This window comes from Vitis riparia, chromosome 10, assembly GCF_004353265.1.
Source record: "Vitis riparia cultivar Riparia Gloire de Montpellier isolate 1030 chromosome 10, EGFV_Vit.rip_1.0, whole genome shotgun sequence".
In the NCBI taxonomy this organism is placed as follows: domain Eukaryota; kingdom Viridiplantae; phylum Streptophyta; class Magnoliopsida; order Vitales; family Vitaceae; genus Vitis; species Vitis riparia.
The window spans coordinates 10,583,949-10,656,037 of record NC_048440.1 but is presented as its reverse complement, the minus strand read 5'-3'; the positions used below and the strand labels follow the sequence as shown (position 1 = coordinate 10,656,037).

Sequence of the window (72,089 nt, the reverse complement as noted above, 5' to 3'; positions counted from 1 at the left end):
AGGATGGAGTAAAATTGTTGATTATTTCCTGAGTTCTAAATAATTGTTCGTTTAAATATAATTGCCCTCCGTGAAGGTCTTTACTCTATTCCCGACTCAAGAATCAGAAATAGCCTATATTTATCAAGAGCTTGTTTAATAACGTGTTTTAAAATAGTTTTTTAAAACACTTTTTAAAAATAATTTATTAATATTTTATAAAATTAAAGTCTATTTAAAATTTTGAAATATGTTTTTAAATATTTTTTAATAATTTATATAAATAATATTTTATTTTTAATTATTTTCATATTTTTTAAAAATAAGTTAATAAAAATCTAGAAACATTACATTCTTAGTGGGTCCCAAAAGCAACATTTAAGAGGAGAAAACTGCGTTTCTAAAACAGTTATAACCAACCATGGCATGCTCAATTTTCCACTTTCCACACAAGAACAAGACCAAGAACATGAGCATGTGAGAGGGTTGGGAAGGGCATGTCAAATCACAAGGATTGGGGAGGAGATCAGCTAATGATAAGGACAGTGGTCCTTTGAAAATTTTGTGAGGCCAAAACTAGCCACCCCCATGAAGGAGGGGGTGGTGCCCACTGCCCACATCTTGCTCTGCTCACAAGACACCAACCAGCTGGCTCATGCTGTTACCCCTAAACTAATTGAATATGGGAATATGATAGTCATAAGATAATGATCACATTAATTAATGGAGACAAGCTTTGAAGTGAAGAGGACATTGCATAGACCTGAAAATGGGAAGGAGATCATAGAAATCTATCTCTTCACTCAATTCAATCTACATTACCTTATTATCGGCACATGCATTGCATGTAACCCTAAAAACAAAAAAATTAAATGACATAGAATTAATATTGAATTAGAGATCAAGTTTGTTTATATTTTAATCAAAAGTTTTAAAATTCAACTTTGAGCCAATTGTTGACCAAACCCAACGTGTAGGAGAGATTTTTTTTAATAAAAAAAAAAACTAAATATTATATGTATTTTTTTGGAAAAAAGAGTTGTAAATAAAATCATAAAAAGCCAATAATTCTAATTTCACCTTTGGATACCTTTTATTGATCAAATATAGATTTTGACAAGGAGTTGTAGTCAAGCATTTTTACTCGATGTCAAATTTTCCTCTCAAAAATTTTGTATGTCTTTCCTTCTTTGTTGAAAATATATCCCTTAGATAGGATTGAAAAATAAAATAAATTATGAAATTTTATAATTATAAGATTAATTAATCACTTCTATATCTCATAGAAATAAATATGTTTGATATTTTTAATCTTGCTCCTTTTTTATAACTATATAAAACATAAAGAGAAAAGGACCATATATTCTAAAATATGACAAATTAAAAACACATAAATAAACAAATAAATAAAAGAGGCTCTTTTGTGGAACACCCACTTGTATGATCACATTTATAAAGCAATTGTATTGTGATTTAAATGTACTTTTAGCCACTTTCTGTCTTGGTTGAATAACATGTATTTCCACGATACTCATTTTTCCAATTATGAAGCATAGTTAAGTCATTCTACTCACATTTGACCTAGTGTCTAAGTGGTTGTAGCCAATAATGGGTCAAGAAATTGAATTGTGATATGGGTGGGAGCTTTTAAGAAATACAAATAACTTTAGGTTTTTTTTTAAAATATGACAAGCATTTGGAATAACTAGTGGATTACAACTTTAATGTATTGTAATTGATGCATTGGTCTTTACACCCTTAATGTTTTTCATTGGTTGGTTCCATTAGCACAAAGCCGCTCCAAAATTGGCTTGGTTCCAAGATGTAGAATTTATGTTGAAACACCATTTAATGGGGCTATTAGGACTTGGGTCTCTTTCTTGGAAGGGGCATCAAGTGCATATATCTTTTCTGATTAAGCAATTTCTAAATGTTTGAATAGATCTTAAAGAGATCTCATTTCCTCATGAATTTATTATTATTTTTTTTATATGTTGTATCCATGATACTATCATTTATTTCGATGGAGTAGCAGTATGCCTTCTTATATTTCTACATCTATGATTTGAATTGTATCATTAAAATTAATAGGAAATGAACGGTTATGGTAAGGAAAAGTTCAATTAAAAGTGAGAGAAATAGATTAAAATTGGAATAAAAATATCATTTGATTAGTTGATCCTCAAAAAAAAAAAAAAGAAGTTTGTTGTTGAGTGAGAAATGGAAAATTCATGAAAAATTACAATCATTACCGCCTAATAGAGCACCTACATGTCTTCATTCACGTCGTTTTTTTGACCAAATAAATTATTCACATTCAAAAACATATATATATATATATATATCTAATTTAATTACTGTATTGGACTCATTGCCTCATTATATAATTAGTTCTATGTTAGATTAATTGCTTGACCATTTCCTCCTATTTGTTATCAGGCCCCCTAAGATTGCTATTGAGGGTGGTAGCAAAGACATGTTCAATCTTAAATTTGTATGCCCGCTGTTGTAACTTATTCAGTGAATGTAAGTTAGGGGATGGGGTGGTTTATTTTGGTAACTTATGAAGAATATTTAAAGCTTAAATTTCTTTCTTATAGAAAATAATTATAAAAAAAATTTGATTTTTCTTCCCAACTTACATGAAGATTTGTGACGAGAAATATTTTTTTTCCGGTCATTTATAAGTAATTTGTTAAACAATACTCAATGCAATTATTATAAAAAAATAGAGAACTTGAAACCAATACCGTAATCAAACAATTGTTTCTTTCAAATATCAGTTTTCAATTTTCAATTAACAACAGCTAGATCTATAGGACATACATGAATACATACTTTAAGAGCAATGCACTTACCAAATTCGAAGTGAAATCAATTGCAAAATCGACTCCGTTATGATCAATTTAGAGACAACGAAACAGCTAAACACAACAAAATTGATTTAGGTTTTATAATTTAAAAATTAGTAGTATCCATAATCTCAACTTAAACATTTTTATTTGCTATCAAATTTTTAAAATAAAAAAATAAAAATAATTACCAAACATATTTTAAGTTTCTCTCTAGTTAATTAAAATAAAATTAAATATTGGAATCGATCATTCAAGTTGGAATTTTTTTTAAATGTGAGATTCCTCCAAATTTATAATTTTTTTCTTTATCCCTATTCCGTAGCCACCAATAGAAAAGTGGATAGACACTTTTTTTTTTATTCTTTTTCATTTTTAAATAAATCTAATTTTTATGAGGTTTTCAATAATACCGTCAAATTATTTTGTGGTATCATTTATAGAAGTGATTCAAGGTGGAAAAAAATTATATTATTTATTTGTATATTGACATGAATTTTTTATACAAATATTATTTTGTATTAGTTTGATTGCACTTTTTCAAATAAGTATAGGTCTTTTGGTAACTATTTTTTATAATAATTTTCTCTTTTTCGAGAAACAAAAAATAAGAAATATAATGTTTTTAGAAAATATTTTTTAGTTATTTTTTTATTTTTTGAAAATCATTTTAAACCATAATTATATAAATATAAAATATAATTTAAAGTTATTTTTAAAATATAAAAAAAAACATGTTAAAAATATTTTAGATTCTGAAATAAACTTTTATTATATAAAACATTAAAAATTATTTTCGAAAACAATCCTCTGTCGATTTTTTTACCTTTATTAAATGTCCAAATTCAATTATACATGTTAAGGCTAGGGATTTAAAGTTTGTTATACTAAAGTAAAACTTAATAAGAATAACAAATTTTAATACATAAGTCATCATTCTAGAAATCTAAGAAAGAATGAGAAAAAGACCATTATGCATGGCTCATAATATTTAGCTTCCATCATCCTTATACTTCATCCTCACATAAATAAAAGGCATAGGATTCCAACAATTTTTAGAGTCAAAAAAGAAGTTATGCAAGGTGGCCCTAAGTCCAAAGCTTTCTCCAACCATCATCATTATTTCATAATTCACTGTTGGCTCTCTGAGAGGGGCTCATCATTTCAATTATTTCTTTTAAATAATTCTTTTGTTAATAATTACTTTTATATATATATATAAAATTCCTAACCTAGTTTTCGAAAAGTTTAAAGAAAATGTAAAAGAAAGAATAAATTACTTATTAAGTATTTTTATAAAAAGTATTACAAATTATTTTTGACTTGTTAAAAGTATTTTATAAATTTTGTTGAATTTCCAATATTTCTTCAAAAACATTTTTTTAAGTTAAAATTGATTTTTAAAAACACTTTTTAAACTAACTAAAAAATAATTTTTAAAAACATTAATAAATGTAGTTAAAATTAGTTTGACGATAATTTTAGAAAGTATTTCAAAAATATTTAATAGGTAATTCTTTTAAACACAATTTTAGAAAAAAACATTTCCACTGAAAATAGAAGAAATGTTGTCAAATGCACTCTTAATTGATTTTAATGCTACACGTGTAGGAGGAAATTTTGGCCCGAGTGTAGAGAAAATATCATAAATGAAAATGAAAAATAGGTAAGGGCTAATGACAGTCAAAGATTAGAGAATTCTAAAGAATAAGGACCAATAGGAAAATTTTGACATTAGGCTTTATGGCTACCTCCTAACAAAGATATTTATATTATTTTATTTATACTTCGGTATTTATTTTTAAAAATTATTTTTTAATGTTTTACGGAATAAAAGTTTATTTGGAAATTGAAAATACTCATAACTTGTTTTTTTATGTTTTTAAAATAACTTTTGTACATAATACTTTATTTTTAATCATTATTCTATTATTTTTTAAAACAATTTTCAAAAAATAAGTAAAAATAATTGAAAAGAACTAAAAATGTTTTTTATTTTTAAAAATAGAAAACTAGGACCTATTTACTAACCGTTTTAAAACAGTTTTCTATTATTTAAAACAAAAAAAAAAAACAAGAAACTAAGTTTGATAAGCAAAAACTGTTTTTTGATAATATTTTTAATTATTTTTTATTTTTACTTACTTTTTTGGAACATATTTAAAAAATAATTATACAAATGTGAAATAAGAATCCTAAGGCACAAGCAATGGTGGTGGACAACATTTTGTACTCTCTTTGGTTTTCTTTCTTAGTTTGTTTTGTATATTTTTTTTGTGAGAGAGAGTTTTATATTTGGTTGTATTATTTGAATCTTATTTGTGGATAGCTAGGAGCTATCTTTGTTGGTGTTGAGCTGCATCATAGAGGATACATTTCCCTCCTCATTTATTTTTGTTCATTCATTTTCTGTTTTGTAAATATTTTTTGTGTTATTCTATCGTATATTTGTTTTCATGTCATATTTTCTTATACTTAATTGTTGGTATTTGTTTCATTATGTAAATACATTATTGTTTCTATATTATATTAGTTGACTTATTTTATTAGCTAATGGAAAATAAGCATGTTGAAAATATTTGCTCTATTATTTGGTTTGTAATTTTTTTTTTTTTTGCATTATTATGATTATTTTTATATGCAATCGAATATTTATTTATTTGATATGTTTATTTAACTCCTTTAATGATTCTAAAACCTTTTTTTTTTGGTAAAGTAAAAAATCTGAAATATTTCTTAAGCTTTTTTTTTTTTTTAGTATCTAGAAAATCTTTTTACCAAATTAAAAAGGGTTTGAAAATTTTCATTTTTGAATAAAATATATCAAAAAAAATTATTAAATTAAAAGGGTTTATAAAATCTTCTTTTAAATCAACTATGCATAGAAATTTTTTTTGTTAAACAAAAAATGTTTTAAAAAATTCCTTTTAAATAAAATATGTCTAGTGTGGACCCCGTATTTCGCTCGATGCGTTCCCACTCGATGGTGAAACTCTTTTTTTTCATTTGTTTGGTGAAATTTTGATTTTTTTTTTTTTTAGAAAAAGCTTTGGAGTCATCACTTATTTTTATTTTATTTTTAAAGCAAAAACAAAATAAAAAAGAAAATCTTAAGTGTGACTCCTTATTTGGAAAAGATGATTTACGAAAAAAACTAAATCTGGCTCGGGGGTTAAGTTACTTATTGGGAAGGTACGATAAAGACCGTAACACCCCTCTAAGTCCCTAAAAACGAGTCTCTACTAATGAGATAAAGCAAGCATGACAATTGGTAAGGAAGTCAATGGATACCAAAATGAAATAATCAAATAATAAAGCGAGTCATGCATAAGAATAAACGAAGTGAGAATGAGATCATACCTTAGCAGCAATTAATAGTGCGCTATTATGGAAACACGGTTAGTTCAAGTATAAAATCATCACATGCATATCAAAGAGCAAGATAAAGATTAAACAATATTTATTAAGCATAACAGCTAATAATCAAAAGAGAAAACTCATATGTAGGGCTCCACCAAAGCCCAATTTATCTTATATGAATAAGTCTCACAAATTCTATTATTTTGAAATTATGAAATATTCATTCTTACTTATTTAAAATAAAGAGAAACAGAAAATTATTTGAAAGTTGAAGAAAATTTGTACAAGTGCATACCAAAATGAGAATGGTAGCAGACTTACTAAAATCAGGATTTTTGGCGATCTAAAACCCTAATAAAGGATGAAAAATTGTAGAATTAAAAAAATATATTTGAAAACTATAGTGGAATTAAAATTGTTCGAGAGAAAACCAGAATTTTGAAATTTATTGGAAAATTGAAGTCTCGAAAATTATTTGAAAATTGGAGTCTTGAAAATTAAATTTAAGAATTGAAATTTTGGAAATTAAATTTAAGAATTGGAATTTTGGAAATTAAATTTAAGAATTGGAATTTTGGAAATTAAATTTGAAAGAAATTGGAATTTTGAAAAATTATTTGAGAATTGGAGTTCTAAAAATTAAATTATGAAAATTGGAAACTTGGAAATTATTTAAAAATGGAAGTTTTGAATATTGGAATTTTGGAAAATTATTCGAAGATTAAAGTTTTGAAAATAGAAGTTTTGAAAATTAAATTTAAAAATTGGAATTTTGAAGAATTATTTGAGAATGGAATTTTTTAATAATAATAATAATAATAATAATAATAATAAATAAATAAATAAATAAAATAATAATAATAATGAAAATAATAATGATTAAATAAATAAATGTGAAAATTGAAATTTTGGAAATTAGAAACTACATTTGGAAATAGGAATTTTGAATAATTTTTTGAAAATGGAATTTTAAAAATAAATAAATAGAATAATAATAATAATAATAATAATAATAAATAAATAAATAAATAAAATAATAATAATAATGAAAATAATAATGATTAAATAAATAAATGTGAAAATTGAAATTTTGGAAATTGGAAACTACATTTGGAAATAGGAATTTTGAATAATTTTTTGAAAATGGAATTTTAAAAATAAATAAATAGAATAATAATAATAATAATAGCGAAAATAGTAATGGTTAAATAAATAAATGTGAAAATTCAAATTTTGGAAATTGAAAATTAAATTTGGAAATCGGAATTTTGAAGAATTTTTTTAAGATGGAATTTTAAAAATAAATAAATAAATATAATAATAATAATAATAGCGAAAATAATATTTATTAAATAAATAAATGTGAAAATTGGAATTTTGGAAATTAGGAATTAAATTTGGAAATTTGTAATTTTGAAGAATTTTTTAAAGATGGAATTTTAAAAATAAATAACTAAATAAATATAATAATAATAATAACGAAAATAATAATGATTAAATAAATAAATTTGAAAATTGGAATTTTGAAAATTGGGAATAAAATTTAGAAGTCGGAATTTTGAAGAATTATTTAAAAACGGAAGTTTTGAAAATTAAATTTAAAAATTGGGATTTTAAAAATTAAATGTGAAAGAACTTGGAATTTCGGAAATTAGAGTTTTGAATATTAAATTAAGGAATTGAAGTTTAGAAAACTATTTGAAAATCAAAATTTTGGACAATTATTTGAAAATAGAAGTTTTGGAAATTATATTTAGAAATTGGAATTTTGAAAAATTATTGTGAAATTGGAGTTTTGAAAATTAAATATGAATTTAGACTTTTGGAAATTAAATTTGAAAGAAATTGGAGTTTCGAAAATTAAATTTAAGAATTGGAATTTTGGAAATTAAATTTGAAAGAAATTGGAATTTTGGAAATTATTTGAGTTTAGAGTTTTGAAAATTGATTTTAAGAGAAATTTCGAAAAATTAAACTTTGGTATTAAAATATGAAGAATTTAAAAAAAAAAAAAAAAAAAAAAAAAAAAAAAAAAGAAGATAAAACGTGGGAGGAGTTGCATGCCAAGGTGGCCATGCATGAGCGTGGGCCCGGGATGAAGTGGTTAGGTGGCGAACTATTGGATGATAGATGAACCAACTTCTTTGGAGTTGACATGGTAAATGGTAATTGCAATCCCTACCACATATGCACGTCAATAGGCATGATGTTGATCCAGTGAAAAGAGCGATGCATGCTGCCACCTTGGGACCAACACTAGGTAGAGTGGAAAGGGGATCAACCACCTCTTGAAGGTCCATTTCACTAAAAAAAGCAAACCACTCTAAAATCTTCCTCTCAAACTGTAACGCCCAAGTTTTTTTTAGGGATAATTTAGGAAAATAATAATAATAATTTAATTAATTAATTTAATAAAATGAAAGAGGGGTAAAAATATAATTTTATGAATAAATACCCTAGGTATAAATTGGAAATTCTTTTCTTCCTATTATTTATTGAATAGTATTCCTCTTCCTATTATTTATTGAATAATATTCATATTCACAGAATTCCAGAGAACGTAAAGTTGGAGTCGGAATTCAGAGTTGAAGAACGGATCTCTATAGGTAAGATTTTAACCCTTAGATTAATATTTTAGATTCATTAGTTAATTTTAAACACATTAGATATTTTTTGGAAAATCCAAATCTAGGTTAGGGTTTGTTTATTTAACTTTTAGATCAAAATGTTTGAAAATTTGCTAGTATAGGTTGATTTATTGATGAAGATAAGAAATTTTCAATGGAATAGAAAAATAAATAAATAAATTTAAAATGAAAAAAAAACAGAGGAAGAAAATAAATTTTAGATTTAGATAATAAATAGATAAGTCGTTTGTGGATGCTTTAGATTGAAAAGAAAATAAATAAATAAATATATAAATAATAAAAAGAATTGCATGATTTTTGGATTTTGGAGGGGTGATATAAATACCTGTATTTATGGTATTGAGGCATTGTATTTGTGTGCACATTGTTGGAAGATTTAAAAAAAAAAAAAAGGTGTGTGCATTGGATGGAAAGAAGGCCTTGGAAAATATATATATAAATGAATCATCATAATAATGATGATGACAATAGGAAGAACTTGCTTTATTTTATTAGTTTTGTTTGTACTAGAGACAAGTGGGTAATGGTTTGGGTGGCCATTGAATTGGATAATTAATAAAATAATAATATTTAGTTTTAGGTTAATAAATAGGATAATAGTAATAATGATTTAATGTAATAAATAGAATGAGAGATTTAGTAAAAAAAATATTAGAATTTTATAATGAAATAAAATTGCAATTTAATTAAATTAGTAATGTGTTATTAGAAACAATTGAGAATTTATTAATTTATTTAAATAAGGAATATATTAGTTAAATTATAGATAAATAGTAATAGTTATTTATCTTATATTATATTAGGTGAAGAGTAGATTTTCCAGAATTATTTTTCTCCCAAGTTTTTGAGACTTCTTTTGAGGTAAGGGAAATTAGTGCAGTTTTTTTTTTTTTTAGAAACAAATTTTTATATACATCATTTTGAAACGTTTTGAGTTATTATTCGTTTTATACATGAATCAAATATGTTTTGTATGAAAAGTATGTTAGAACCTTATATTTTGTTTATAACAGAGAAATATGGAGATATTATGCTTTGTAAATTTGAATAATTGAAATAAGTGTTTTACTCTAATTTGTTTGGCCCTTGTCAACGGGATATAATAGTTGATCTTTACATTTCTTAGTGGAGAATGTAATTTATTTGGACCCCAGCCTCTAGGGGTTTGGTTAGAGGTTACTAGTACTAGTAATATTTGGTTTCGTCCACCTTAAAGGAACAATTTGAGACTAGCCACCTATTTGAAAAGTCTCACCTAACTGTGTATCATTTAATGTTTGATGACCAAAGTAAATAAATAATTTGAATGTTTTGATTAAATTTGATATAAAAATGTTTGAATAAAAAATAAAAGTGTACATTTAAAAGTTTTGAATGTATTGGCAAAATTGACTCAAAGGTTTATGAAAATAATTAATTATAATATTTCATATTTTGCAAGTGAACTTGAAATATTTGATCAATGAACTGCATTAATGATCCTTATTAAGCTTTGAGTTCATTCCCCTTTGTTGATAATTTTTTAGGTACCCTTAGTTCGGGTGAGGAGTGATGGCTAGGTCGGGGAATGGTCATCATTAGGATTTTGCTTAAGATGTTATTTTGGACATTATTAGCTTATAAGTTTATGTTCATTTGGATTATTTGGTTTTTGGAAGCTATTTAAATTTTAACTTACAAATTTTTTTATGATAGTTTGAAGTTGAGATTTGGAGATTATGAAAATTTGTTAGCACTTGATTTGTTTGAGTTTGCAATATATTTGGATAATGGATTTTGGTTGATGATTGCTTAGTTTTAAAGTTAAGTTTTGAAGATTTTAGAATTTTGTTCCACTACTTTGAACATGTATTTGGTAATTGGTAACTTCCGGTTACAAGATAATTGTTTGGGTCAGGTTACACTTTAAGCCTTCGGGTTTGAGGTGTGAAATGATTGTCACGCCCTTGGAGTGGGTCTTGGGGCGTGACAGAAACCATGGATAGCCGATCCAGAGATGAGAACTCATAAAAATCAAAACCCCCAACATTCCCGGATAATTTTCCAATGACGAAACAAAATCCACCATTTTAGTAATCCTCCCAATACTATTATTTGATGAACACAAAAACTGAATCTAACATTCAAGTGGGTCCTGCCAAAGCACCCTTGCACCAAAGTACTTCACTTTTCCAGTTACACCGAGAGTTGCAGAACAAAAAATGGAGCTTTCAAGGCCTGAAGTGCAAGTTTTGAACCAAACTTCTCGCGAACACAACTCAACCCATTCCAAAGAAAGTTGTTGATCAAGTTGGACTTCTCATCAATGGCGTCGTCGATCACTTCACAAGAAAGGTCAAAGAGGATGGTGTGCTGGCTATTGTCGGCACTGTAGAGAGAAGCTCTCGAGATTGAAACAACAACTTCCAAACTAAAGACAACTTCTGCAAGGTACATGAGGAAAAGAATTGTTGCTCGGCTTAGGCTGCTCTTCTCTTTCTTCTATATTTCGCTTTTGGTACGGCCTAGGTCGTCCAGTAGTTGCAGCTGAATTTTAGAAAATGATGGATGGAGGTACAAAGCTCGGGTAAGGGAATGGCAACGATAGGAAAAGAAATGAGTTGATGGGAATGAATGCTTTTGTTACTGCCATGTGAAATTAGGATAGAGAGAGCTTGAGAGAGAGAAAAATAGGAAGATTAAAGATGGATAATATGGATTCATATGGTCTGGAAATAAGAGAAAGACAGCTAAGTGCAGAAGAAAGGAGGTTGAGGTTGGAGAAATGGCGCGGGCTACCTAGGTTGTGATTGATAAGTTGGGAAGGATGAAGGCGGGTGGGTGTTGATGGCTAGGTGGGTTAGGTAATGGGTATGGTGTCGGCTTGAGAGTGAGCAGAATGGAGTTCAGAAAGGTTTCAAATGGAGATCTTCCAAGCATTTCATATAGGATCCCGAAATGGGGCCGCATAAACAGATTAGAAATCAAGCATAAAAATGCATGCAAATAAACTCAAATCCCACAGGATTATGCAAAAGTTCCCAATGCTCCTATTTAGACACCAAAATAGAATCCTAATATGCGCAAAAATAATAGAACCGTGTGAAAAAAAAAAAAAAACGGGCAAGTTCTCGAAAACACACCTATGCTGCTACTCCCTTTCCGACTTTTTTTCCTCCGAAACTGAAAATCCCTATCCCACTTCCTCTGTTTTCTCTCCAGATATCACCTCTTCTCAAAAGAAAAAAACCCCTGCACTCTCTCCAGCTAATCCCATTTTTTTGTCTAGCTTTCACCCACTTCCCTGCTCACCCCACTCCTCCGTCATCTGTTCAAAATATCCCACCATGAGCATAGAGGTAGGTGCTCCTCCATGAATAGATGTGATCTCATGCAACCGTTCAACACTTGAAGAGACCGACCCCCACTCATTCCAACATACTGCCAACTCTTCCCGGGATGGTAAAAAAACAAAAAAAAAAAAACCTTTTCCACAAAAGGGGTCTACATCTGGATTTATTTTTTTATTTTATTAAATAAATAGCCCATAAAATATTTTTTTAATAAATAAGCAGCCTAAAAAATCATTTTTAATAAAAAAAGCAGGTGAGAAAATCATTTCTTTAGTAGAAAAACAACCTAGAAAATCATTTTTATAATTTAAAAAATAGTCCAAAATTTATTTTTCATTATATAAAAGTTCTAGAAAATTATTTTTACTAGAGAAAATAGTTTAGAAAATCTTTTTATTAATAAAAAATGGTCCATAAGTTTTTATTTTTTTATTTTAAAGGTAAAAAAAGTCATTTTCTTATTGTAAAGCATTTGATAAAATTGATGGACTTTCTTTAATAAAAATAAATTGATTTGGTAAAATGTCTTTTTGAGGAAATTAAATAAAAATTATCTTTCTAAAATGAATATTGGATTTGGAAATAATTTTTGTAAATAGAAGTTATATATATAAGCTTTTATTTAATAAAAATTAGGTTGGAAATAAAATTGGTAAAAAATCATTTTGAATTGGAATTTTTTTTAAAATAAAAAATATCACTTTCCTAGAATAAAGATCGGTTGAAATATTTTTGTAAATAAAGTTGTAAAACTAATTTTCTTAAATGAAGATTGAATATGGAGATAATTGTGTAAATAGAAGTTGTAAAATTCTTTTCTTTAATAAAAATTGGGTAGGAAATAGAAATTTTTTTTAAAAAAAAAGAAAGAAAAAAATCATTTTGAATTTGAATATTTTTTAAATAATTTGTAAAACCACTTTCCTAAAATAAAGATTGGTTTGGAACTATTTTTATAGATAAAGTTGTAAAATTAATTTTCTTAATTTGAAGATAATTTTGTAAACAAAAAACTGCAAAAATAAAATAAAATAAAAATCTTTAATAAAAATTGAGTTGGAAATAGAAGTTGTAAAAAAAAATCGAATTGGAATATTCTTTGTAAATAAATTTTAAAAAATCCTTCTTTAAATAATTTGTAAACATCATTTTTCTAATAAACAAAAAATTAAATTGAAATATTTTCTTGAAAATAGAGTCTTAACAATTCATTCTTTTTCTAGAAAAAATAAATAAAAATTATTTTCGTGTAAATCAAATCAAATTTAAACATTTCTCTTCCAATAGAATTGGACTTAACAAATTCTTTTAATAAAAACAAGAAAAGTCTTTGAAAATAAATTTGAATGTGAATAAAATTAAATGTTTTAATAAATAGATGAAAGTTTTGTGAATAATCAAATTGAGGATATAAATTGAATTTTTTTTTTGTAAATAAATTCTTTCAAGATTTCTCAAATTTATATTATGATATTTGGAATAATAAACATCTTTCCTAATAAATCATTTTGTATATTTATCTTATACCATTTAATTTGTAATTTATTTTTTATCTTATCTCATGTTGTATGTTCACACTTGTATCATACTTTTTTAGGTATCATGTTTGATTAATCAATTCTCATAATTCCCTTCATTCTTTTAGTAGAAATCGTAGATATGCAAGCTTGGAGAGGTGTTATAGGTTGTTATTATTGGTTTGCGAACTTGTCATTTTTTCAAATAAGGAATCATATAAAGTTTCTCAATAAGTTGTATCGCAATCTGGTTGTGAAAATATCTATTGATGAAAATAAAAGGGGACTTAAGCTTTCGTGGTAAAACTTAACAATTCAAATTGAGTTAAATGGAGGTTCATGATGGAAGATTTCCTCGCAATCAAAGATTTGTCAAATATTCCTAAGGGAGAAGAATATAGATTCAAATATATTTTTGAATTTGGAAGGAAGAAGATGACTAAAAAAGCAATTGCCAGTATTAGGCAATGGATCGATGCATCCTCACATCATAATGTGACAAATGAAGAAAGTGCTTAGGACTTCCAAAAGAAATTGAAATCAATATTTGAATAAAAAATTATTAGAAATAAAATTTTATTTTTAAAGAAGTTAGTGAATATGAAGTTAAAAGATAAAATTTTAATGACATATCACTTGAATGTTTTTCAAAATATGGTAAATCAACTGACTACTATAAAAATGATTATAGATGATGAGATGTAAGCCCCCTTAGTAATATCAAGGTGTATAATATTTTAAATATATAAAATAAATTTAATTTTAGATAAATGAGTTCCTTTTTTTTTCTTTTTTCTTTTCAAATCATTGTGCATGTCATACTTTTTCCTTTATCAATCCAATCCAGGACCACATGGCTTGGCTTGAGGCTAACCCAAGTTTGGGCGCTTGGAATCTAAGTATAGGACAAATAGTGGTTTTGATACATGCCCACCATGTAATTTGAACATTAATATTAATAAATAAATTTTAAAGGGTAAAGCCCATTTCTAAATATTTTAGGGTCTAAACATTGAAATATGATGCTTTCTTGCCCTACAATATTATATTACTTGAAATAAAGTTACTAAACAAAATTTTGATTCCCAAACCACACTCCCAATAAGCACAAATAAATATATTTGTTAATAAAAAGAACATATCATGGATCCAAATTTGGGCCCATCATCTTTTGAAATTAAATAAATTGAATAAAATGATACAAAAGCCATAAAGAGTTGCACTCCAACTTAGCTTTTTATGATGATATTGCTACATGACTTAATTTTGTTTAAAAATATAATTATGTGATACTTTCCCTAATTCAACATTTTGTCATTGAATTATTATTATTATTATTATTATTATTATTTTCAATTTTGATTCTTATGTGTAAACTTATTTTTCTATATATTAAATTAATGCCTATGAAGTAGTTGAAATTGGGAGAGAATTGATTTATACTTACAAAGGAGCTGTTGGTACAAAATGGACTTATGAAATAAGAAATGAACATAAAGGGTGCTCTTAATATGGAATAAAATTTTAAAAATTAAAATTTTTAGGCCTCTTTTGAAAAAGTTGTTTTTGACTTTAATTAAAAATTAAAGTTAAAGCTAAAATCATGATTGTTGACGTACAACCAATAATATTTTTTCCAATTAGATTCATTCAAGTAAATGACAAGTATATTTGTAATAAGATATGTATGAATGGTTTTTTTTTTGTACGTCTCTTCAAATCTTAAGTAAGTTTTTTGAAGAAACAACTTATGACTTTTTTTAAGGAGTTTTGCTCATACTTTTCCAGCCTTCTCTCCATTTTGGTCTATCATGCATAGAATCGATCGTCCACCTTTGCCAAATGAGAATGCATTCCAGGAGGTAAGTTAGTCATATATACTTGAGACTTTTAGTTCATTTCCCATAGACAACGCCAATTGTTGGCGCCATACACCAACAATGATAATATTAGTATTATAAAAACTTTATTAAACACAGAATAACTTATTACATTAATCAAAATTGACCTTCTCTAATAAGCGACGATTTTTTGGCTTATACATTAATTCTTTTCAACTCATGAATTTTTCTAACAAAATCAACCAAACAGACACAAAAAAAAAAATCTTACACGATAACTTTACTATCCAAAAATATTAATTATTTTTCATTGAAACATTTCTAATAAATATACTATGGACAAAAGTGATACAAAGTAGAAGCACTTCCAAAAGAAGGTTAATTATTTAGTATTTACCATAATGTATTCCCTTTTTCTTAAAGTTATTATCTTGCATGCACAATTAACATTGGATCTCCAATAAATGAAGTGGATGCAACAAAAGTTGAAGTTAATGGGCATGGGCTACGTCACTTAGCTTTAGAAAAGAAAAGAGAAAAAGTGACATCATTAATTATAAACTAATCATGATTAGAATCATTATTAATTAAACAATTAACTTGTATTAGTTAAACACACTACTTTTTCTTTCTTTCCCCCAACCCCAAGATTCCTTCCTTATGGTTTAAGTAATCAATCCAATTCAAATTACCTAATCCATGACCGTTAATTCTCTCTCAAAAAATTATCCCATGCCCATATGCACCCCATGATTTTTTTTTAATATATTATTAATTATTTCTTATAAAATAATCTAAGAACAATTTTATAATGATAAAAGAAATTATAATACATGTAATTATTATTATTATTATTGTTATTTTGGTAATAAATCCAATTTTTTTTTTCTTGAAATATTTGATTAAAAAAAAAACACCCTCACAAAAGAAATTGAAAATTTGAAGTGTCAAAGGCATGGTTGACTATATGTTTGGCATGAAGCCACAAAATAACACTCAAACAACCAAAAGTACCAAGGGATGATATTCCAAATGCAAACAAGCCCTAAATCATAAATTCATAATTTTTCATATCTCAAATTTGTTTCTTTTTTTTATTTTTGTGAAGATTTTTAGGTAAAGTCAAAAAGGGCAAACATGTAAATAATGCTTATCTTGAGGTTGACTTCATTTTCCTTCACTCCCGCTCAACCCAAGTTGCTTCGCTTCACCTTTTCCACTTCTCAAAAAAAGAAAAAAAAACCCTAAAAACAGTAACTCAAAAATTCAGATTTTCCCACAAAATTGTCAGACTAAACCCCTCAAGTTCGAAACTTTTTCGACTCTTCAGTGCCACCTCAGCTCATTGCTTTGCATGTAAGTTTTGTATTTTGGCGTTTGAATTGTTTCAATATCTTTGGGTATTTGTTAATTTTATTTTTCTTTTATTTTCATTTTTTATTTATGGGTTTTGAATTGGAAGTATTGGGTGGAGCTTAGAATTAATGGTGTTGAAGGTATAAGGTAGAATATTCACTTCATTTTGCTCTTTGCGCTTCTGGGTCTGTTTGGCTGCTGAGAAAATGTGGGAAAATTGAAGAATTTGAAGGTTCGGAGCTTTTGAGGTTTTATTCCTTTTACGGTTTTCTAAAGCCCAAAAGGAAGAAAAAAAAAAAAAAAAAACTCAACTCAATGAACTGAGCCTAAAACTAGTTTTTGTCTCAGTTGGGTTCCGTTTGTTGTTTCTTTCTTTTGGGGCCGGGTTTGTTAATTTAACAGAAGATTTCAGTGGTTTGCTTTGATTTGTTCTTCTGTTCCTTCGTTTTCTTAGCACTCAAGCAGACCCTTTTGTGTTTTAGTTCAATTTTTTAACAAACTTTACCCCAGAGGAGTTTAATAATTGAGAATTTGATCAGATAATTGTCAACATTTGTGGATGTTTTTAATTAAAAATTTGCTTGATTTTACTCTGGTTTTTTTTAGCAGATTAGAAAGCTTCTGTGGGATCTGATATGGGTTCAAGATAGTGGAGTTTCTGTGTTATGTTATATTGATAGTGGCATCTTTTCGGGGTACATATGGAGAGTCCAGAGATTTTGGAGAGTATAAGAGTTTCAGATGCTAGTGTTTCTTCTTGTGGTGATGAGTCAGTGCAGCTTAGCAATAGTGTTAAAGGGAGTGAGAATCTTGGTGATGACCTCCTTGAGGATTTGGATTCCTACTTGGAAGATATCAATGATCGATTGACCATTTCAAGGATGGTGAGTAATTCTGTCATCAAGGGCATGGTGAATGCTGTTGCTCAAGAGGCAAATGAGAAAATTGCTATGAAGAACTTGGAGATGGCTGGATTGAAGGAAGCTTTGCATTTTTGTCATGTGGATGCAGATGAAACTGACCCATTTAGGTCCCTGATAAATTTCCATGAGGCAAAAAATAAAAAATGCAGGTCAGCCTCGAGCCTCTTGGCCGCTTTAGCCGAACATGACAGGCTGAGGGAATCTTTGGGAAACCTAAAAATTTCAGCTAGAGAGCAGTTTAAGAAACTCCAGAAAGAAATAAGTGGCATAAGAGGATCTAGTCCTATGAGGAGGATTAATTCAAGTTCTGAGGTGGGATTGTGTGGCATTCTACAAGAGAAGGCATCTGAAAAATGGACGGATGTGGATAAGACAATTGATACTCTAATGACTACCTTAGACACTGTGTATGAGCAAGTGAACAATATTGTATACTTATCTAAGGCATCGGTCTCTGAGTGGTTGCAGGACTGGGAGTTTCAAGGAGAAATTGAAGCTATGGTGATCGAACATTCTATTCGAAGTCTTCGGGAAGAGTTTGAAGAGAGATTGTGGAATCAGAATGCTCATTTTTGTGGTAATGGAAGTGTATACTGGCCAGAAAAGATGAAAGAGATTTCAAGGTTACGCCAAGAATTAGATGCCATTTCTAAGATGCTTTCCACATCTGAATTTGGGCAGATAATATCTCATGGTTCCTGTGAGATTGGTGAGGAATGGAATAATACAAAAGGGACTGATCACTTTCACCGCAAGGTTTTGAGCAACCATGTTTCACCTGCAACTTCAGTTTGGGAGGGAAACGGCAAACATGAGGAGTCTAAAACCAGTATGCCGGAGAATTTGGAATCATCTTCACTACTGAAGCACATGTCAAAAGAAGAATTGTTCAACCATTTTAAGACTGAGATGACAAAGATGAGGAGAAACCATGAGTCTCAAGTGCAAGAGATGGCTGAACAATATATCAGTCTAAAGGGGAAATTCTTAAAAGAAAGGGGATCTTCTTTGCCACTGAGAAAGGATAAGGAATTTGATGCAATGCGGAAAAAGATCCCAGAGGTCATCTTGAAATTGGATGATATTCTTGTGGAAAATGAGAAGTTACCCGCATTTAGTAACAATGCCGAGAGTTTAGGAAGTTTGAAGGACAGATTAGACACCCTTCTTTCAGAAAACCACCAGCTGAGGGACTCACTTACAGATAGGAAAAAGGAAGTTAGATACCTCTCGACACAACTTTCTGTTGCTGCAGAGAAAATGTCACAACATTCTTTGGCAGAGGCAAAATTGTTGAAAAATATAGGGAATCTTAAATCTGCTATAGAAGATGCAAAAATAGAAGCTTCCATTAGTGAAGATGTAAACAAATGCATTCTCAGCGAAGTGACTAATCAGATCAAATGCGATACTGAAGAGTCAAATATGGAGTCTACTCTTATGCAACAGATTTATGAAGTTATTTTAAGAGAAGCTGCCCAGAATTCTGAGACTACTAGCAAATATGAAATTGAAGATTCAGACCTGGAGTTCATTATCATGCAATGGCTCTCTGCAATCATATATAGAGAAGCGATGAAGGATGCTGAGGCAAAACTCAATATCATGAATGTGAAATATGATCGTGAAAATGAAGCTCGAGTTTCCATTGAAATCAAGGTAGTGGAAAAAGAAAAGGCATTGAGATTAGAGTTTGACGAGAAAGAAAGATTAAAGCAAGAGATAATCTTACTGGAAGCATCACTTGAAGAAAAGGAGAGGTGTGCACTGGAAATAGCAGATGCATTAGTGAAAGAAAAGGAGCAGTTCGAGCTAGCTTCTCAAGAGCTTAATAATTTGAGAGAACATACAAATCAGCAGCAGATATTTATTTCTGAGAGCAGTCATGAAGCAGATATAACAAAGGGTAATTTGGTCGAGGCATTGGAGCAAATTGATCTACAGAAGGTGGAAATATGTGAACTAAAACAGAAGCTTGAAATAACAAGAAAGGAGTTAGGGGAAACTGATGAACAAAGAAGGATGCTTCTTGCTGTTGCCCAGGAGACGCAGAATGCCTTATCATTGGTTGAAGCAAGAGAAAGGGAGCACAGTAAGCAAATGGAATCTATCATTGTTTTTATGAATGGATTATCAAAAGTGATGGCTGAATTTGAGGGCCGAGTAGAAAAGGATATCAAACGGAACAGTTTCAGGTACATCCTCAGTTATAGATATCTTTTATTCTTTGCGATTCATGAATATGCATTGAGCCTTTGGTAACTGTCATTGACATAACTGATTCTATTTTCTGCATGGTTCTTGAGACTAGGGAGGCAAGGCTAAGTCTTGTAGGATGTCTGCATGTCTCAAATGGATGCACATATATGATTAATTAAATGGTTGATCCTGATCATGCTGATATGGGTGAAAAAATTGTTTCCATGACAGGGATGTTATGTCTGAATCCAACCTGAGTTACCCATAATTTGTAGTTCACTTTTCTCTTTTCTTTCTTTTTCTTTTTTTTTCATGTCAGTGTCTACTGCTTCTGAATTGTTCAAGTAAAAGTTGTAAAAACTGATGCACATTTGTTTATTTATTATTATTTATTTCTACCTTAGTTAAGTGCAAAGCATACCAATGTAGTTAGTCATTGCTGGATCTATTTTGTTTGAGTTGAATTTCATGGTCACTATTTGGAATTTCTGTTTCTTGCACTAAAAAAACTCTTATTTATAAAATATTTATCAGAAAAAGAAATCATCATAACCATCTTACTTACATACCAAATTTGTAAAGTTTGATTTTCAATATATCAACTGCATGGAAAACTAATTCATTAAAGAAAATAGGATAATGTCAAGGTAGTTCACAAGTTGTCTTCTGTCAATTTGAGCTTAAAGTATGGTTCATGAAGAAAACATGCCTTTGAAGTGAGATCCTTGTTAGTAATTTCATTTTTTGGGGCCTTGGCCTTTGTTATCTCCTTGCTGTCTCTCTCTCTCCATCCTGTGAATCAGTTATCCGTCTCTTCATTTTACATGTGGCCATCGTCGATACTGAAATTAGAGCAGTGGGCATACTAAACGTAGGAGATTACTAGATTAGACATATTACCTTAAAAAATCATTCAGCATATTATGACCAAATCCATGCTTGTAATTAAACCAAGCAATACATCTTTTTTTTTTTTTCTCTTTGTTTGTCTACCTTTGTGTACTTATCTTCCTTTTTCTTAACCTTAGAATTAAATTAACCAATACCGTAATTTTTGCTCTGCTTTGTGTCCATCTTTTTGAAATTACCTCCTTTCCATGACCTCGTGAAAGTTGTTAAAACATCAAGGACAAAAAGCATTCAATTGATCTAATCATTAGTCCCATTAAGACATCAAGGACAAAATGGGAAATTAACCACATTCAAACCTCTTGATCTCTTTTCTTTCAATAAGGGGAGAAATATGCATCTCTTGTCTTTCTACCCTTGTAAAGAGGGAGTTACCAACCCACATTTTCCTCTCTACTTGTTGAAATTTGGCATTCAAAGTTAGGGTTTTTTAATTTAGGAAAGTATTTTAGGAATAAAGAAGGAGAGATCATTTAGGATGATTCAGTTTCCTAATTTTAGGAGAGAATCAAGCTAGATTGATTTTTTCTTATTCAATCAGTTGTGTATATATATGTGTATGGTGTGTACCTAAAGTATCAATAAAGGAATTCAGAAATTCTTCATGGTATCAGAGCCAGTTTTCTGAAACCCTAATCCCTTCTGGCCACCTCGTATTCAGGCCATCATTCATTCCGGCCAAATCTCTCTGGCCATCTCTCAATCCGACCATCTCTCATTCCGGTCATCAGTCCCTGTTCTCAGAGCCAAGGGAGAAAACGCTTTCCGATCGGTAATCGTCGTCAGAAAAACATTCACCGCCGGCGAACTTTTCCGGCGAACTTTCCCGGCGACGGTTTTTTTCACACCGCAAGGAGCGTCTGGAGGAGATCTACAACTTTTCCAAAAACACCGGAGCCAGAAAACCATCCACGCGCCGCCCACGCGCGTTTTTCCGGCCGGCGACTGCATCTCACGCGCCGGCGCGTGAGGGCGCGTGAGCCACTTTCCGGCGACGCGCTTCCTACTCCAAGCTCGCCTGACGCCGACCAGCCACCCTACGTACCTGTTTCTGCCATCCAAGCCCTGCACGTGCCTCTTTTGGGGTCTTTTTGCCTCCGCGAGCCCTCCGATCAGCTTTTCCGACGTCCTCCGGCTATTTTTCCTCAACTCCAATCCCTGCACGTGCCTTGGGAAGTGTTCTTCTACCTTTCCGGTCCATGACGAAATACGGAATGGCATCATCACAAGTATCCAGCGTCACGTCACCAGAATTAGGAGGCAGATCTGAAATTCCAAACCTTGGTGGTAGTGATTCCTCTCCTATTCTCATCACAGGACACAAATTAAATGGCCATAACTACTTACAGTGGTCACAATCTGTGTTGCTGTTCATTTGCGGTAAAGGAAAGGATGAGTACCTCACTGGAGAAGCAGTCATGCCAGAAACTACAGAACCGGGTTTCAGGAAGTGGAAGATTGAAAACAGCATGATCATGTCATGGCTTATCAATTCCATGAATAATGACATAGGTGAAAATTTCTTGCTGTTTAGGACTGCAAAGGACATATGGGATGCAGCCAAAGAAACTTACTCAAGTTCTGAAAATATTTCAGAACTTTTTCAGGTTGAATCAGCCCTACATGACTTCCGCCAAGGAGAGCAGACAGTTACTCAGTATTACAACACACTCACAAGGTATTGGCAGCACCTTGACTTATTCGAGACTCACTCATGGAAATGTCCTGATGATGCAGCAACATACAGGAAAATTGTGGAACAAAAGAGACTGTTCAAGTTTTTCCTAGGACTAAACAGGGAATTGGATGATGTTAGAGGCCGAATCATGGGCATTAAACCCCTGCCAAGTCTCAGGGAGGCTTTTTCAGAGGTTAGGCGTGAAGAAAGTAGAAAGAAAGTGATGATGGGATCCAAAGAGCAACCTGCCCCAACATTGGATGCCTCTGCCCTTGCGACTCGGTCATTTAATAGTAGTGGTGGAGATCGTCAGAAACGGGATAGGCCTTGGTGTGATTATTGTAAGAAACCAGGCCATTATAAGGAGACTTGCTGGAAGCTTCATGGCAAACCAGCTGATTGGAAACCAAAGTCACGGTCTGACAGAGATGGCAGAGCACACGTGGCTGCCAACTCTGAGAGCACCTCTGTTCCCGAGCCGAGTCCATTCAACAAAGAGCAGATGGAGATGCTACAGAAACTATTAAGCCAGGTTGGCAGTGGCAGTACTACCGGTGTAGCCTTCACTGCTAATCGAGGAGGAATGAAGTCGTGGATAGTGGACACAGGTGCTTCTGATCACATGACAGGAGATGCTACCATTCTTCAAAATTACAAGCCAAGTAATGGTCATTCATCCGTCCATATTGCTGATGGTTCAAAGTCAAAAATTGCCGGGACAGGTTCTATAAAACTTACTAAAGACTTGTATCTTGACTCTGTTCTCCATGTTCCAAACTTGGATTGTAATCTTTTGTCCATTAGCAAATTGGCCCGTGATCTCCAATGTGTTACTAAATTTTATCCAAACTTGTGTGTTTTTCAGGACTTGAAATCGGGGAAGATGATTGGCAGTGCTGAACTGTGTTCCGGGCTCTACCTCCTCTCATGTGGTCAATTCTCAAACCAAGTTTCTCAAGCAAGTTGCGTACAGTCTCAGAGTATGTTAGAGTCTTTCAATTCTGTGTCAAATTCTAAGGTCAATAAAGATAGTGAGATTATAATGTTACACTATCGCCTTGGTCATCCTAGCTTTGTTTACCTTGCAAAATTGTTTCCCAAATTATTTATCAATAAAAATCCAGCATCTTATCACTGTGAAATTTGTCAGTTTGCAAAGCATACTCGAACAGTCTATCCTCAAATCCCATACAAACCTTCGACTGTTTTCTCTCTAGTACATAGTGATGTGTGGGGTCCCTCCCGGATAAAAAATATTTCTGGCACTCGATGGTTTGTGACATTCGTTGATGATCATACACGGGTAACATGGGTTTTCCTTATGAAAGAAAAGTCAGAGGTCGGGCACATTTTTCAAACCTTCCATCTTATGGTTCAAAATCAATTCAATTCCAAAATTCAAGTCCTCAAGTCAGATAATGCAAAGGAATACTTTACTAGTAGTCTCAGTACTTATCTTCAAAATCACGACATTATCCACATAAGTTCTTGCGTTGACACCCCACAACAAAATGGGGTGGCTGAACGCAAGAATAGACATCTCTTGGAGGTTGCCCGGTGCCTTATGTTTTCCTCTAATGTTCCAAACTATTTCTGGGGGGAAGCTATTCTCACAGCTACTTATTTGATTAACCGTATGCCATCCAGAGTGCTTACCTTTCAATCCCCACGTCAACTTTTCTTAAAACAATTTCCTCACACCCGTGTAGCCTCTTCTGATTTACCACTCAAAGTATTTGGTTGCACGGCATTCATTCATGTGTATCCTCAAAATCGTAGCAAATTTGCTCCTCGAGCGAATAAGTGCATTTTCCTAGGGTATTCTCCAACCCAAAAAGGGTACAAATGCTATTCTCCAACCAACAAAAGATTTTACACCACCATGGACGTCTCTTTCTTTGAACATTTAATCTTCTATCCCAAATCTCATGTTCAGGGGGAGAGCATGAATGAACATCAAGTTTGGGAGTCTCTTCTTGAGGGTGTACCTTCTTTTCACTCAGAGTTTCAATTCGCGCCCACTGAGTTGTCCACACCCATACCGTCATCAGTCCAGCCATCTCCTATGACCATCCAGTCTCCCATGCCTATTCAACCTATAGCCCCACAACTTGCTAATGAGAACTTACAAGTTTACATCAGGAGGAGGAAAAGACAGGAATTAGAGCACGGATCACAGTCAACATGTGGCCAATATATTGACTCCAATTCAAGTCTTCCTGAAGAGAACATAGGTGAGGATAGGGCTGGAGAGGTGTTAATTCCCAGCATTGATGATTCTACTCTGCCGATTGCATTGAGGAAGGGTGTTAGGAGATGTACAGATCACCCAATTGGGAATCATGTTACATATGAAGGGCTATCACCATCTTACAGAGCATTTGCTACTTCTCTTGATGATACTCAGGTTCCCAACACAATACAAGAGGCATTAAAAATTTCAGAATGGAAGAAGGCAGTACAAGATGAGATTGATGCACTTGAGAAGAATGGGACGTGGACTATCACAGATTTGCCGGTTGGGAAGAGGCCCGTGGGGTGCAAGTGGATTTTCACCATAAATACAAAGCAGATGGATCAGTCGAGAGATTCAAGGCTCGTTTGGTAGCTAGAGGGTTTACGCAATCCTATGGGATAGACTATCAGGAGACTTTTGCTCCTGTTGCAAAACTGAACACTATCAGGATTCTTCTCTCATTGGCTGTCAATCAAGATTGGTGCTTGCAACAACTGGACATAAAAAATGCGTTTCTAAATGGTGACCTAGAAGAGGAAGTCTACATGGAAATACCACCTGGTTTCGAAGGAAGTATGGCAAAGAATCAGGTTTGCAAACTCCAAAAATCCTTGTACGGCCTTAGACAATCTCCCCGAGCCTGGTTTGATAGATTCACAAAAGCAGTCCTGAAGCTGGGCTACAAACAAGGTCAGGCTGATCATACTCTATTTGTCAAGAAGTCTCATGCCGGGAAAATGGCCATATTGATAGTCTATGTTGATGATATTATTCTATCTGGGAATGATATGGAGGAATTACAGAATTTGAAGAAGTATTTGTCAGAGGAGTTTGAAGTTAAAGACCTTGGAAATTTGAAATATTTCCTTGGTATGGAAGTGGCTAGATCAAGAAAGGGAATTGTAGTCTCTCAAAGAAATACATACTCGATCTTCTTAAGGAGACCGGTATGCTTGGATGCAAACCAATTGATACTCCTATGGATAGTCAGAAGAAACTTGGTATCGAGAAAGAAAGTACACCGGTAGATAGGGGGAGATATCAGCGGCTCGTCGGGCGCTTGATTTATCTCTCACACACTCGGCTAGATATTGGCTTTGCAGTGAGTGCTGTAAGTCAATTCATGCACAGCCCCACTGAGGAACACATGGAAGCAGTCTACAGGATTCTTAGATATTTAAAAATGACACCAGGGAAAGGTCTATTCTTCAGAAAGACAGAGAACCGTGACACTGAAGTATACTCAGATGCGGATTGGGCAGGAAACATCATTGACAGGCGGTCCACTTCTGGATATTGTTCTTTTGTTTGGGGAAATCTTGTTACCTGGAGGAGTAAGAAGCAATCCGTTGTAGCCAGAAGTAGTGCAGAAGCTGAGTACAGAGCTCTTGCACAGGGAATCTGTGAAGGGATTTGGATAAAAAGGGTTCTTAGTGAACTGGGGCAAACGAGTTCATCTCCAATTCTGATGATGTGTGATAATCAGGCAGCTATAAGCATAGCAAAGAACCCCGTGCATCATGACAGGACCAAGCACGTTGAGATTGACAGACACTTCATCACAGAGAAGGTGACTAGTGAGACGGTTAGATTGAACTATGTTCCTACCAAGCACCAAACCGCAGACATCCTCACCAAAGCTTTACCTAGGCCTAACTTTGAAGACTTAACTTGCAAGCTGGGATTATATGATATATATTCTCCAGCTTGAGGGGGAGTGTTGAAATTTGGCATTCAAAGTTAGGGTTTTTTAATTTAGGAAAGTATTTTAGGAATAAAGAAGGAGAGATCATTTAGGATGATTCAGTTTCCTAATTTTAGGAGAGAATCAAGCTAGATTGATTTTTTCTTATTCAATCAGTTGTGTATATATATGTGTATGGTGTGTACCTAAAGTATCAATAAAGGAATTCAGAAATTCTTCACTACTCTTTGAGGGTGCACCTGGATCCTGTCATTTAAAGAAAAAAAGATCCTATAAAAATGTATGCTACTGGTGGTCCATGGCTACTTTAAAAAATGAATGGATTTTACCTTTTTTGTTTCATAGTAATGGTATGAATCATGTCTCGTGGTATCTTTGATGCGGTTTGGCCTAAAGATGTTTTTATTTTTTATTTTTTGTGACATTTTGAGTTAAGTTTATTGATTTGAAAAGTATAATATATGCTGTTTGTTTTCAGATTGGAACATGCAAATTCTCAATTGACTCCCCTTATCCAGAAAGCTAATATACTTAGAAGAACAAGTCTGCGATACAAGCAGAGGCTTGAGAGGAGATATTCTGACCTACAAAAGGCTGAAACTGAAGTATGTTTGTTGAAACCATCCTTCGAACTACTTTTTGACCTGTGTGGTTTCTGGAAATTTAAAACCTGATTTACATTAAAATGATATTATGGTTATCTCTTGCATGTATTTATACTATGAAATGCTTGTATTGAAAATTGAACAGCATTGCATGTACAGGTTAGGAATGATAAACTAGTTGTAATTATATTGCACAATAGAAGTTGAATTGACATTGTTACAGATGCTAGCATATGTTTTTTTTTTTTCTTTTCTATCAGAAACAATAGATGTGTTAATTAGGAATAAGAAGTTTATGAGAAGGATGAGGAATCCTTCCCACAGATACAAAAACTGATCAAAATATAATTGAACTCCTCCACTATACAAAATAGGTTAGACCTCACATGTTTTCTTCAGTTTCCCAGAGGAACCCTGCTATGCCATTTCTTTTCCATGGTTTTTGAAGAAAATGTTTTGGGCTCAACTCTGTATCTTATAGGCATGTACAATCACTGAATCAAATGCTGGGTACCTTTGTTGTGACAAAAGGTTGCAAGAAAACCTTAGATAATTAATGTCAGAACATAAAATGATTGGAATTTTACCTCATATAATTCTGTAGTTTGGAATCTGGACTCATTTTTTTTTATCGCAAGGAGCAAAACATTAAAAGATGGGCTGGTAACTTATAATTAAAAGCTTAGTGATTGATTGGCATTGTTGCTTGTATTCAAGGAAAAAAGTGAATTAGAGAACAGGTAAGGCATTTCTATTTCCGATACTGTTCTAGAAATAGGAAATGTATTTGGTACTCTGAAGATCGGAAACAAAAATTCTTTGTATTTCTGTCATTTTCTTTGTTACATTGAGGCTCCTGCCTGTCTTGCTCCCCGTGTTTGTGTGTGGTGTATGTGTTCACGACTTCACGTTGTATGCCAACAATGCATCACTGAGCTAAGAAAAACTTGTGTGAAGCTCTTTTTCTCTCTTTTTTCCCCCCCAAATATGTTCTTGATCGTTCTCACCTTTTTCCAACATGCAAAGCTCACTAGCTTTCTACTTTTTGTATCAGTACCCTTCTGAAAAAATTTTCTTTGCTAATTTTTTTCCCATTCTTCTTCCAACTCTCAGATTACCAATATTTTGTTGCTAATTTTTTATTGTATTTGTTTGAAGAATATGCCCTTGTTAAACTTATGGCCTACTTTTTAATTTTTTTTAATTTTATTCTTATTTTTTCTCTCTTGATCAGTTTGATATGTTTTGAGCGTATGTTTTATTGTGGATGATTTGGGAGTAGCTACACAGAATATATATTTCTTAATTAAATGTAAAAAAGAAATATCTTTTAGTATAATAAATGATACACGTTCGCTGTTCATTATTTGTTTCTAAAAAATTTAATTTTGGATTTCAAAGCTTGAAAAAGAATAAAAGGCATTCATCTGGGTACGCATTGGGTACTGAATCCTTTTTAACTGATAATGCATTGATACTTTGTATCAGTTGTTAAAAAATGACACAGAAGACATCAGTGATTGCCTATTGCATCCCATGTTTAATTTATGTATCCTAAATTGGGCTTTGTTGTATATATTTTGTTTATCGTTTTCTTACTGGATTTTCTCCTTGGAGTTCAGGTTGATCTTTTGGGTGATGAGGTGGATGCTCTTCTAAGCCTTCTTGAAAAAATATACATTGCACTTGATCATTATTCACCGATATTGCAACATTATCCTGGTGTAAGATACTCTTTCTTAACATTAGCTATGGTTCATATTTTTCCTCAGTAAAATTGTAATTTGAATGTGCATTCTTGCATTACTTTGTGCTTGTCTTTGTTTGTCCATTTGAATCTCTTCTTTCATCATACTGGAAATAGTCATCCTAGGAAGATAAAAGCAACTGTTTCTTTTCAAAAACACCAACAAAGAGAGCGGAGCTTTCCTTAAATTCCAAGTTCTATTTATGTTACAGGAGTAGTTTTATGGTCAATTGATTATGTCCGATTCAACCGTTTGTAGCCTACAAGATTTTTATTTGAAGTGATACCATCAAAATTGTGATCCCCTTCCATGTTTTATTTTTGTCATGTACTGCAATTTTATCTGTAAATAACTCTCTCTTGGAAATAAGAAAAAAGAACAGCAGAAATCATCATATTTCACATAAAGCCAGGCAACAAAATTATTGTTTCACCCTCCAATGCCCTGGTGGAGATTAATTTAGATTGTTCTATTAGGTTAATTGGGTGGAGCTTTTGTCTTTGCAGGCCCTAAATGATGAAAAATATATAATTCAAAGTTTTCTGACAGATTTGGAATAGAGCCTTTCAACTGTTCCTCTCTGCTATCATGTTTTTCTCCTTTCTTGCATACTTTGAGGAAGTATCATTGAGACACTTGTATTTTGAGTTCTCTTGTTGCCTTTTGTTTATCCCCTTTTTCTTTGTTAATTCTGGTTCTAGGGTTAGGATTGAATTTTTAGTTTCTCATGAATGGTGGCTAAGCGTTTGAGGATGTTAAGGTTTTATCTTTCTAGTAAGAATTTTTGTTTTGATTTGGTGATGACAATTTCTCAGAAGATTTTGTTATTTTGAGCTTGAATTTTGTGGCTGATTGATTATCTTTACATGATTTTTTTTTTTAAATTCCTTTTCAAGGGTTGCAAAATCTGACTTTTACTTATATGGTCAGAACATAAGTTTTGAAGCTTTATTCTGTGTTCTCAGAAGTTGGTTTAGCTTGTTAGTTTTTGGAATAGACAGTAAAACTGCATTCTGTCATTGATCATAGTATTCAGAAATCTATTTTATTCTTTATGAGAATGTGCTGTAGTCCTCTACTGATGAAACAGGAGAAGGAAAAATATTTTATTTCATGGATGAAATCATTTTAATCTTGAACCATAGTTAAAATGAATGTTGAGTCATGACTGATAATCAGTTACTAAGGGAACATTATTGGCTTTTAATTATCACTAGGCTTCAATTTTATATTCTTTGACTGATCACCAAAGGTACGGCAAATGATTTGTGGACCCCCCCACCTAGGATGTTTTGTGTATACTGCCTGTATACTTAGGACCTGCCACCTCTCTTTGTGACGTTTCTAATACATGCTCTTGTTGTCTATAATATTAAAAAAAACAAAAAAACAAAAAAACAAAATAAAAAAAGACTTGTGGACCTTCTAACTGCAAAGGGCAAAAAATATGTAATGCTCTGAAAATTGTTCAGAGAAGACTTTGAATTATAGACTAGAGAACATCGGACTTTTGATTTGTTGGCCTGCCACATGGCTTGTAGATTCTCACTTCTAATTGGCACCAATTTCATCTGGTTGTACCTTCATATATTGAGGTTTGAATTGCAGTATTACTTACCATTACAAGAAGGATAACACACACAACATTTTATTTTATTTAATTTTTATATATAATGTTTCTCCTCCTTTTATCATTAATATGCTGTATATAAGAAAAAAGGAGCATTCAACGTTCCGGGATGCTTTTATGTTCCAGCATCTTCTCCATGACGAAAAAATGTTCAGAATACCCAAAATTCTTTGGAACAAAAGTATGGTTTAACAAATTAATTAAGAATCTCAAAAGATGTTCTTTGTAAATAGTATTTTTTGATAAGTAAATTTTTTGGTATACAGAATTGAACCTGGAACCTACCTGCCCTTCACCCCAGCTTCATGCCACCCAAGGTAGGTCACAGGGCTAGGATGTTCTTCATAATTCATAATCATCCAACAAGTAAGAAAATAAAATCAGAATTCTTGATCTTCTGTAAATCTCTCACTGCTAATTTATTTCAGTTAGCAATCCCACAAGCGTGTGGAGACTGTTTCCTCATTGTATTAGGCTTCCCATCCATATGAATTTAATGCGATTATTTTTAGGATAAAGTAATGTCAAGCAACACACTGCTGTGCTGTGTGCAGCACCTTGTGCCAGCCCTAGTGCTGCCCCTCCAGCAACACTTAGCCTACTGATGATGCTGTTGTAGCCTCCATTTCAATCTTGTCTTGACCCCTGAGGCCCTCATGGGTGCAAGGTGTTTGCCCATGGGGCCCTTAGTGCAGTGTCGTCCAAGTTAAGGGGCTAACAAACCACCCCCAACTGATGAAGTCGACGCCCTCGTTGACTTAGACTTCAGGTATCTCTGGACTGCCTCCTCAAATTGCCAGAGTGACATCACTTTCCCAACTTACCTCTGATTCAGGAAGAAATTAACAATTGCTTTATTAATATTAAATCAAAAAGTTATAATTAATTTTAAAATATTTATAATTAATTGAATTTAGCATTAAGTGATCAAATAAAAAAAATTAATTCTTAATATTATCAAAATCCAATCCTAGTGTATGCTTTTATGATTATTCAAATCATGATAAATGTGACAAAAGTTTATTTTATTGATTTTTTTTTAGTTTATCTGATCACATTTATTTTTCTGATAATTTTCATAAGATTTTTAGATTTTTGAACTTTTATACTAGCATGTTGTGTTATCGCCTGATACCAAGAAGGATGTACCTTAGGACCTTCCGAGTCAGTAACCAATACTGCAACTTTAAACTATGATGGTTGGAGAACTCCTTGCCCTTCTACATAAGCAACATGAATGAAACAGAATGCTACTCATTTTCATTAACTAGTGAATGATAAGAAATTTTCCCTAGATTCTTTTCACATGAAAAAGACATGCCATGGATCTGTCACCAGGGACTTAGACATCAATTCTTGGAAAGGAGATGAATTCCTGAGTGAAAGGGGCTTGAAGGAAGGTTTGACTGTAAAGACCCCTTAAGTATTCCTGACGGCACCTGGTAAATCTATATTTTTTGTATAGATTTTAAAATTTTGATACCTCAAATTTTAAAATTTCTAAAAATAATTTTTAAAAACATAAGGTAAATCTATACTTTTTATACAAGGTGTTTTACTTTTATGTAGAAGTTTCTGATTTTAAAAACACAAAACAGGAATTGTATCCAAATAGACACTAAGTTACGAAAAAATCTCTTAAAGAAAGTTTAAATGGTTCTCAATCCAATTCATGAACATGTCCATATGAACACAGATTGAAAAAATAGACTTTCTGCCTTAATGTAGGTTTGTGTGGTACCTTGTCATTCCATTTTAAGATTCTCTTGTATTCCATTTGCAATATATATATATATATTATATATATAGATGTACGCGTGTGTGTGTTTTGTCAATATGTTGAGCCATTTCTCTTGCTTGTTGCAGGTAATTGAGATCCTAAAGCTGGTTAGAAGAGAATTAAGTGCAGAATCTACCAAGCCAGCCTAATATGCTTTTTGACAAGGTAATACTTACCCTTCTTTACCTAGAAAATTATGATGTACTAAGTTTTCTGTAAGGGAATTATGCTGTTTTTGTAAGATGTCTAACCAGACTGGGAAAGACTTCGGGCCTAGTACAGAACTTACATATCTATATATCCTCTTACAAGAAGACATCTTAAAATTCAGCCATGTAGGGTATTACCTAATGTTCCCATCCCATAATAACATGTCTAGCACTCTTTATTTTTCAAGGTAAAATGATGACAGACAATTCTTATATTGCTGCTTGGTAAAATACTGGTGGGCAGGGCTTATGGTTTTCAGTATTATCAAGGGGAAGGTGAAATTATGTTTATAGATGGGCTTAGGAGTAGATTGGCTATGGTGTATGGTATTTTATGGGCTGATATTGAAATGAAATCCTTATTGGAATTTTTGAACAGGAAAGGGAACCTCAGATTTTACTGCTAGGTGTGAGGGTAAAAGTGGGGTTAGGGTTTATTATGAAGGGGATACGGTTTTGGAAATAACATTAGTATCAAGGGAGGATTGGTTGTGTTCATAGCGGTGCACATTAACGTAGATTTTCACCATCTAAGCACATGGAAAGTATACAACAGATGCTGAAAGGCACATAGCATTGCTAAAAACTTAGAGGAGTTGCTGATGACACAATATTCTTCTCAAGAGCTAGAGAGAAGGACCTGTACAACCTCAAGGTAATCTTGTTGGTTTTTGGATGCATTCATGGGTTCAAGTTGAATTTCAATAAGAGTACCCTATTGGGTATCAATATTAATTAGACTCTAAATATCTTTGAACCAACTAACATGGTCAACAAAGTCATGAGTGAAGTTTCAAGGCAAGGGAGGAGATAGAAACACAAGATACTTCCATAGGATGGCTAATGCTCATAAAAGGAGAAATTGGTTGAGGAAGATTAAAATTAACAGAATGTGGTGTTTAGAGGAGAATGAGATTCAAGAGGGGGTGGTGAGGGCTTTCTAGAATCTGTTGACAGAGTCGGGTGATTGGAGTCCTAGCCTGGAGGGATTGGACTTTGATTGAATCGGGGATGAAGATGTAGCCAGGTTGGAGGAACCTTCAGGGAAGAGGAGATCTCCTCGGCCCTGCTTGAGCTGAATGGAGATAAGGCTTCGGGCTTGGACGGTTTCACCATTGCTTTTTGGCAGTTTAGTTAGGAATTCGTGAAGGAGGAAGTTATGGGCTTCTTTAGAGAATTCCATGAGGGGGGAAATTTCGTTAGGAGCTTGAATACCACTTTCTTGGTTTTAATACCAAAAAAAGGAGGCGCAGACGACCTTAGAGATTTCAGACCTATCAGCTTGGTGGGAGGTTTTTACAAGCTGTTGGCTAAAGTCTTAGTTAACAGGTTGAAAAAAGGTGTTAAGTAAGGTGGTGTCTACAGCCCAAAACGCTTTTGTTGAAGGAAGGCAAATACTTGATGTTGTGCTGATAGCTAATGAAGCTATAGATTCTTTGATAAAAAGAAATGAGAGCGGGTTTTTATGCAAGCTGGATATAGAAAAGGCATATGACCACTTAAGTTGGAATTTTCTATTGATTGTGATGCGAAAAATGGGTTTTGGGGATAAGTGGGCAGCCTGGATAAGATGGTGCATATCCACAACGAGCTTTTCGGTTCTGGTTAATGGTACTCCGTCGGGCTTTTTCCATAGCAGTAGAGGTTTGAGGGAGGGAGATCCTCTATCTCCATATCTCTTTGTGATTGGGATGGAGGCCCTTAGCACCCTCATTAATAAAGCTGTAAGTGGGGGTTTCCTATCAGGTTGCAGGATTAGGGGAAGGGTAGGAGACGGGATTCAAATAACCCATTTGCTATTCGCTAATGACACTCTCATATTTTGTGAAGCTACCACAGAGCAGATGTCATCTTTGTGTTGGATTTTAATGTGGTTTAAAGCCATTTCAGGCCTGAAAATAAATTTGGACAAGAGCAAAAATTTTCCGGTGGGAAGGGCTGATAATGTGGAGGAATTGGCTCTAGAATTAGGCTATAAGGTGGGGGCGCTGCCCTCCTATTATTTGGGGCTTCCTTTAGGGACTGCTTATAACTTGGTGGCAGTTTGGGATGGGATGGAGGAGAGGTTCTGGAGGAGGTTGGCCATGTGGAAGAGACATTTTATTTCTAAAGAGGGAGGATTACCCTCATTCGGAGCACGTTGTCAACCATATCCATATACTATATGTCTATGCTATGGTTGCCACGAGTAGTAAGATTGAGGTTAGAGAAAATTCAAAGGGATTTTCTTTGGGGTGGAGGGGGGTTGGAGAAGAAGCCTCATCTTGTGAAGTGGTCGATTGTTTGTTCGGATAAAAAAAAGGGTGGTTTGGGTGTTAGATGCCTTTCTAAACTCAATAGAGCCCTCTTGGGTAAATGGAGTTGGTGCTTTGTGGAAGAAAGGGGGACCCTTTGGAAACAAGTTATTAGTAGGAAGTATGGGGTAGAAGAAGGGGGGTGGTGTACCTAGGAAGTAAGGGAGGGGTATGGTGTGGGGCTTTGGAAGGAAATTAGAAAGGAATAGCCTCTTATGAAAAACTTTTTTGTTTTTTCTACAGGGGATGGTAGAAGAGTGAGATTTTGGGAGGATAGGTGGTGCAGAGACAAGGCTCTAAGTCTTTCTTTCCCTTCTTTGTATGCTTTGGTGACTTCTAAAGAGGCATGGGTGGCGGAGGTTTGGGATGCTACAGGGGAGGATGGGGGATGGAACCCACGCTTTTCTAGGCCGTTTAACGATTGGGAAATGGAGATGGTGGAGAGATTCATTTTCTTATTGCAAGGGAAGAGGGTGGTTATCAATTTGGAGGATCAGATGCAGTGGAAGGAGGCTAAGGATGGTAATTTTTCTGTGAAATCCTTTTATAGAGCTTTGGAGGGCAGCAGCACAGTCCCGTTCCCGAAAAGTATCATTTGGAGCACTTGTGTTCCTACTAAGGTCGTTTTTTTTGCTTGGGAAGCCACTTGGGGTAAAGCTCTAACGTTGGACCAGCTAAAAAAGAGGGGCTGGTCTCTTCCGAATGGATGTTACCTTTGTGGTGTTGCTGAAGAGACTGTTGATCATCTTCAAATTCATTGCACCAAGGCAAGGGTTTTATGGGAGTTGTTATTTAACCTTTTTGGTGTGATGTGGGTTCTTCCATCGTCAGTGAAGGAGATCCTTCTTGGGTGGTATGGTGTGTTTGTGGGCAAGAAGCGGGTTAAAGTTTGGAGAGCAGCCCCTTTGTGCCTCTTTTGGATGGTTTGGAAGGAAAGAAATAGGTTGCTTTTGAAAATGAGGATTTTTCGACCCAAAGGTTGGAATATTCTTTTATTTGTAATTTGTGGTCTTGGTCTAAGTTGTGTATAGCTGAAGGGCCTAATTCTTTAATTAACTTTTTTGAGTGGTTGGGCTATAAATGAGGGTGGGTGAGTTTTTTGTATCCCTCTTTTTTTTCGTTTTTGCCTAGAGGAGCCTGTCTTATACTTCCTGTATGCTTTGGGTTAGCCATTGGGCGTTCTTATTAATATACTCATTCTCTGCCTTTGCCTATATAAAAAAAACTTATAGAGGAGACTCACCTAAAAGAGATTATTAGAATCTCCACCATAAATTGGTGCAAAAGTCTGAAGATAATCATGTTCATTGAGATTGTTTGTCTTTATACTCTTGCTTGTATTGGAGCATGATTACCAAATTCCTCAAACTGAGAAATAGGAACTTTCAAAAGAAGAAATTTGTAAAAGCTGAAACTTCGTAGTCTCTATGTAAGACTAATTTAGGAAACCAGAATCAAATAAGAAACCTCTATAAGCAATACTTGGGAAAGCAGAGACTTTCCATTTGGCCTCATTTCCAAATCGAATTCGTCTTTATTCTTTCTTTTTGTTCAGTTATTTATTTTAAATGATAGATAAGAAAGATTTTGTTAAAATAAATACTCCAAAACGGGGATTAAAAGTTTCAACGAACAGAGAAAAAGGAAGATACCGCAAAAATTGATCCCTGTTTCTAACCCCACTTGCTGTAACAAATTAACAATGAAATCCGAGAAATGAATCATACTTTTTTTTTCATGAATTCCAAGGTTGACATGCTTAAGGATTACTAAACAATACAAGTAAGAAAGATTTCTTCTCACTGAAAGAATCCTCCTATTGCATTCCTTCCATACACAACAAGAAACCTAGAGGACAAACATCTGCACTTTTGACCTCCCACCTTGAAAACTTGCCTACTGTTCAGCACTTCAGGAGCACCCTCTTTACCACATAAAGGTCCAAAAAATTGACCCAAATCTTAGGCCACCAAAGGGTGTAGAAGATGGTTAGCAGTTTCCTCATATGGCTTTGACATGCAGCACCAAATTGGGAGGATTCTTCTCCTCATTACATAAATGTGGTTTGCTACTCAAACTGTCAGCCTTTTAGTAGAACCCACCTATGTGGGGAGCTGAGGTACTCTAGATAATGGACACTTCTTGAAAATCCAATGAGATTCCTCATTATTGAAGGATTTCATTGAGAATGCACCATTTTTGGTCAGCTTCAAACAATTTTCATCTCTCATCCGTGCCTCAAGAGTCATTGAACCAAAAAGGTGCCAGTCATCTCCAATTTCTAATCATTGAACTAATCGAAAACCTCAGAATTCAATATCCCCCTGCCTCTAATAAAGCCCTGTCCTCTGTCACTGTGACATCTGTAAGGCCACTATCCTGAAAGATTATGGAACCTTGCCATCGGTGTCACATCCTCACAGTAGACATCATTTGTTTTTTTGATCAGAAATGAAGAAAAGTATATTAATAGAGGAAAAGATACAGGAGAAAGAAGAGATACAAGAGAAAGAGAAGAAACCAAGAGAAGGATGAGAGGACCTTCTCACAAAACAAAAACTGAACAAAAGAGAAAACACCCAACTAAAGAAAACTAAAAACATAGAAAAAACCCAACACTCTCAAACTTTTGAAGCGCAAATCGCAGTCCAGTTGAGTTGTAAAACACTTAAGAGGAACTCCTCTAAAAGCTGCAGTACAAGAGGCCCAAAGAGAGGAAAAGAACAGAATCAAGTCCCACAACATCTCTTCCGTTCTCCCCTTATCCTCAAAGATCCTATTGTTTCTCTCTTGCCATACCATCCATAACAAAGTAAGGCAAGCAATTTGCCAAAGTGTCTTGCCTCTTAATGAGTTCCCCAAGCCTTTAAAAGCAATAACCAACATGTCCTCAATACTCCTTGGAGGAACCCAAGCCAACCCTGCTAGATTGAACAACTTGTGCCAAAGTCCAATGGTAACAGGGCAATGAAGAAAAAGGTGGTTTATCGATTCTCCATTTCTTTTGCAAAGAATGCACCATTGAGGACAGAGGGATTTGTAGGGTCTTCTCAACTCACAGTAGACATCATGGCTCATGTCAAAACCTTTCCTCTTGATCATCTCCAGCTGGAAATGAAATATATTGCAAAAGTTTCTCCAATCCTCTTCTAGTAGTTTTTCGAACACCTCCCTATATGGTCCCCTGACACCACCTTCCTTTCTACCCAGACTGCACTGACTACTCTCCTCCAAAGACAGTCTCTCTCAGCACCAAATCTGTGTAACCATTCCCTTAAAAATACTTTATTTATAGTACCCAAGCCCCTAATGTCCAACTCCTGTACCCCTGGGAGAGCATAGTATCTCTCATTATACAATATTTGTTTTCCTCCCATTCCACACTCCTCCCTGTAGAAAATCTTCTGCAGTTTTTTCATTTTTATCTTTGCTCTTTGACAATGAAAATAGAAAAGGAGTAAACTGGGTAAGCAGGACAGGTACTCCTAACAACAGTCAATCTCTCTCCTTAAGATATGTAATATCTCTTCCACATCACCAATCTTGTCTAATTTGCAAGTAGGTGATAGTATATACACATAAAAATAAAAGATACCTAGAAGAAAAAATCTATTTGAGGGTGCAGTCCTTTTTATTTTATCTTTGTATTATGCAAATAAGAGATGCCACATATTTACAAAAATTATCTAAAGAAAAGGGGGTGAATTCTAAGAGCACTATATTAGCATGGTATATGTTGTGGACATATTGCCTAAAAGTTTAAGCTTGTACAAGAACTCTGCTTCAGTACAGGTTATGGAGTTTGAGTTTGTCATTTATAAACCCATCCCTTTCTTTGTAATCCGTAATATGTGAGGCAACTCCACACATCTGAGGCAGTGTGCGAGGTGAGATGTTATACCTTAAAGCTTAAGCTTCTGGGTCAATTTGATAGCCCAACACAGAGGATGCATACAAGGTGCCCTAGGTCACTGAACCAACTGAACAAAATCATAAACCAGCTGGTTCAGTGAGGCCCAAAAGCCAAAACTACAAAATCAACAAAGGAGATATCTATATCCATTACAGGACCTTTAGATCACATTGTGCATATCATCTCGCAACTCAGTGCAAGATCTTGCTTAAAACTTGATCATGTAGCCTCCCACCATGGGGGCACTACTAGGACACACGAACCTCCGGGCAAATTGGTCCATACCTACTTTTATAGACTATCATTTTAATGCCTAAGAACATTCATGATTTAGAAAACAGAAAATATTTGAGTAGCTCTATGGAAATGTTTGCTTAAATATGATCCATCTTCTCATACTGTTACTCTTTGGATGGACAGATACAGGAGCACTTCTTTACTGGACAGACAGCATCACATCGTTCCAGCTGCTGCTTGCCCCAGTTTCCTCTGTAAATTAGCCAACCCTAATGAAGCAATACCTTACATGGGCCAAAACGTCTAAAGAAACGATTCTTTTTTTGCAGTGGTTGTGTCATAAAGGACATAGCCCTTTTTGCGATACCTATGTTTTGTTGATTCCAATAGAAGAAAATTTGATGAAGAGAATTAGGAGAGAAGTCGAACAGTTGGAGAAAGGTGGGCAGATAATTCAAGGAGTTTGGTGATCGTAGCGCATAATTATCACATTTTTTTGTCAGGGAAACAGTATGGCCCTACCCTACCCAGTGGACAGAGAATTAGAAGTTTTTATCTTTATATGATAATTCCCTATTTCACGTCTTTTTTTATAATATTCCTTTTTAAAGAAAGATTGAGTCCATAGTGTATATTTTCTTCTTCCAATGCAGTAAATGAAAGAAAATTAGTTGTCTTATATGTCAACTATCCCCTTTATGAATGTATGTATGTGGCCTTCTGTTGTAATTTTTAAAATTAGTACTGGTAATGTGTATGTTGTGAGAAATGGGTTTGAATTGAAAACAGTTGAAGCCCCTTTCTTGAACCTCCAGTTGCGAAGGACCTCAAGTTACTTATCACTTCCTCAACCAGGCTTGCTTACAGGATAAAAGGGGGTGCCAATGTGCTCCTTTAATTTCTGTTTGGTTGCTGAGAAAATGAAACAGAATGTTGTCAGGTTGTGGCTAGGAAATGAATTGTCTTTCAGTTTCCTAATCAGCCAGATCTTTCAAGAAAATAGAGATGACACACTGGTTTTGGCAAAGTGACAGCATATGGGGAACCTGTTTTGATAATGTAAAGATTTCAATTATCACAGGGGGAACCAAAGTTTTCTCTACTATGTTTCCTCACCTAGAAACCGAGAGGCAACAACTATTTCCTCTTTTAGTCTCTCCTTTTGTCTAATTTTCCTTTAAAATTTCTACTTTTCATCACAGTAATTATATTTGGTTTCTCTGAAATACATGTCTATGATTTTCTCTAATCCGTTTCCCATGTTTAGACTACTTGTTTCAATGGACAAATCCTTCCAGAACAGGCAACTAATGAGATGGCACTCACACATCTACTTCACAGAACAATGTTCATATGAACTTGCCTGCAGCTTAACAGAAGCATGACTCACATGCATCCCCATTCCAGAAGTGATGAAAGAGCAGCTCCAAAGCTGCATACGGGGGAGCTCATGCTTTGCATGGATGGGCCATGTCCGAGTCCGTCTTCTGCAGTGGGGGCAGTCAGTGCAAATGAAAGAGTGTCAAATCCTTTACTACCAAACAGCTAGGCATTAAACTTGTGGGAAAAATAAAATTGAAACCAGAATGTAGGCGTAGTGTTTCTGTTCTTGTTAACTTCTGATACAGGACATTGAAAAGGAAATGGTACAAGATGTGGTTTGGGGGAAGATTATTTAAATTGTTAGGGAGAAGTTTGACATACACTGGACGGGCAAATTATAATAATTATTCTTCTGGTGTCTTGTGACTCTTGTCATAGTTTCAACTATACAGTTAAACGCTTAGAAGACATCCTCTGTCAGCTATAGCAGTTCCCTTTGGATTCTTTTGTCAAAAAATTCCAGGCAAGCAAAGCTGCACCAACTGCAGGCTCCACCTGCGTAAAAATTTTACAATATGAAAACAGGTAAGTAAAAGAATGTAAGAATTTAACCGTTCATAGTATATGTCATATGTGGACAGGATTTAATAATGAATCATGGATTTATTAATGTTTTCAAGCAACGGGTATAGGAGGACTACTTAGTTCTTCCAAACATATGAACCATTGGAAACTTTGTTACAGCATACAGTACATTATATCGTGGGGTGAATTTGAAGTCTTCAGGGCCTCAAGATCAAAAACACGTGCATACGGTGTTAGCAAGTGCAATACTTCATAAACTAGGCATCATGAGAAGTTCATTCTTTAAGTCATTTTACAAGCACCAGTTCTTGGTCCCAGTTGTGGTAAAAAGTTTTTAAGCATCTAGAACAAATTGGTAGCTTGAATAGTTTTTTAAGTTTTGATAGCCATTTCGACTCAAAGCAAAAAGATCCTGAACTTCAAGGCTGTCTGAAGGGTAAGTCCCCATGAACTTTTGTTAAAAAAAAAAAAAAAAAAAAAAAACGTTCCATTCCCTGATGGACCTTTTCCTAGGCACCACTGGTGGAAATTGATAGCCTTTACTAGCTGGCACTACCCTTGTGAAGTCAGTCCTTTTAGCGTTTTCCTTTCTATATTATCTCCTCTATCTTTTTTACATGTGAAAATTTTGAATTCCATGATAGCCAAGTTCTAGACAAGCTTGAAGGATTATATCCAAGCCTCACCTGTTGATTTGTAATATGCTTTGGGTTAAATATTGCTCAAAAAGGAATTTCTTGGACACTGAATGTCATGGCTACTTCTTAGGCATCTAGAATTTGACGAGCTATTGACTACAGAGGAGATCTGCTTAAAAATGGGCTCAGATGGCAGATTGGGAGGGAAACATAGTTTACATATGGAGTAACTGCTGGGCCCACAGGTGGGCCTGCTAAGGCAATCCTACAAATCAAGTTTAAGCGGGTTCAGCCTCTAAAGTTTCTGACCTTATTGACCTAAATCTTCAATATGGAGAATCAGGATCATCCATAACCTTGTATATTCAGTCTATCCCTTTAGCCATCTATTTTCTTGGTCACTGTACACAGCGATTCACTTATTCTTATGGAAGTCAATGCATACAAACTTATATCAGGTCTACAGTAAAGTTTTCTTAGGGAATTACTTTCATATCAAATGCCAAGGTCCTCTTGGCATATACCCTCATCTCTCCCTTTCTTACTTAACTACCTCACATTTTTGTGGAGGTTTATTGACAATATCTTGCCTGTCCATCAAGAACTCCATTGAAGGAATTAAAGGATTTAGATGTACCCCTATTTGCTTGAGGGGGGCACATGTTCCCAATGAAAATTTTAAAAAATATATACAATTTGCTGGTTTGATCCCAGCTCTCTCTCAAAGAGGGAAAATAGGGTTACCATTGGGAAAAATTTATCATTTGTATATAACTGGTGCCCCACAGCCCTTGAGGCCTGACTCAAATGGTAAAGGGATAGGGAGGATTTGTGGGAGGTTCCAGGTTCAAGTCCCAATAGGGGCAAAAACTTACCTGTCAAAAAAAAAAAAAAAACTTGTGCCCCACAACCCTAGCCTATGATGATTCCATTTTTTATGCTAGGGGTCATCTTATCGTGGTTCTTTTGTCTATTTAGATCTACACCAAGCAAAATTTATCTGACCAGCCGCAATTTTTGTATACAACTAAAGGTTTCATGTTTGAGGTTCTCTTATAAAAAACAAACAAGAATTTTTCTTGGCCCTGTGTGATACAACCAGAATGGCAATTAATTGGATTTGATCATCTTCTCAAAGCTGAAGATTCTCTGTTTGGAAACAAACAAGAACTATTGTCCCTAATCAACCGTGATCTATCTTGAGAATCACAAAGATGTTTGAGGGTTAAAGTTACTAGTGAAGAACAGAGATGGGAAGACCAACTGATGCAAGAGGTTTCCAAGCTGAAGTTGTTTCAGAATATGGCTCTGGATTCTCTCTGTTTTCTAAGATTGAGAAAGCTGCTTTGAGACGAGAAGAACTGGATGTTGTGATTTTCTGGGTTCTCAAGAGCAGTGCTTGAATCCATAACTCAAAGATGTTTCGAAATCAGTTCTTTGAAGTGGAGAGAAAGGTTTTCCAGGTAAAGTTTGAAGGCTTCAATGGGGGAACGTGGATTTCAATAACAGAGAGAAGTCGAGGTTTTGTAGTTTCATTAGGCTTTGGAGAGGAGGAGTTGGATTGGTTGTTGGAACATTTGAAGAAAGTTGTGGAGTTGGAGGCTTCCACGGGTTTCATTCGAAAGATGAGGGGCAAGACTAGGACTCATCTGATGGAGATTTGTTTTAATAGCAAAGGGAGATATATGAAAATTATAGAAATCGTTGCAAAGAGAAAACCTTTAGTTCTAGTTGTTCTAGAGGGTGTTAAAGGTTGTGGGTGGGAAAACCTTAGAAAAGCGATTTCTTCAGTCCAAGACTTGTATGTTCAAGCTGAAAGAGCCTCGAAGGAGAAGTTCAAAGAGCCTCAAGTGAGCAAAGGAATGTACAGAGGAGAGCGGTCCTACGCTGATGTGGTTGCAGAGGAAGGACCTAGGAATGGTGCATTGATGCCAGTTGGAAAATGGGCAAGAGCTGTAGTTTGTGAAAGCAAAGGAAAAATACGAGACTGGTTTGATGTAGGTAAAGCTATAGCGAGAAGGATGGGTATGAAAGGAATGGTGTCTGTAACCCCCATTTCTGATTACAAGGGGTGTTTTTTCATGGATTCTGCAAAGAGAGCTCATTGGTTTCAAGATCAAGGGAATTAAACAGTGAGAGGAGGGGTTATTGCTCTGAGGAGATGGTCGCCAAAAGAAAACTCAGTCGTTAATGGAAAATTTAGAAAGGGTTGGTTAGAACTAAGAGGCCTTCCCTTTCATCTGTGGGATGAGGTTCAGCTGAGATACATTTTGCAGAAGTGGGGGAAGGTAACGAAGGTGGCGAGGGAATCGCTGAAGCTTGTTGACTTGTCGAAGGTAAAATTGTGGGTGGAGATGCTTCCAAATGTCGTGCTTCCAGCGCTACTAGAGGTAGAAGATGGAGATTGGTCATTCACGGTTGTAGTTACAGTCACCGGAGAAGATGAAGGAGATGACCTTCTCAGGCTTGAGTCAACTCGCAGCAAGGACGAGCTGAGGTCAGCAGGTGGTTGCGTCCTTCAGAAGCTAAAGATCGCTGATGGGCTACGAGCTACTACTAGGGACAATGAATGCCACAGCTAGAGGCCTCATCATCGTTCCCATTCTCGTTCTCCAGATTCAAAATCGTCCAAAGTGGAGAAAGGAAAGGGAATGAGTATTTTGGGCCCAACGGCGGGAAGCTCTATCGGGCCATCAAAATCAGACGTCTCTTTTAAAGCCCGTTCTGATTGGGCCCATTTTGGGGCGAAGGGTTTTGGGCCCCTAGTGGGTCCAGTCCACGAAGGTTCTTCTAATGGTGGCCCAGTAGTGCCTTCGTCTTCAAAGCTCCTACGCTCAGGGTCCTCTACAAAGGAGATAATGCCGAAAGATCATTCTTAAGAGTCGTCAAAGCTAAAAGGCTCCTCAGTCTCAGCAAAGCGCAAAGCAAGAAACTGGCCACCGAGCTTAAAGGAGGCGTCTTCTGATCCGAAGCGTAACCTAGAAGGGGGTGGCTCATCGGAGGCAATGCGAGCCACTCTTTGGAGCGGATCACTCTCTAGTAAAAGCGATCTTTCTCCTGTTCCAGAAACATCCAAAGATTTTTCTGGCGAGACAGAGGGAGACGAGGGGATTTTGCGATGCAATTTGGTAAATAAGGTGCGTCCTCCTTTCTCAGCTTTATCCGAGTAGGGTTTTCCTTTGGTTGGGGCTTTTGAGCCAAAATTTCTTCCCGACTCCTCTGGTTCTTCTGTTCATCCTTCTCAGTGTCAACCTTTTTCTTCGTTTTCGTTGGAGTCAAGCTTTGCCTTTCAGCGTGGTTCCTTTTTTATTTCTCCTGTTGTGGATCTCAGTCGTCGTGGTGGCGTGTCCTGTTCTGAAGGTGTGGTGTTTTCCCTAAAAACCTCTAACCGAAAATTTAAAGACTGATCTTTCCTTAGGGAAACACTCAGTAACCCAGAGGAGCGTTGTGTCTCAAGCAAGGCTTCGTCCCCAGAGCCAGAACCTTCCACCCTCCCGTTGGAGGGTTTTCAAGTTGAGGGACTCACACTTAGGAAGATGGTCAAGGTTCAGTCGGTCTTGGAGAGTCTGAGGATTAGAATAGTTAGAGATAATGGAAAAGGTGTGGAAGTAGAGAGCAAGAGTACTCGTTATGGCGGATAAGGTTTATTTTAGAAGGAAGAGGAAAAATGACTCTGGAACCCGAGGAGAGAATTAGATTTGGTTGTTGGTTGTGACAGGTTGTTTTTGTTTACATGAAGATCTTAAGTTGGAATATAAGAGGATTAGGTTCCAGGAAGAAAAGGAGGACTGTCAGAAGGTTTTTAAGTACTCAAAGTCCAGATGTCGTGATGCTTCAGGAAACAAAGAGAGTAATTTGGGACAGGAGGTTTGTGAGTAGTGTTTGGAAAGGCAGAAGCTTGGAGTGGGCTGCTCTTCCTGCTTGTGGGGCTTCAGGGGGGATTGTGATTTTGTGGGATTCAATTAAGTTCAAGTGTACAGAGAAGGTGTTAGGATCTTTCTCTGTAACTGTGAAGTTGAACTTTGGTGAGGAAGGGTCTTTTTGGTTAACTTCAGTGTATGGTCCGAATAAGCCTTTTTGGAGGAAGGACTTTTGGTTGGAGCTTCAAGACCTCGGACTTAGGCAGAATTGATCTAATTGAACAAGAAGGGAATTTAAATCTTGATCTGGTATCGAAAAAGACCTTAAGAAGGAAGGAGCTAGAGGATTTGTTATTAAAGGAAGAGGTTCAATGGAGACAAAAATCTAAGGTTAAGTGGATTAAAGAAGGGAATTGCAACTCTAAGTTCTTCCACAGAGTGGCCACTGGAAGAAGAAGCAGGAAGTTCATTAAGTCTCTGATTTCTGAGAGGGGGGAGACTTTAAGTAACATTGAGGTTATTTCTGAGGAGATTGTAAATTCTTTGGGAAACTCCATTCCAAGCCTGAAGGTGATTCTTGGAGGATTGAAGGAATTGATTGGGCCCCTATTTCTGGAGAGTGTGCAGTCTGGCTGGATAGCCCGTTTTCTGAAGAGGAGGTTCAAATGGCAGTTTTCCAATTGAATAAGGAAAAGGCCCCTGGCCCTGATGGTTTTACTATAGCAGTTTATCAAGAGTGTTAGGATGTGATAAAAGAGGATCTTATGAGGGTGTTTATTGAGTTCCACACCAAGGGGGTAATAAATCAAAGTACAAATGCGACATTCATTGCTATGGTGCCTAAGAAAAGCCGAACTTTTAAAATCTCAAATTATAGACCTATCAGCTTGGTTACAAGTTTATATAAGATAATTGCTAAGGTTTAATCAGGGCGTTTACGCAAAGTTCTTCATGAAACAATCTCTGGCTCTCAAGGAGCCTTTGTGGAAGGGAGACACATTTTGGATGCTGTGTTGATAGTCAATGAAGTGGTGGATGAGAAAGGAAGGTCAAGGGAGGAAGGGGTAGTCTTCAAAATCGATTTTGAAAGGGCCTATGATCATGTGGATTAGGGCTTTTTAGATCATGTGCTACAAAGGAAGGGGTTCAACCAGAAATGGAGATCTTGGGTAAGGGGTTGTTTGTCTTCATCAAGTTTTGCAATCCTAGTTAATGGGAATGCAAAGGGTTGGGTTCAGGCCTCTAGAGGTTTGAGACAAGGAGACCCCCTTTCTCCTTTCCTTTTTACTCTAGTGGTAGATGTTCTAAGTAGATTGATGATCAGAGCAGAGGAAACCGGTATAACTGAAGGTTTCTTTGTGGGGAGGGATAGGACTAGAGTGTCTTTGTTACAGTTTGCTGATGACACCATCTTTTTCTCTAAAGCCTCTATGGAACATCTTCAAAACCTTAAGATTATCCTTTTGGTTTTTGGGCAAGTATCTGGTTTAAAAATCAACTTAGAAAAAAGCATCATTTCAGGTATTAACACTAGGCAGGAGCTGTTGTCTAGTTTGGCCTCGGTTTTGGATTGTAGAGTGTCAGAGTGGCCTTTGTCTTATTTAGGCCTTCCATTGGGAGGGAACCCAAAGACAATAGGCTTTTGGGATCCAGTGGTTGAGAGAATTTCGAGGAGGCTGGATGGCTGGAAAAAGGCCTTATTGTCTTTGGGAAGGAGGATTACTTTAATTCAGTCTTGTCTGTCTCACATCCCTAGCTACTTCCTCTCCCTTTTTAAAATCCCAGTATCAATAGCTTAAAATATTGAGAAGATGCAAAGGGATTTTCTTTGGTCTGGGGCAAGGGAAGGGAAGAAAGATCATCTTATTAGATGGGAGGTTGTTACTAGACCAAAGGAGTTGGGAGGTTTGGGCTTTGGGAAGACTTCTATGAGAAATATTGCTCTCTTAGGGAAATGGCTTTGGATGTTCCCTAGAGAAAGGAGTGGTCTTTGGCATAAGGTTATTGCGAGTATATATGGAACACATCCTAATGGATGGGACGCCAACATGGTGGTTAAATGGTCACACAGATGTCCTTGGAAGGCTATTGCTTAAGTTTTCCAGGTGTTTTCCCCTTTGTCCGCTTAGTGGTGGGCAATGGGGAGAGAATTCGTTTCTGGGAAGATCTTTGGTGGGGTAACCAAACTTTGTGTTCTCAATTTGCTGATCTTTACAGAGTTATTTTTGTGAAAAACCTCACTGTCTCAAATGTCCTCGACAATTCTTTTCCACTATCTTGGAATTTTAACTTTCGCTGCAATCTTACGGATTCAGAAATTGATCTCCTTCAGAGATTAATGTCCTCCCTTAGTTCTGTGTTTTTCTCTCCTTCTTTGACAGATTCAAGAGCGTGGTCTTTGTCTTCGTTAGGATTATTTTCAGTGAAATCTTTTTTCTTGGCCTTGTCAAAAGTCTCAAATCTTATATTGTTCCTTTCGGCCAAGTTCTTGTGGAGTTCAAAAGTCCCTTCAAAGGTTAAGGCCCTCGCTTGGTGAGTAGCACATGGGAAGGTAAACACCAATGACAAGTTGCAATTGAGAAGACCCTACAAAGCCTTCTGTCCTCAATGGTGCATTCTTTGCAAAGGAAATGGAGAGTCGATTGACCACCTTTTTCTTCATTGTCCCGTTACCATTGGACTCTAGCACAGGCTGTTCGATCTAGCAGGGTTGGTTTGGGTCCCTCCAAGGAGTCTTGAGGACATGTTGGTTATTACTTTTAAAAGCTTGGGAAACTCATTAAGAGGCAAGACACTGACAAATTGCTTGCCTTACTTTGATTTGGATGGTGTGGCAAGAGAGAAACAATAGGATCTTTGAGGATAAAGGGAGAATGGAAGAGATGTTATGGGATTTGATTCGGTTTTATTCTTCTCTATGGGCTTCTTGTACTGAAGCTTTTAGAGGAGTTCCTCTAAATGTTTTACAACTCAATTGGATTGTGGTGTGTGCTTCAAAAGTTTGAAGATTGTTGGGGTTTCTCTTTGTTTTTAGAGTTCTATTGTTGGGAGTTTTCTCCTTTGTTCAATTTGTGTAGGAAGGACCTCTCATCCTTCTCTTGGTTTTTTCTCTTTCTTTTGTTTCTTTTCTTTCTCCTGTATCTGTTCTTCTATTAATATATTCTTCTTCGTTTCTGATAAAAAAAAAAAAAAAATTATCTGACCAGCTTGCTGGCTCATCAGGCTGAGGGGGTCCTACAATAGTTTCTATGATGTGTGGGAGTATAAATTTGACAATCCTAAAATCTTAGACTACTTCTAAGCCTACTTATCATCACACTCACATATTTTAGAATTCATCCTTGCATCCTGCTGCAACCGCTTGACCCCAACAACCTGATTATTTAGGTTTCACTTAGTGGGTTTACAGGCATGGTAAGGAGTGGCATGAAATGTGCTTTTAGTTGTCCCGAAGGGGTTCAAGACTGGAGCTGGATCTAAATTGTATTGCTAGTTCTCTTCTGCAAACTGGGACTAGAGTTTGTCTTTTCCCATGAAGTGGGTTTTGGTCCCTAATTTTAAAAGTATTTATCATCTATACTGGTTATGAAAAGTAGTAGGGAAAGGAAAAAGAAACAGTTAAATTCTCTTGATTTGTTATGGAAAATACGAAGACAAATGAACTATAACAATAATTATTTTGAAACTTATACATTTCTAAATTTTTTATTCTCTATATAAAAGAAGAATAACATTGGACAAGCATGGCAGAAGAAAAAAATGATTGAATTTATCCTTTATTTTTTTTTTACTTTAAGATTTATAAGGATTTATTTTGAGCAAGTCCCCCCTATAAGCTTTTCTTTTCGTTTTTGATAGGCTCAAGCCCCCTTGAATGCTATAGTAGCTGTGATAAAAATTTCTAGGATTTACTTTTTCAGTATGGCAGGTCAGTTTTGTTTTTGATTTTTCACTGCAGCTCTATTATGTTGTTGTTTGTTGAGCCATACATTTTGATAACTCATCAATGAGCTGCAATAATAATAAATACAACAACAACAATAACAATGATAACAGGAACAGTACTAGCAGCAGCAGATTAGAATTCTGTGTGAACTATGCTAACCTTTGGTCTGATTGGACGAGCCCCTGGAAAGTTCTTGTGGATACAGTTAATAACTTCTTTTCCTATATCCCATCTCTTATTAGCTTCAAGAACACCACCAACCATCACAATAGGGAAAGAGCCATTTCCATCTGCAATTAAAGAAAATGCAATTTAGAGCTGTTAAAATCCATGACAGAAGTTGGAAAGACACAGATTCACATGCTCATGCCTGCACCCATGCGTGTCTTTGGATATGCAACAATCTGTAACTCTGCTTACAGTATTATGCCATATCATTCTAAAAAGTCAAAAACTATGATTGTGCAGCATTCCAGACTTTTTGAGCTCATCAAAATTTTAGGTTGCCAGGAACTAAAGAAAATAAGTGTTTTTTAAAATGATTATTATTAAAATTATTTTTAAATAAACCATAATTCAAATATTTATAGTCAGATAAGTTGAACACCTTCACCACACAAGCACAGTCTTTGAACAACAGCTTTCACACTCAGAGCCAATTCTTGAACTGCATCAACTAGAATTTTATTTGCAATTTGATCTCCAGCTTCTGCACAAGATACCACTTCCGGAACAAGTGCTGCAATGCGGGCCCAGGATCGGTCTGCATAGGTCCACCTGAATTCCCATTAAAAAAAAAAAAAAAACCATCTGTAAAAGTATCCAACTCCATGCCTCTTATGATATTCAGTGACCATTAAAAATTTACTTTCTTAAAGAATACTAATTAAATTAACTATCTCAAACTTCAAGTCTGTTGCCCCATATTTTTTAACTATTGCCATTTTTCAGACTCTCTCCAGTAACAAATGTGAGTTACAACCCTGAGGGCCATTTTTTACCTGATCAATAACAAAAACTCCAGCTCTCAAGATATCAAATTGCAAATTAAGAGGTCTTGAATCACAAATGTAAGATATAGGTTTCAGGTCAATATGTCAGGAAAACCAACCCAGTAGAAAAGGAAAAAAGAATTACTATCTGTGCTTAACTTCTTGTGACTAAGTAACGATAAAAAAATCATTTTGAAGGCTTCCATCCCCAACTAATGAACAATTGCAGGAAGAAATCTTCTACGGCAAGGAACAGAGGTCAAGGGGTTTTTGGGCTTAGTCACCAAATTGGTTTCAATTGTTTACTTTGATCAACCTACCTACATTTTATCAGTTAATACACTTAAGAGGAGTAGTGAGATGTTAAAGTAAAAAAAAAAAATAGTTATAATAATAATTAGATGGTTTTAAACTTCTCAAACCAGGAATCAACTACCCAACTTCAACTGGTCAGTTCAGCTCTACATGATGTTCTGTACATCTTGAGTTGCTGTCACATGGAATCCAATTAGGAGCCTCAAACCAATGCAAACCTTATTGCATCCTTATTGAGAGCTACTGAAAATTAGATCTCCAAATTTTAACTGGCAATTGGGAGTACAGATTTTATTTTATTTTATTTTTTATCAGAGGGGAGTACAGATTTAAGCACCTACATTATATGGACAGGGACATTCTAAAGACATGCAGACTATGTGCACGAGTACTTTTATACCCTTGTAAGATCATATAATCATCCTTTTTTTCATTATTATTTTTTTTATACAAAAGTTTTAAGTTTTGACATGTAGGCCACATGTTTTATTTGTGTGCCATGACAATGAATTTTAAAAGGTTCTAGACATGTCAAGATTTGCCTAGTGTGTCAATAGTGCCATCTGTGAACCAGACACAGCTCCTCTTTAACATGTTTGGGACTTTCAACTAAAGATGGTTATAAGCTTCAAAAGATAGATACCCTATGAGTTCATCTGAAGAGGAAAGACCAAGTGTGTTTAGAATGCTATTTGTAAGCATTGTCTGTGGACCACGACCATCTTGAGCCCTTATTATTGCTGTCAATGCCTGTGCAGCAATACCATAGCCACTGCAAGGGAGCAAAATCATGTCATCATAGAACCAGTTCTTTCTTGAACAATTCAGATAACAAAATAAAGTGACTGACTTCAATTATCATTATACTTATCTAATATCCATCTAATGTATTGGACAAATAATGACATTTCTTTTATGGAATGCAAAATCATACATATAATCAATGGGAAATCTACAACTTCCAACAAAAAAAAGTAAATAAATCTAAACTTCATTTATAGATAGGGACAATGGAATATTAAAGTAACATAGTGTTTGATTGGTTATTTTCAAGGAAAAATGACTTTTGATTGTCATTATAATAATTTTCAGTAGCCCATTATTTCAAGGGTGTCAAACTTTAGGAACTGGAAGCAAAATTATTGTGGAATTACATAAATACCTTTCTTTTAAAACCCCAAAAGGGTCCATTCAACTTCACAAAAAGCCCGTCTATACTATTTTCTTGTAGAATCATTTCAATACACAAAATGCTTAATCACACTAAAGAAAAGCATCATCGATGAACTTAGTAAAAATTTTAATACAGATAGTTATCATAGGTGTTTGACTCAGTATAATTCAGCTATGAAGCTGCATTCCAAACACAGCCCAAGAATGTAACATTTCACTAAGTACTATGAAGCCAGTAGCTCTATTGACTAGTGCATGATGCCCCTTGAATCTCAGAACACTAGCTAGTTGTGCATGCAAAATGCACATGCCACTTTGACTGAAAATATTAGTTTAAAAATTATGCCAAGTTCCATAACACTGCTATAGATAAAATTTCCTTGAGTCCAACTCTAACTTTGTTTTGGCAATCTTTCCAGTGAATAAAGAATAAAAGGTGTTGAATTTCTTCTGGAAACTCTTGGACCATAGCTTCTGTGTTTGTGTCCGACAGATATGTGTGATGTTCAAAATAATTCTTTAACAAAATCCTGTGGTTGTAATATTGAGTAGGTTCTCTATTTATTCTTTTTTTGGTTGCAAGGCATAATATGAGAATACTTTTCATCATATTAGAAACTTGGGCTATATTTGTTCAAATTAGTGCAACAGAGTTTTCCTCAGATATATATATATATATATATATATATTTGATCGGAAACAAGAATGTATTAAATTAAGTTAGGTATCAAGAAGTACAAAAGAAGGATGAGGAAACCTCTCAAAAAACAAAGAACTAAACAGAAGGTACGTTGAACCTCCAAAGTGCTAAGTAAACCTATACAACAGTAAGGTACCACATGAAAATATATACAAAACAAATCATAGCTCTAAAAAAGAAAAATTTCCTCCCAAGCAAACCCTCCTTGCTAGTGCACACCTTTCGAACTACACACCAAACACGAATCAAGTTGAACCACATTAAAGAGAATGCCCTTAAAAGTTGTGGTGCAAAAGGCCCAAAAGGAGGCAAAGAAATGAATGATATCCCAAAGAGCCTTTGAAGTCCTTGCCTTATCCCAAAAAATCTTAACATTTCTTTCCTGTCACACAACCCAAATCAAAGTGAGACAAGGGGTTTGCCTAAAAACCTTGCCCCTAATGGAGCTTCTCAATCCTTTATATGAGATGGTCATCATGTTACATATACTCCTAGGAGGAACTTAGTCCAAATTAGCCAATCTGAATAGTTTGTGCCACAACCCAAAGTTAATGGATAATGTAAGAAAAGATGATCTACCATTTCTTAGAATTCCTTGCTTCTTAAAAATAAAAACCTTCAGAAAATGAAGCAAAATTTAAAAAAAAATCTTGTTTGTATTTTTCTCAATTGGAAGGGGAGAAGAGAGTGGTTTTCTGGTTTGGTTCTATTCACAATGATTGACACTCTCTGCTGAGATAACTGAAGGTGTATCTTGCCTTTCCAACAGTGGGCTCCTAATCTAAAAGAACAAATTTATATATTATGTGGTTTTATTGCTGCTAGGCACTGTTTTCATAGAATACATTCAATAAAAAAAATAGAAACCTGTATATGATTGTCAATTTAAAATTGTAGAAAGTACAAGTTCCATATCCTTTAAAACATAGGGATTATTTAAAAAACTGAAAAATATGTTTACAATAAATTTCCTCATCCTCAACCAAACAAACAAACCTCATAAAGAAACATGATTACCTAATTACATTGTATAAGAAACATTTTCCTGCTATGCTGCCTCTAAATACCCCATACAGTATAATGTCACCATGCTAACATGATGTGTGGGTCTACATATTTCACAGCCATAAAAATGTGCCCTTACAAAGGAATCTATAAGGTAGTTGCCTATTTTATCATGCACAATAAAAAACAATGGTGAAAGAACAGTGCTGCATCTTTGTTTCTTAGGCTTTATGTGATGTCACTTCAACTATTGACTTGCATCCTTGTGTGAGATGGGAAACTCTTCAGAAATTTAGATGAGAGAATGAGAACAAATATTTAAGTGGCATGGTATCAGTCCACCACATTCTATGAGAAACATAGTCAGATGAATAGGTGGTAATCTCAAAACTGTCATATGACTAGTCACACTTCATTTGTTCTTTGCAACATTTGACAACAGTAAGTGACCTAAAGGATAGACAGGCATGGTTTGGAGAAAGAGTTACACAAAGTCATAGTTCGGTATTGCACCTCACACCTCACACCTCACAAAAAAGGCCATCTCATACTTCATTTGTTCATGATATTTCCACACCCTTGTTGATGTCCTCTTCTTTGCTTAAACTCTATGCCAATCCCAATGCAAATTGGACCAAAGATGTTAAGCATCATGACACTACTAGCTTCTGCATCTTTCTTACTTCCTGGAAAAATAAAAGGTAAGGTCTCATGACATTGGATTGCTGGACCGAAGTACCATACAACAGTCAGCAGACCAAGCATAACAACTTCCATTGGGTATTTTGTTTGTCATCATCATATAGCAGAGATGGTTTCAAAGCCTCATCTCCCCTTATCACATAAGCTTGTTGACTTCTTTATAGGGCTGCAGAGAATCCAACCATTCTCTATTTCATTGGAATAAATTGTTATCTCATGATTTATCAGAAGTTTGAAGGTTGTTTTAGATATAGCATCATAGTTATACTATAGGATTTTTCTACCAAACATCCATGGGTATGGTACATCCACTTTGTTACTTCTCAAAATAGAACAATGTTACCTCTACAAATGTGACAAGGTTACCCTCCAAGCATTGCTAGTTACCTCCCAAATGTGACTACCTTCTGATGTAAATAAAAGATTGGGTCACATAATTAATTTTCTCATCCAATGGCCTGAAAAGCAAAGGTACTATAACTCCAACTTAAGGTAGCATGACTCTATATATAGCATATCTTTGGATTGGTGAGCAACATCCTCGTAATAGAATGTTCAGTTATGTGTTACATCAACCTAGGTAATGGCATGAATTATGACAACATACTTATTTTATTGTTTTGGTGCAAAAAAAGTATGGCTTGGGCAGATACTATTTTAAATATATTAACAAATGTCAACAAATAACGTAGCATTAATATAACAATACTTATTGGCTGCCTAAATGCTTACCAAGAACCGTTCATGACATCACCATTGTTTTCAGTTCTTCCTTTAGATCATTCAATATCATAATAGCCAAAGCTTCATATCATTTCAGGAAAAAAAAAAAAAAGAAAAAGAAAAATACAAGTGTTATGCACATACCTTCCCCAATCACCTAAGACAGGTCCAGCACCAGCAGCTCGAGCTTCTCTTCCATCTTCAGTAATCCCATAAGAAATGCACCCCGTACCAGCAATTAAAACACAACCATGAAGCTTTCCCATAGTCCCACTTGCCAGAGCTGCTACAGAATCATTCTGAACATACAGCTTGACATGGCTCGGGAATATGGGCCTGAGAAAATCAACATGGTAGAAACAGAAATAGTGGTCAAATTAGGCGCTAAATATATTTGAAGGATACAAAATCTACATACTTTTTCCAAGAAATCCCATTGCACATAAACAGGAAATCCTGAGCTTTATGGATCATTTTCTTGTTTTTTGGTTTTACATGCAGTTGAATTGATGTTCAGCAGTATAAATGGAGAATTTAACTAAACAAGAGCAAAGTGGGTGAGAAGCTCCAAAAGAAAACTACTTAATTAAAAATCCATAGATTACTGAAAAATAAGAAAACCAAAATAACCTACAAGATGAGGAATGGAAAACATGAGCAAATAATTATAGAAGAAGCTTTATAAACCCTTAAATGGAGGAGCTATAAGTGCCTACTGAAGAGAAAGACCATGGTTATTGAATCCATTTATGAGATCATCCATTCAGTTAAGCATTTCTCTTTTTCCCAGGTTTCCAAAGGATAGCAAAGAAAGATAGCTTTAAGGGCAATCTCCTTGCTCAAATGCCCATACGTAACCAATACAAGAAAACTTTGGGAACCATGTCACATGGACACTTCAAAATGAATACTGGTGTTTCATAACAGAAATAGTTGTGCACATATACTTGCTATACCTATGGTAAGTTTGTGGAGTGCTGTCAGGAAGCATTTGTTTGTCCTACTTAATTGAATTTGTGAAGTCTAGCAGTATTGTCACTGTTAAACAAAATTATCCATAAATGAAGTTTTAAATGTTGATTCTCATTGACTTGTTCAATTTCATCCAACATAAAAATGGAATAAGTTAAAGGAAATCCAAAGTGTAACATCAAATAAGGGGTATCTTTTAAAATTTTGAGCATGAGATAACCACTCCACGTTTCAGAAGTGGAGTCTCTAGAACTAAGTTCATAAGTGGGACTTGGAGAACTCAATATCTTACAGGGAATGAAGATATATGCCAACTGATCACAACTATAAAGAAAAGTAAAAGAAAATTTTCAGATACCAAACCTTAGCCAACTTAATATCATTTCCTGATCTGTAGGATGGTTAACACCAGAAACACCTAAACAAACAGCTTGAACAGCAGACCTATTTGAACCTGATTTTGAAAGGGCTTCAGCCATAACCTGTTCCAATGTCTCCCTGGCAGCAGCTTCTGTTGAATCCAAGACATAGGGAAGAAAATAACTAAAAGAATCAAGATCTGACAATATTTTCCTTCTCCCATGTCCTTTTTAAATTAACTTCACAAGAAAGCTTTTAATTTATGGTCACCATTATTATATTGAAGTGGACTTTTCATTGCTAATGAAATGATGATGATCATAACAGAGCAACAAATAAAAAAGGGAAGAAGATTATCTATCTTGAAAACTGATTGTAGACGACAGAAAACATAATTCTCTTCACTGATAAAAACTAAAATTGAATGGAATGATCTCACCTCCAAAAGCTGATTATTGACAAAATGTCATCTAATTATAACGCCTCCACTTCAAAATTTAACATGTTAGTGATAAAGATTTTAAACCATGTCAATGTGATATTGTTTTGCTACAAATTGCTCCAATGCACATAATTATATGGATTTGATCACCTCAAACCACTGTTGAATAGTGTTATATCTAATAAATTTTTACATAATACTACAAATAGAGGTATTAACTATATAGTTCCAAAGAACACAACCGATAGAACCCTAACTAACAACGTTCTTTTTCCATTCAATCCATTTTTGTTCCATTTGTCACTTGCCAAGGGGGGGGGGGGGGGGGGCAACTACAAAGACTTGTCAAATCTTTCATACATAATTGATAATACAATCACAAAGTTCCAAAATTTATAAACCCTTTCTTCACTCTACCATCCTCCATTTCCTCTACGCTGGAACCACAACTTTTCCTCCAGAACTTCACAATTTTCCATTTTCTATTAATTGTTCATCATAATTCACATTCAATAGTAGATGAAATCAAATGAAGAAGAGCGAATGTAGGAGTAAGAGGTAGGGGGAAAAGTAATACCTCCAACGCTGTTGTGGTTGGAGCAACCGGCGACGGCGCGGGCGAGGAGGGGAGGAGGATCGGAGTGAGGGTGGAGGTGGAGGTGTTGGAGAGGGATGCAGACGCAGACGGTGGAGGTGGTACCACCGTCCAAGCCCAAAACGACGTGGGAGGGAGCATCGGGAGGCGGAAGGGCTTGGTGGTGGCGCTCGAAGCTCCAGACGTCTCCATTGGTGTACCCATTCTTCATCCTCGACGATGTCTCCCAGGCGACTGCGATAGAGAATTTAAAAGAGGGAAAAGTTGGTTAATGTTTTTCAATTCAATTCTCATTTTTACCACCACTTTTGTTTTCTGATTTTATTTTTTTTTAATCTTAATTTTATTTATTTATTTATTTATTTTATCTTAATTTTATTTATTTCTCCTCCCAAGTCTCACTTTCTTATATCTTCTTTTGATTTAATTTTAGTCATATATTATCAACGTTTAAATTAAAATTTTGATATAAAAAAATTACCGTATAATTTTTTTTATTGAGAAATATTATGATTATTTGCTTTAATTTATTCGGATTTTTTCAAATGACGCATTTAAGGTGCTATATTTTATACGAAGATATTTAATAAAACTTAATACGTTAATGACTTAAGTTGACTTTAAATTAAGTTATATTTAAGTTGTTGACTTACAACTTATTATTTTATTCCTATTTTAGTATTAAGGTTGTTTGATAAAATTAACTTTTAAGTTATTTAATTTAAGAATTAAAGTTGTTTGGTAAAATTAAATCCCATGATAACGATAATTATTTTTGTTTTACTTCTTATACTACTAAACAAAGAAATTAATTGTTAACAAGTTGATGATAAGAAAATAAATAGTAATTTTCCTCATAAACTTCTATAAATAATTAGAAATATATTTAAAAATATGATGAATTAAATTTGTTATTTTTCACCTTATTTCCACCCTAAAATATCATAATACATAAAAGAATAAAATTTTAGAAGTGATTTCAAGACTTTATGAACATTATGTTTGGTTCCAAGATAATGATAAAGAATGTGATTCTCATGTTTGGTTTCATTATTAAAAAATATGAAAGAAAAATCAAATATAATTAAAATTATTTTTAAATTATTTAATTTTATGTATAAAAAAAGCTAAAACAAGTTAAATGAGTTTCAAATAAAATATAAAAATAATTCATTTACTCTAAAATTATTTTTTATTTTTCTTCACTTTTTAATTTTTATTTTTTTTTAATTTTTTTTTTAATTTTTCCATAAATTTTTTGAGAACCAAACCTAGCTTAAATGCCTAAGTTTTTTTTTTAAAGGAAAATGTTTCTCAAATTAGAAATTATGGCTAATTAAATAATTTATTTAATCCTATTTTACCAAGATTATTAATTTCATAACAAAACTACAAGAGTAATTTATTTATTAGTCCCATCATAAATAAATGAAATAAAATAAAATATATTTAGAACATCATCAACCTAAATAAGTTATTTGCCATGTTATTTCCATTAACATATTTAGAACATCATGAATAACTCAAATCATCGTACTTAACTTAAATCACCTAACTTAACTCACATTGACGTCAAGACCTTAACCATGGATCCAATTTCTATCTTTACATTAATATTAGGTTTAAAGAATGAAAAGAATGCAAATTGTAGGAATTATCTTCCAACTATGGTAAAAGGGGCAAATATGCATAAATGAGAGATCCGACATTTGTGAAGTATGAGTAGACCTAAGTGTGGACCCTCACCCGATCCATCGGACCGGCACGACTCGCTATTAAAAGAGAAGAAGGAATGAAAAAGTTGAGTTCTCCAGTTTTGAAAAACTCGTCCCCGATGAGGAACGGTGTTGTATGGAGTCGCCACTTACTTTTTATTTTTATTTTTAAAATGGGGAAAATTAAGTAAGAACCAAAACCCCTAATGACCCCAGTATGGAAAAAAGCGGTCTGCGCAAACTAGATTCTGGGTCCGGGGATCAGGTTACCCATTGAGAAGGTACCTCATGCGAGGTAGCACCCCTCTAGGCCCGGAACTCGGTCTCTACTAATGAATTGCGTATGTGGGAGCATATAGGTCAAAGATGAAACCATAGGCTAAATAGATGTCATGAATCACACAATCCTAATTGGTATTTGGCATGCATATGAATTCAACCAACCAAAACAATGGGTGCGTACCTGTGGTCCCCAGCCATGCGCTGCATAAAAGGTCAGCCAAACACAGATAAACATGTAACAAACATTCAGGATTAAGCCCCATGCATGCATATGATTCAACAATCAAAACCAACGATGCATACCTGTGGTCCCTAGCCATGTGCTACAGCAAAGGGTGAGTCAGCCACGCAACATGTATTCAGAATCAAGCATCAAATTTTGTGCCAAAAAAGAAGAAAGCTAGTTGAGATCAGGTAATGGACTCCCCAAATGTCATACAAATCAAACTAGACTTATCCTGACCACACCACCCATAACTTCAAAATTGCCCATACTAACTGAAATCAGGCACTGACTTAAACCTTCAAGATGGCTCACAAGTGCCCTATAGCAAATGGGTTTGAACCCCAATGGATAAGGGCTCGAAAAAATGCCGAAATCGAGGGCTACCTAAAGTCCTCCAGCAGAACAGGTTGAACTAGTTCTCAACTGGTACAACCTATTGAGAAGAATTCCCAAATTTTTCTAGAAAACTCCTAAATGAGTGAGGATTCAAACAAAAGAAACGGTTCTCAATTCCGAGCTTGGATGAGTGAGAACCGGACCAAGAAAGGCAGGTGTTCCTCATGGTTGACAGAGGCAGCCAGTTATGGTGCTGAACCGGTTGAACCGGTTCCCAAATAGTTCATCCAATTGATAAAAAATCTCAAATTCTGTTAAAAAGTTCCTAAGTGATTAAGGAAGCAAACAAAAGAAACGGTTCTCAATTCCGAGCCCGGATGAGTGAGAACCAGACCAAGAAAGGCAGGTGTTCCCCATGGCTGACAGAGGCAGCCAGTTATGGTGCTGAACCGGTTCCCAACCGATTCATCCGGTTGATAAAAAAATCCTAAATTCAGTCAGAAAGTTCCTAAGTGATTAAGGAAGCAAACAAAAGAAACGGTTCTCAATTCCGAGCCCGGATGAGTGAGAACCAGACCAAGAAAGACAGGTGTTCCCCATGGCTGACAGAGGCAGCCAGTTATGGTGCTGAACCGGTTGAACCGGTTCCCAACTGGTTCATCCGGTTGATAAAAAATCCCAAATTTGGTCAGAAAGTTCCTAAGTGATTAAGGAAGCAAACAAAAGAAACGGTTCTCAATTCCGAGCCCGGATGAGTGAGAACCAGACCAAGAAAGGCAGGTGTTCCCCATGGCTGACAGAGGCAGCCGGTTTTGGTGCTGAACCGATTCCCAACCGGTTCATCCGGTTGATAAAAAAATCCCAAATTCGGTCAGAAAGTTCCTAAGTGATTAAGGAAGCAAAAAAAAGAAACGGTTCTCAATTCCGAGCCCGGATGAGTGAGAACCAGACCAAGAAAGGCAGGTGTTCCCCATGGCTGACAGAGACAGCCAGTTATGGTGCTGAACCGGTTGAACCGGTTCCCAACTGGTTCATCCGGTTGATAAAAAATCCCAAATTCGGTCAGAAAGTTCCTAAGTGATTAAGGAAGCAAAAAAAACAAACGGTTCTCAATTCCGAGCCCGGATGAGTGAGAACCAGACCAAGAAAGGCAGGTGTTCCCCATGGCTGACAGAGGCAGCCAGTTATGGTGCTGAACCGGTTCCCAACCGGTTCATCCGGTTGATAAAAAATCCCAAATTCGGTCAGAAAGTTCCTAAACCATTCATAACCAATCAACAACAATCATGTGTGGCTTTTATTATCCACACCCAAGCAATACAATCTTCATATCAAAGGGAAGAAAAGATGATGAGGAAGGAGAAAAACATATGGAGACGAGGAAAATAAACTGTCAGCAAAGAAAATTCAGCATGCTTACCTCAGAATCTCCACCAAATATGATCTGTGTATGCCAATGATGACTCCCAAAACTAAGATGCTGTTATTCTCCTTTTCAAAGAAACCACAGTGCTGAAGCTTTCCCCAACGCTCTCAACTCAGAAGATGCTCCTAACCTTTTTGTTTCTCTCACCAGCAAAATTTCCCCTCTCTCAGAAAATGCCAAAAGGTCTTTTGCTCTCCTCTCTTCCCACCTTTTATACTCATACCCCTCTCAGAATTTGAGCCTCCTGGGTTCCTTCCCCTTCAGCACCGAAATCCCCTTCATCAGCATGGGAACCACACCCCTCATTACTTCTCTTAAACTTACAAGGCCAGCTCACTCCCTTCAACTTTCAGCTTGCTTCACCACCAAGAATCCATATGGATTCGTGATGGGCTGCAAGGAACCCAAACCAAGGCCCAAAATGGACCCACAACATTGCCTAAAACCAATATGGAGCTTACGGGCCTGAGCCATGTAGGATTTGGGCCCCAAAATTACTAGAATTAGTGTTTTACCTCAGCTAACTCAATGAACCGGCTGAACCGGACGAATCGGATGCCCACCTATCGAACCGATGGCAAAAAATTTTAAAAATTTGATAGAATGTTCCTAGAAGAGTAAGGAATCCATGAAAAAAAACGGTGCATGATTCCAAGTTCGGAAGAGGGAGATATGATAAAAACAATTACCAAAAATCATTGTTCTACACCGGCTGACTCGATGAACCGGCTAAATCGGCTGCCAACCAGCTGATGTTCCTGGAAGAATAAGGAATCCATAAAAAGAAACGGTTCTTGATTCTGAGTTTGGATGAGGGAGATACGATAAAAACAAGCCCGAGTGCTCCGAATCTCAACATGCCCCTATAAACTCCAACTAAGCTAAATCATCGGGATGACCCCACTTCCTTCCTATAGCGTGATGTGAATGACTAGGAAAATGGCCATGGTGACCCTCCAAAATGAACCACATATGCACCACAATGGACCACAGACAAACCAACACGAGGCTCGGACACCGACTAAGCCCAAAAGGGGCCCTAGTGGTGCCATATGCGAACGATGGGTGGATGTGACACCCGAAGGATAAATGCCAGTGTCGAAGGACAAAATTGAGGGTCTACACTAAGTAAGAACAAATAAGCAAGTCATGGAAATAAAAGATGATCAATAAATGTTATGGGGTGAGATAGATGGCAAGTAACCATGAAAAAGGACGTTTGAAGCATTGCCCATATTTTAGGAACTAGCCCACTAATCTAGTTAGCAAATCCTCTCTCAAGACTTCAACCATTGCCACTTGACCATCAATATGCATTGCTTACTCTGCCCATGGCACTTATCATTGCAATCGTATCGTTTGTCTCTACACATGCAACCTGTATCAAGCTCAACAACCAATCTCTTTGTCATGCCACCTTCATAGGGCTTGTTACACCATTACATGCCACCTGCCTCTTATCTATATAGTTTTTCTTGGCTTGTGCCATGTGTCTAGCAAGTGTCTTAGCCCACTAATTGTCCTATATTATATACCTTACAACTTCTCATGCCACGTGTCATGCTCTTGTTGTGTTAGTAGCCCTTTGCTTAAGCTTTCCCCAATGCTAAGGTGTCATATTATGTACATCCAAGTGTCATGCCTTAGTATCCCATGACCTTGCTTGGTCTCTCACCAATGCTAAGTGTTGCATCATGTTAAGCTCTCACGTGCTACTTGTTGGCACCTTAGATCTAATCAACATAAGCAATATCAAATTTTAAAAAAAAAATGATATTTTAGGGTTAAAGTACTAACCTTTAGCTTTAGATATTCCCAAACCTCAAAATCCAAGTGTTGAAGACGACCTTAAAGTTATTGGAAGTCTCATAAACCCACAATCTTCAACCCAATGACTCAACCTTGTTCTTGGCACACTTTCGCTGGGGAGGAAAGAAAGGTGAAGACTATGACTTTCTTTCTCTTTGGATGATGAAAGACAAAAGTTATGGAAACTTTAACCCTTGTGGGGTATTTATATGGTTTCTAATTAGGTTTAAGTGACTTGAGCCCACATAGGCTTGGGTCACATAATCTAACCCAAAATAGGTCCTAATTGATTAATTAATCCAATAGAACCTACTAATTAATCAATTACTCAAATCTAGATACCTTGTTCACTTACCCTTGTGCAACCTTACGTAATTATCAAAACGCCCTTATATACAAAAGTGAACTTTGAGCCAATTCGACCCTCATAATCCATGTCAACAAGGTATATGAGCTCAGAGCGAAGACCACTAGGATCCATAGGAGTATTGGTGATGTAGGACAACCCTAGGATGGTTGCCTACACTCAAGGGTAGGTGGGCTAAGGTTTTATTTTTAGGGTGTAAGGAGAGGAACAATGAATAAATTTTATGGTATAGAAAATTATAAGATAAGAAATAAAGAGAATGAAGAAACAATGAAGAAAAGATGGAAAACCTTAGAGTCTCACTAAGGCCTTCTAGGAGTCTCACCTAAAAGAAAATCAATGGAGTCTCACCATTGAGGGTTGCAACCTTGCAATGAAAGAAAGTATAATATTATTCATCAAATTCATTCCTTTGATTTACATTGATTAGCCTATTTATAGGCTTCTCTAAGAAATCCAAAGTCTACTAGGACTCTAATCACCTATCATGACTCAAATTTTAATTATATTATAACTCAATTAGCTAATCCTAATTAGACTCCAACAAATACCAATTCCTATTCAATTCTAATTAATATTAATCCTATTTAAAGTTTACTTAGGTCTTCCATTTCTTCCTTGAATAAACTTTAAAAGGCTTTCCCCCATCAATTCTCCCCGGTTTGAAAGAACTCGGCTTCGACGAGTTAGATGCTTGATACAATTCATAGAGATCGGGGTTAATCTTCTGAAAATCCGTTGACGTAATCCATGTATTCTCAGAATGTGGTTTGCCTCTCCATTTCACCAAAAAATTTTGGTATCCACCTTGTCGAGTAGACACAAGTTGATCATCAAGAACATACTTGATCTCAGGAGGTGGGCTAAGAGTAGGTGGTAATTGAAGATCCAACTCTTCACTTACATCGTTGTGATGGCCATGGTAGATATACAAATCTTCCACAGTAAATATTGGACTAAAATGCAAGTTTGAAGGGAGCTCTAACAAATAAGCATTCTCACCCAACCGCTTTAGTACCCGAAATGGACCCGCTTTCTTAGCTTGAAGCTTTTGATATGTGCTCGGATGAAATCTTTTTGGTCATAAACGAACCATCACTAGATCACCTTCTTGAAACTGAATATATCTTCGATATGCATCTGCTGCCTCTTTATAGTTATCATTGCTGATTTTGATTTTTTTTCTCATACCTTTTCATGTATATCTCGTATATGATGTGCAAATGCATCACCATCTTGGCTGGTGCAGACAGAAGTAGGTAATAGTATAAGATCAACAGGTTGCTTAGGTTTCAGCCCATATGCCACTTCAAAAGGTGAGTACCCAGTAGTACGATTAGTGGAGCTATTGAAAGCAAATTCGGCTTGTGGTAAAACATTATCCCAATTTCTCAACTGATCTCTCACAATGCATCTCAAAAGATTACCAAGATTGTGATTGACAACTTCTGTTTGTCCATCAGTTTGAGGATGAAAAGAACTTGAAAATTTTAATTGAGTACCTAGCTTGGCCCACAAGGTTTTCCAAAAATAGCTCATAAACTTGACATCACGATAAAAAACAATAGATTGTGGTAATCCATTCAATCGAACTACTTCTTTAAAGAATAAGACAACAACATAAGAAGCATCCGAAGCCTTCTTACATGGGATAAAATGTGCCATTTTGGAAAATCTATCAACCACAACAAATATAGAATCAAAGCCCCGTTGTGTCCTTGGTAATCCAAGTACAAAATCCATGCTCAAGTCTTCCCAAGGTTTGAAAGGAACTGGTAATGGCGTATATAACCCCGTATTTTGCTTTGAACCTTTTCCTACTTAACATGCTCGACATTGTTTGATAACCTTCCAAACATCCTTCTTTAAACTAGGCCAAAAGAAGTGATCTTCCACCAAAGCAATGGTCTTATCTCGTCCAAAATGTCCACCCATTCCGCCTCCATGAAGTTCCCATATGACATGATCACGTAGAGAAGTCCTTGGTAAGCATAAACGATTTTTATAAAACAAGTACCCTTCTAAAATCTGGAAATCAATACATGTTGCTTTTGAACCACTCAAAAGAGAGGAATAAACATCTCCAAAATCAGCATCATTGTCATAGCAATGCTTTAATTCTTCAAATCCAATTGTAGTGGTTGACATGTTTACTAAGAGAAGGGTCTTCCTACTAAGGGCATCAGCTACTTTATTTTCAATTCCTACACAATGCTTTAAATTAAAGGTAAACAATTGAAGAAAACTACTCCATTTTGCATGTCGAGAGTTAAGCTTCTTTTGAGAATTAAGATATCGCAAGGCTTCATGATCTGAATACAAAACAAATTCCTTGTAACTGAGATAATGTTGCCAATGCCTAATTGCTTGCACCACCACATAGAATTCAAGATCATATGTGGAGTATTTTTTCTTTGCCCCATTGAGCTTCTCACTAAAGAAAGCCACAGGATGTCCCTCTTGGCTAAGAACTGCTCCAATTCCCACATAGGAAGCATCACAGGCCACCTCAAATACTTTCTCAAAGTCTAGTAGACGTAGGATAGGAGGGTTCACCATCTTGGATTTGATTTCTTCAAATGCCTTGTTGGCCGCCTTGGTCCAAATAAATTAACCAGGTTTCATGCATTCAGTAATTGGGGCCATAATAGAGATGAAATTTCGAATAAATCGTTGATAGAATATAGCCATTCCATGGAAGCTTCGCACCTCATGGATAGTTATTGGTACTGGCCAATCAAAAATAGCTTTAATCTTCTCCGGATCTGTTTTAACACCCTTAGAAGACACAACAAAGCCAAGAAATACAACACTAGGGCTCATGAAAGTACATTTTTTCAAATTAATGTAAAACTTTTCAGCCCTAAGAGTGCACATTACTTGCTTCAAGTGCTCCTCATGATCTTCACAAGATCGACTATAGATAAGAATATCATCAAAATAGACAACAACAAACCGTCCAATAAAAGGTTTTAATACCTGCGTCATAATCCGCATGAAGGTACTTGGAGCATTGGTTAGTCCAAACAACATGACTAACCACTTATACAATCCATCCTTAGTTTTGAAAGATGTCTTCCGTTCATCCCCTGGTCTAATACGTATTTGATGATATCCACTTCTTAGATCAATCTTTGAGAAGATTACTGATCCAACCATCATATTTAGCATGTCATCAAGTCTTGGAATTGGAAATCGATACTTGATTATGATTTTGTTGATTGCACGACTATCCACACACATCCGCCATGATCCATCCTTCTTTGGTGTTAGTAGGGCGGGAACTCCATAAGGACTTAGGCTTTCACGAATAAAGCCTTTAGTAAGTAATTCATCAACTTGCCTTTTCAATTCAGCATGCTCTGTTGGATTCATTCTGTAGGCTGGTAAATTTGGTTATGATGCATCGGGCATCAAATCAATGGCATGTTGTACGTCACGCATAGGAGGGAGTTCATTAGGTAACTCTGCAAGCCACAAGTTAGAAAAGTCATCAAGGATTTTACGTGCGTTTGCTGGATATTCCTTATCTTGTTCTTTAAATTCTTCCACTTTCCGAGCCATTAAAGCAAAAATAACTTTAGTTTCCTTGCTCTCATTTTCAAATTGACACATAGTAAGTACATTTTTTGCTTGTGCATTCTCATCTGACTTCTTAATTGGAGGGACTTCTTTCATTGGACGAAGGATCTTCTTACGTCCGTTGTGTATGAGAGCATATGTATTTTCATAGTCGTCATGTTGAACCTTTCTATCAAAGAGCCAAGATCTTCCAAGTAAAATATGACTTACTTTAATGGGTAAGACCTCACACCATACAGACTCTTCAAAGTCCTTACCAAAAAAAAATGTTACTAAACAACGAAAACTTACCGAGATAAAGGTGTCATTAACCCATGCTACTCTGAATGGATTTGGATGTCTCTTTGTTTTAAGGTTTAGCTTCTCAACAAGTTCTTGTGAAACTATGTTCAAACTGCTACCTCCATCAATGATCATGATGCATAATCTCCCTTGGCAAGAAATACGTGTTTGGAAAATGCTAGTACGTCGCCAATATTCTTCTCCTTTTACTTTTGGAACAGTTAATAAAGGTCGTACTACAAGACTATGTCCTTTCGTCATACCATCATAGTAGTCACATTCTTCACTAACTTCATCTTCATTGTAGGTCTCTTCTTCCTTTGGGTAACTTTCCAATTCAGATTCTGGTTCTTCAACACAAAAGTGTAAACCTTTGGTTGGGCATACAATAGCATAATGACCATGCCCACCACACTTAAAGCATAAAGGAGTCACGTCTACTTTTTTTTATCTCCAATACTCATTGAAGTTTTACCCTTATTACCATTCTTATGAGCCACATTCGAAGTTTGTTGAGTGTTGCCCCCACCATTCACATGATTAGAAGTTCTGAAGTTTGATGTGCTTAAAGGTTTGCTTGCTGTCCTGTTGGAGAAAATGCTCCCAATTTGTGAACTTGGACACCTGGAAACTCGAAATTTGAGGTCTTCTTCTATTTTGAGGGCTAGTTGATAAACATCATCTATGGTATAAGTGTGTGCAGCTATCATCTCAAGTTGAATCTCCATTCAAAGTCCAGCTTTGTAGCGGGTTGCAAGTTGAGCATCACTTTCCCGCACTTGATTTCGAATGCTCAATTCATGGAATTCTTCTGTATATTCTTCAACGGACTTGGTACCTTGTTTAAGGGAAAACAATTTTATATACACAAGTTGTTCATAATCAATTGGGAGAAAGTGCTCCTTCATCTTCAACTTTATCTCGTCCCATGTGTCAATAGGCGGTTGGTCAGTTCTATGAGCTTGATTCTCAATATTATGCCACCATAGACGTGTTGTTCCTTTCAACTTTGCCTTACAAAACGAACTTTTCTATTTTCGGGCATTGCATACCAATCAAAGTAATCTTCCATTGACATAATCCAATCAAGAAAAACTGTTGATTTAGTTTTCCATAAAGTTCAGCAACTTTAAGACATACATTTTTTGTCACATCATCATCTAGCTCAAAAAGTTTGGCCCTTATTTGATTCCCCATCATAAAATTGTCTTGTTCTTCGCGTGATCGACTTGGCGATTGTCTAAATTGATGACTTGCGATCTCCTCTTCAATTGGTCATTTTTCTTGGCTCTTTTCTAATAACTTCATGATCTCATCAAGTTTGCTATTTAGTTGTATTATAACATCTTGATGGGATTGTTGTGTGGCTAAAATTTCCTCCAAGCGTATTGTAGTGGCATCTTGATTGCTAGAAGTTTTTTTGGAACTCATGCTTGCATAAGTTGCTCCGCTCCTTAATTGCATATGCCTTCAAGCCAAGAGTTTTGGCTCTGATACCAAAATTGATGTAGGACAACCCTAGGATGGTTGCCTACACTCAAGGGTAGGTGGGCTAGGGTTTTATTTTTAGGGTGTAAGGAGAGGAACAAGGAATAAATTTTATGGTATAGAAAATTATAAGATAAGAAATAGAGAGAAAGAAGAAACAATGAAGAAAAGATGGAAAACCTTAGAGTCTCACTAAGGCCTTCTAGGAGTCTCACCTATAAGAAAATCAATGGAGTCTCACCATTGAGGGTCGCAACCTTGCAATGAAAGAAAGTATAATATTATTTATAGGTTTCTCTAAGAAATCCAAAGTCTACTAGGACTCTAATAACCTATTATGATTCTAATTCTAATTATAACATCCAAAGTTTACTAGGACTCTAATAACCTATCATGACTCAAATTCTAATTATATTATAACTCAACTAGCTAATCCTAATTAGACTCCAACAAATACCAATCCCTATTCAATTCTAATTAATATTAATCCTACTTAAAGTTTACTTAGGTCTTCCCTTTCTTCCTTGAATAAACTTTAAAAGGCTTTCCCCCATCAATTGGCTCCCTCATAATCCAATTCTAAAGTTGATTCTGTAGGACCTCAGGCCTTACCAACTCTCCTAAAAGCAATTGCTGTTAGGAAAGGCGCATATCCTAGCCTTATAGTACATTCACCTAAGCGCCCACGACGAACACAAGGGGAGTTGATGGACACAGCCAACCCTTCAATCTACCAACAATCTCCTCCCTAGCGACACCCCTGGGTTTCGAACCCTTAACATCGGCTCTGATATCACTTGTAGGATCTCAAGCACTACCAACTCTCCTAAAAGCAATTGCTGTTAGGAAATGCACATACCCTACCTTTATAGTGCATTCACCCAAGCGCCCACGACGAACACAAGGGGAGTTGATGGACGCGACCAACCCTCCGATCTGCCAACAGATTCAATATCTCACTATAGAGAATCAACTGAACTCCAATATCCTATGTAAATAACAACGAGACACTACGTGCTCGGATCCATGACTTGCTATCCATTGTGTTCAGTTTCCCCATGAACTGGTGTTCATTGTCTAACAAGGTGAAAGTTATCAGCCTTTCAAGACTACCTCTATTATCCTTGAGTTATAGATCCTCCTATTGTGTTTAACTGACATGTTTTATCTCTCAAAGAGCCTATGTCAAGTTCCACTTAAAGAACTATTATGACCATAGTTTCCATGAACACATCTCTTTAGGATCACCTAAGAGGACACATAATCTCAATCCCATGAGATATCATGGTGCCTCTATTGATAATATCTATTGTTACTGGCTTCCATCAATAGTGACCAAATCCATAGGAAATATATGATTAACTTATGATCTCACCCATAGGTCAAAGCCATTACTAACTTTAGCATAAATTCAATATTCTCTCAAGGTTGAGAGACAACACAATGAAGCAACTTGATGAGGTCATGACTACTTAACAACCTTCAGTCATGACTCATCGTAGGTTTTGTCCAATGTATAACCATACACACTAGTGCACTCACCATAGGAAAACCATCCTGATAGCCAAAACCAACCATCCTTCTAATTAGGAGGTGATGCACTACAACCTTTAATGGGTTACCTACACCTATGAACCGGTTGTCAACGAGTCATCTATTTGCAAGGAACCCATGACTTAGATCTTATGTGCAACTCCTAATGCACATAAGTCACGTACAATGCAAAAGATGTAGACAAAAATACTCATAATGTATAATACATTGAATAAGGATAGACAAAAGTGAAACCGGAACATCATTAATAAATAATGAATTCCAAATTTATTATATCATATTATGCTTTTAAGGGCTTTATCCTAACATTCTCCCACCAACCCTCAAAGCATCATGCCTATAAAGCATGTCAAATACTTATCTGAAACCTATGTTATCCCTATCACCAACATAGACTCTCCTTGTTAGTGTCTTGGTGAAGGGATCTACCGGGTTCTCCACATAATTTATATTGTTAACCATCGTCACCCTCTAAACTATCTCAACAATTTGGATCAAAAGCACATAATCCCTCGTACTCAAAAGATACTAGAGTATATGCTTGACATAGTATAATTTTCCTATTTTTGTTATCCCTAAGGACTTTAAACCTAAGAATATATTGTGTTCCTTCTAGATTTCCATCTAGAACCAAGTAGACAACTAGATCTTAATTGATGACAATATCCCTACATCATTCTCAATGAGTAGATTATCATCTACCTACAAGATCCTAGAATACCACCATGCTTCCCTATAGAATCTTTTAGATCCTATAAGAAAATAATTTAGAATCCTTTAGAATAATTTAGAAAAGAAAACTTTGCTCTCTAATTTATTTTCTCAAGTTTTATTTTCTTAATCTACACTATTCCAAAATTAAGCAAATAATATGCTTTAAAATCTAATTTTCAAGAAAAATTTATATCCATTAAAATTACTAAGAGTTTTATACTATTTACATAAGAAGCATTCAATAATTTCGGTGACCCTTTTAAAAAAAAAAAATTATCTATGATGAGAATTTCCAAAAGTTTATTTATTCACCAAATTGGAATGGTTGTGCTTATAAGAAATATCCAATTTCATAAAGATTTTAAAATAAGAGAATCCTCTCTTACTATAGAAACTCAAGTCCTTAAAGATCTCAAATAACAAACTTTGGAAAAAAAAAATCTTTTAAGGATTTTTAGAAAAGGAAACTAGATTCTCTTACAATCTTAAAAAAACTTTGCATATAAAAAATTCCTTAACAGCAGCATCATTCCAATTTTTGAATAAAACTTAAGTTTGGAACTAACCTTCTCATGAAAATTTACTTTTCATAAGAAAAACCAAAATTAGAAACTTTTTAAAAAATACTTCTCATCTCATACAATATAACAATATGCATAAAAAGGATCTATTCAAAAATAGATCTCATGGTCAAGGGATAATTTTTACAACTTTCCAATTGTGAACCAAAGCTAATTGTCTTCAAATTAACACTAATATTTGGCATCAAAACTTGCCAAAAGAAAGCTCATGTATAGCTGCCATAATTCAGCAACTTTCAAGCCTAACAAGCGGCCCAAAAGATGAGCCAAAACAAGCAAAAAGAATTGGACTCGTATGCAATCCCATTACAACATACCCTCTGCACAGCTTTGCTTTAAACGGCCATATCTCCCTCGTTTCAACTTTGAATCTCAAATTGTTTATGGTGTTTGATTTTTGACTTCCTAAGCTTCAAAAGCATATGCAGCTTGCCATAAGAAACTC

At 35.1% G+C, this 72,089-nt stretch overlaps 3 protein-coding genes across 7 annotated transcripts; 2 read left to right on the top strand and 1 right to left on the bottom strand.

Annotated features, from left to right (window-relative positions):
* Positions 1 to 16,730: 16,730 nt before the first annotated feature.
* On the top strand, positions 16,731 to 39,680 carry LOC117923573 (WPP domain-associated protein). Of its 4 annotated transcripts, XM_034841926.1 has the most exons (7): positions 16,732 to 16,885; positions 16,992 to 17,117; positions 17,495 to 20,003; positions 27,014 to 27,140; positions 28,763 to 28,864; positions 32,385 to 32,463; positions 39,135 to 39,680. In XM_034841926.1, the coding sequence occupies exons 3-6, from the start codon at positions 17,587 to 17,589 to the stop codon at positions 32,445 to 32,447; spliced, it is 2,709 nt and encodes a 902-aa protein (XP_034697817.1). In that variant the 5' UTR covers positions 16,732 to 16,885; positions 16,992 to 17,117; positions 17,495 to 17,586; the 3' UTR covers positions 32,448 to 32,463; positions 39,135 to 39,680. The 4 variants fall into 4 exon arrangements, 3 of the variants coding, with proteins under 3 accessions (XP_034697817.1, XP_034697815.1, XP_034697816.1); XR_004652639.1 differs by lacking the exons at positions 16,992 to 17,117; positions 39,135 to 39,680 and adding an exon at positions 30,785 to 31,287 and having other exon boundaries at positions 16,731 to 16,885; positions 32,385 to 32,466; XM_034841924.1 differs by lacking the exon at positions 16,992 to 17,117.
* LOC117923090 lies at positions 34,043 to 39,258 on the top strand. Its single transcript, XM_034841339.1, has 3 exons — positions 34,043 to 34,646; positions 35,045 to 35,708; positions 39,135 to 39,258. The coding sequence occupies exons 1-3, from the start codon at positions 34,043 to 34,045 to the stop codon at positions 39,256 to 39,258; spliced, it is 1,392 nt and encodes a 463-aa protein (XP_034697230.1).
* An 817-nt stretch (positions 39,681 to 40,497) lies between the features above and the next one.
* Positions 40,498 to 61,388, bottom strand: LOC117923574 (N-acetyl-D-glucosamine kinase). 2 transcript variants are annotated; one of them, XM_034841928.1, is made up of 8 exons: positions 61,262 to 61,388; positions 57,265 to 57,516; positions 56,249 to 56,396; positions 55,058 to 55,249; positions 51,254 to 51,382; positions 49,911 to 50,080; positions 49,463 to 49,593; positions 40,498 to 40,829 (listed from the first exon to the last, which is right to left on the bottom strand). In XM_034841928.1, exons 2-8 carry the CDS (start codon positions 57,491 to 57,493, stop codon positions 40,752 to 40,754), a joined length of 1,077 nt encoding a protein of 358 aa, XP_034697819.1. In that variant the 5' UTR covers positions 57,494 to 57,516; positions 61,262 to 61,388; the 3' UTR covers positions 40,498 to 40,751. The 2 variants fall into 2 exon arrangements, with proteins under 2 accessions (XP_034697819.1, XP_034697820.1); XM_034841929.1 differs by lacking the exon at positions 61,262 to 61,388 and having other exon boundaries at positions 57,265 to 57,532.
* Between the last annotated feature and the right edge of the window lie 10,701 nt (positions 61,389 to 72,089).

Excerpts from the sequence above, each read along its gene's own strand:
- LOC117923573 (XM_034841924.1), top strand. The coding sequence starts at position 17,587 with ATGGAGAGTCCAGAGATTTTGGAGAGTATAAGAGTTTCAGATGCTAGT. Across the intron at positions 20,004-27,013 it reads ATCAAACGGAACAGTTTCAG|ATTGGAACATGCAAATTCTC; the intron begins GTACATCCTCAG and ends GTTTGTTTTCAG. Across the intron at positions 27,141-28,762 it reads TACAAAAGGCTGAAACTGAA|GTTGATCTTTTGGGTGATGA; the intron begins GTATGTTTGTTG and ends CTTGGAGTTCAG.
- LOC117923090 (XM_034841339.1), top strand. The coding sequence starts at position 34,043 with ATGGGTTTTGGGGATAAGTGGGCAGCCTGGATAAGATGGTGCATATCC. Across the intron at positions 34,647-35,044 it reads ATTACCCTCATTCGGAGCAC|GGGATGGTAGAAGAGTGAGA; the intron begins GTTGTCAACCAT and ends TTTTTTCTACAG. Across the intron at positions 35,709-39,134 it reads GTTTGGAGAGCAGCCCCTTT|ATACAGGAGCACTTCTTTAC; the intron begins GTGCCTCTTTTG and ends TTGGATGGACAG.
- LOC117923574 (XM_034841928.1), bottom strand. The coding sequence starts at position 57,493 with ATGAAGAATGGGTACACCAATGGAGACGTCTGGAGCTTCGAGCGCCAC. Across the intron at positions 56,397-57,264 it reads CAACCACAACAGCGTTGGAG|AAGCTGCTGCCAGGGAGACA; the intron begins GTATTACTTTTC and ends TGGATTCAACAG. Across the intron at positions 49,594-49,910 it reads ACTGTGCTTGTGTGGTGAAG|ATGGAAATGGCTCTTTCCCT; the intron begins GTGTTCAACTTA and ends CTTTAATTGCAG.